Source organism: Phyllostomus discolor, chromosome 1 (assembly GCF_004126475.2).
Source record: "Phyllostomus discolor isolate MPI-MPIP mPhyDis1 chromosome 1, mPhyDis1.pri.v3, whole genome shotgun sequence".
NCBI lineage: Eukaryota > Metazoa > Chordata > Mammalia > Chiroptera > Phyllostomidae > Phyllostomus > Phyllostomus discolor.
The window spans coordinates 201,202,250-201,274,338 of NC_040903.2; positions in this window are offsets into that span (position 1 = coordinate 201,202,250).

The following is a 72,089-nucleotide window of genomic DNA, read 5'->3' on the forward strand; positions in this document are numbered from 1 at the left end:
AAAGTGATGGTTGATGACCAGCCAAACCCCAAAACTGTCAAGTGACACAGAGTTGTTTATGCCAATCTCAGGGAGGAAAAGTACTACATAATTACAAAATAACATATTTAGACAAGGGGTCAGCAAACATTTTCTGTAAAGGGCCATAGAGTAAATATTTTAGGATTTGTGAACCATATGGTCTTTGTCAAAACTACTCAACTCCGGTGTAGTGTGAAAGTAGCCACAGAAGATACGTAAATGAGTGAGTATGGCTGTGTTCCAATAAAACTTTATTTGTGGACAAAAATTTGAACTTAACAATTTTCCTGTCATAAAGTGTTACTCTTATTTCGATCTCTTTCAACCACTTAAGAATGTAAAACTCATTCTCAGCTCACATCCATACAAAAACAGGTGGTGAGCTCTAATTGCCAAGAGGGTCCCACTCCATATACACTAGTTTAGGTGTTTCCAGAATACAGCACATGATTTTACTTTTTGATTAAATAACTGATAAAAACATAATAAAAGTTGATTAAGGTTATATACAATTGATACCAGATGCACATTTCTGAACGTTGTGAAATCTTAATAGAAGTTAACCTTTTCTAATACACTATAGTTCTATACGATCACTTTTAGAGCGTCTAGTCCGTGCATAAAATTCAATGCAGAAAATCAGAAAGTCCTAAATAACTTGACTACTTATCGATTACAATTATTTTGACACTGAAATACTGTGTAATGTCATTAAACCCCAAGATTTGTTTTCCAAAAGACAGAAATTATCTCAGTTATTTGGCTGAGAATTTGATCATGAATCATGTGCAACACAATTACTAATGACCTATAGTCAACATCTACCCTGCCCTTCATCCTCTGATATCAGCGATCATGTGAAATGGATAAACCCAAAGAATCAAGCTAAGGTTGACTCTAATTGCAGACTCTGGGGATAACTCCAGTGGGAATTTTTATGTGGTTTATTACCATCATCCACACAGTGTGATTCATAGTTCAAGGCAACACTAGCCATCGTTGCTATGGCACTATTTGTATGTGTGTAAGTTTTCCAATGTTTATGGCTGCATATTCTTCATATTAATGCTAAAGAGCTGTCTCACCCAGATCAATACTATCAATTAATTAATCAATCAAGTATTTTCCAATTCTGTGATTTATCCAAAGCTTCACAAAATTCTATTTATGTCTGCTTTCCCTCAATATACCACTGAAGTTATTTATACTTCTGTTTAGTGGATCTGGCAATTACTTTTTCCAAATTGTAATTTTTCCCTTATAACATAATTGAATTTAAGTTTTAGGAATCTGGTTAGGCTCCAGTACCAAAAGAACATGATTTAAATTCTTCAAAAAGAAGATAAATCCTAGCCCAGGCCCCTCCACTCTCAACAGGAACACGTACATTCTTCTTGGCTATATAGAATAAGTACCGTCCTCTTTTGTCTTTAATTTATCTCTGATTTATTTTCTCCTTTAGTTCTTCTTCAGTGTTGTTTATTGCATTCCTCCAACTCTTTTCTTCCCTTCTTGCACAGTTTCAAATTTGTTTTGTTCCTTTCTTATTTCCCAACCTTTCTTCCTACAAATACTAATTAGTTATCAGGTCCTGTGCTCTGCACCAGATATGCAATGATCAACAAGACACTGCTGCATGAGATGGTGGCTTAAGATACACACAAAGAGCAAGGTGTGGCCTGGGGCTCAAAGTCTCTACCCCTCTCTAAGCCTGAGACCCTATGCACCTCATTTTCAAGAAACCTGTGCTTTATTCTCAGTCTCTTCAGAGCCTTAAAATCCTCCCTCTTCTTTAGCACTCTTTAACTTCAAACACAATATGCCTCCTCAAACTGAAAAGTAGTCTTTACTTTTGCTTTGATGTCTTAATAAAATATTTTAAACACATATAAAAATAGAGTAAAATAATGTCACCAACCACCTAAGTATCACATGTTAGTGTTTTATTTGACTCAGACAAAAAATAAATAAAACATTTCAAGAACAGTTAAAGTTTCCCATTCCTACCTAACATCTCTTTCAACCCTTCCCCCCAATCAAGTAACCACCATCCCAAATCCTTCCCATTCAGTTTTGATATACTTTTGCCTCATACATGTGGGTCTATGTAGTTTTACTACATGTATACATAGATTTTAAAATAGTATTCTCTTGAATGTTTCTTAAAGTACATTATATCACACTACCCCATTCTGAGACTTGGGCATTAAATATACTTCACATATTATCTATACTTCTGAGATGTATCCATATTGATGCATATGGTTTCAGTTCTTTTACCCAGTGAGTGCTATTTATCACATAATAGGACATAAATTATTTATCTTTCCTTTTTACTGATGGACATTTACATTACTTCTAATTGTTCACTATCAAATAGAATGTTAGAATAGACATTTTATTAGTCCACCTCTCTTCATGGACATGGGAAAAGTTTCTCTAAAGTAATTCACCAGATATGAAATATCTTAGGTCAGATGCACTTTCACTTCACTAGAGACTGTAAACAGTACCAACTGCCTCTCCACAATAGTTGTTTCTATGTGCTCTCTTACTATTAATATGAACGTGTGAAACTTCCCCACATCCTTGCAGCAATTGGTATTGTCAGGTTTTTACATTTCTTACTGTCTGATGGGTTAAAATGTATTTTATCATTGCTTTCTAATCTGGTTTCCATCCTCATTTAGATATAAAACTGTCCTTTCCATGGACATCTAATAATCACCTTCTGCTTAATTACAAAGACTTCACTTGTACTCATCATTCTGTTTGACCTCAATTGCATCTGGCATACTGGTGATGACCAAATACAAACTCTCCTCTCGCTTTGCTTACATTGAACAGTATTCTGGGAAAGACGAGGCCGAGAACAAGATGTCCCCTTAGAAGTTCAGATGTGTATCAGGTAGATAACTCAGGGAAGGTACTCTTCAAAGAAATATATTTAATAATAGAACTTCAAATTTGGAAAACTGAGAAAAAATACAGGTAACTTTCATAATATGAAATATGTGGAATTAATATCAAAACAAATACTCCCAAACAAAATAGATTTCGGGGTTGTGCACAAAACAGCATCAGAACATATTCATAAAAAGAACTATGCTTTTGCCATACTTTCTCTAAGTTTTATTAGTGTCTTGTTTTTTAAAAATATATTTTATTGATTATACTAATTACAGTTGCCCCAATTTTCCCCCTTTGCCCCCTCCACCTGGTACCCCCATTCCCTCCAGCAATCCACCTTCCTTAGTTCTTGTCCATGGGTCATGCATGTAAGTTCTTTGGCTACTCCATTTCCTATACTGTTCTTAATGTCCCCCTGCCTATTCTGATCCTACCAATTTGTACTTCTTAATCCCTGCACCTTCTCCCCTATTCTCTCTCTTTACTCCCCCTACTGATAACCCCCCATGTGCTCTCCATATCTATGATTCTATTCCTGTTCTGGTTGTTTGCTTAGCTTGTTTTTAGATTCAGTTATTGATAGTGGTGAATTTATTGTAATTTAATGTTCATTGTTTTGATCTTTTTCTTATATAATTCCCTTTAACACTTCATAAAATTATAGCTTGGTAATGATGAACTCCAGTAGTTTTACCTTGTCTGGAAAGCACTTTATCTGCCCTTCAATTCTAAATGATAGCTTTGCTAGATAAGAGTAATCTAGGTTGTAAGTCTTTGCTTTTCACATCACTTTGAATACTTCTTGCCAGTTACTACTAGCCTGAAAAGTTTCTTTTCAGAAATAAGCTGATAGGCTTATGGGAATTCCTTTGTAGGTAATTGTCTGTTTCTCTCTTGATGTTTTTAAGATTCTCTCTTTATCTTTGACTTTTGGCATTTTAATTATGATGTGTCTTGGTGTGGTCCTCTTTGTGTCCATCTTGTTGGAACTCTCTGTGCCTCCTGGACTTATATGTCTATTTCTTTCACCAAATTAGAGAAGTTTCTTTCATTATTTTTTCAAATAAGTTTTCCATTTCTAGCTCTTCCTCTTCTCCTTCTGGCACTCCTATGATTCAGATGTTGGTATGTTTGAAGATGTCCCAAGGATAGGCTCCTTAGCCTATCCTTGGTTTTTTAAATTTTTTCTTCTTGCTATTCTGATTGAATGTTTTTTCCTTCCTTGTGTTCTGAGCCATTGATTTGATCCTCCTCTTCATCCCCTCCACTGTTGGTTCCCTGTATATTTTTCTTTATTTCAATTAATGTAACCTTCATTTCTGCCTGGGTATTTTTTATGCTGTTGAAGTACCCAATGAGTACCTGGAGCATCCTGATAAGCAGTATTTTGAACTGTGCTTCTGATAGATTGCTTATTCCCATTTCATTTAGTTTTTTTTCTGGAGTTTTGTTCTGTTCTTTCACTTGGACCATATTTTTTTTGTCTCCTCATCTTGATGGCCTCCTTGTTTATTTCTATGTATTAGGCAGAGTTTCTTTAACTCTCTCTCTCTTAATATTGTAGCCTATTGTAGAAAAATGAACCTGTTAAATTGTATGGTATGGAGCCTTTGGTACTTGCCAGGGCATGTCATTACTCTGTTGCTCCATGTGGGGAGAACTTGGAGAGGGCACAACACCACTGCATGGCCTTTGGAATTTTCCTGGTAGGAAGCTGTCTCCTGGCACTCACACTTCACTTTCTCCCCGTATGCCACTGGTGCCCTTCCAGCTGTTGCCCTGGTGCTGATTCCCAGAAAGTGTTGGTCTGTGCAAGTCCTAAGTCCTATGAGATGTAGGACTTAGGGCCTTTTAAGAGGAGTCTCTTAAGGATTTCACAGTTTCTTCTGCCACCCCAACTCCCACTGGTTTTTACAGCCAAAAGTTATGGGGACTTATCTTCCCGGTGCTGGAACCCTGGGATGGGTGGTTTGGACTGGGGCTAGGTTCTCCCGTGCCCAAGATACCCCTCCCATTTATGATCTGCCACATGTGGTTGTGGGACTGCTCATTCCCGTCTCCACATCTCTTCACACCCTCCATGTCTCCACACCTCTTCACTTCTCTGAGTCTCTGTACATCTCTGTGACTCTGCCCCACCTACCCATCTGGATGAATGTGGCTTCCTTACATCCTTGGTTGCCAGACTTTTACACAGCTCAGTTTCTGACAAATCTAGGTGATATTTGTTTTGCACCCTAGTTGTATTTTTTTGCTATAGTTGTGCTTAGAGGTGAGGCATGTTTACCTACTCCTCCTTCTATGGTAAGTGTTAAATTTAATGTAACATAATTATTTCCTAATTATGTTCAATGTAGTTTATGTGTGTGATATATTTTATATTGATAAGCTTGTTATTTATTAAAATATAATAAATGTTTCATGCATTAAAAATAAATGTAATATTTGTCAAAGGTGGCATGAGCACACAACACAGTAAAGATAGCCCCTTCAGTAAATGGTGTTGGGAACACTAGACTGATACATGCAAAAAAAGGAAACTATACCACCAACTTATAGCATACACTAGAATAAAGTCAAAATGGATAAAAGACTTAAATATAAAACATCACATCATAAAAGTCCTAGAGGAAAACAGAGGCAGGAAATTTTAAGAAATCCCATGTATCAACATTTTTGCCAATATATCTCCTAGGGCAAAAATAAAGGAAAAAATAAATGGGACTACATCTAACTAAAAAGCTTCTGCACAGCTAAAGAAACCATCATCAGAATGAAAAGGTAACTGACTATATGGGAGAACATACTTGCCAATGATACATCAGACAAGGGTTTGATCTCCAAAATATATAAAGAACTCATATGACTCAACACAAGGAAGACAAACAATCCAATTAAAAAATGGGCAATGGATCTGAATAGGCACTTCTCCAAGGATGACATAACAAGGGACCAGAGACATAACAAAACATGTTCAACATCACTAGCTGTCAGAGCAATGCAAATTAAAACCACAATGAGATATCGCCTCACACCTGTCAGAATGGACATCATTAATAAATCAATAAACAACAAGTGCTGGTGAAGAAGTGGAGCAAAGGGAACCCTAGTGCACTGTTGGTGGGAATGCAGACTAGTGCAGCCACTGTGGAATAATATAGAATTTCCTTAGAGAAACTAAAAAGGAACTGTCTTTTGACCCAGTGATTCCACTGCTGTGAAAATATTTTAAAAATCCCAAATCGCCAATTCAAAAGAACTTACGCACCCCTATGTTCATAGTGGTACTTTTTAAAATAGTCAAGTACTGGAAACAGCCTAAGTGCCCATCAGCAAATGAGTGGATCAAAAAACTGTGGTACACTTAATCAATGGAATACTACACAGCAGAAAGAAAGAAGGAACTCCCGACTTTTGCAACAGCATGGGTGGAACTGGAGAATATTATGCTAAGTGAAATAAGTCCGTTGGTCAAAGACAAATACCTTATGACCTCACCTATAAGAGGAATCTAATGAAGAAAATAGAACCACAGGCACAGAGACATGAAACAGACTGAAAGTGACCAGAGGGGTGGGGGAGGGGGGATAATGATGTAAAGAAGAGGAAGGGACTAGACCAGGGGTGCCAAACTAATTTTCAATGGGGGCCACATCAGCCTCACAGTTGCCTTCAAAGGGCTGAATGCAATTTTAGGACTGTATAAATGTAACTACTCCTTAATTGTTAAGGAGTTGAAATTACATTCAGCCCTTTGAAGGCAGCTGTGAGGCTGATGTGGCCCCAGGTGAAAATGAGTTTGACACCCCTGGACTAGACAAAGAATATGTATGAATGACCCAGAGACATGGGCAACAGTGTGGGAATTCACTGTGGGAGTGGAGGTGGGATGGGCGGAGGAGGGCAAAGGGGGAAAATAGGGACAACTATAACAGAATAACAATAAAAATGATTAAAAATAAACATAATATTTGAAGCTACTATAATGTCAAAAATGGGACTATGGGTCTGATAAAAGCTTTAACGATGCATCTTCCATTTCCTTTTCCATAGTTCATTTGACTATGCATGCTGTGAGACAGATTAAAAGCAATGCCATTTGACCCCAGGAAGCTTTCAGTGGGCCTAATGTGTAGCTGCATACAGAAAATAATCTAAAACATTGCTGATTGCAGCTCATGCATAACTGAAGTAGCGATTCGACCGTTCCTTGCCTACCATCATGTCACTGATGATATGAAGCAAACAAATATTCACTGAAGAAATTCGTTCAACAAATATTTTATGAGAATTGACTCATTGATTCTTCTAGGTGAAAGAATAAATAAGAGTCTTGTCCCTCACACAGCTTAGGTTCTAGAGCTCTCTGAAAGTAATAAGCTAAGCTCTGGTCAGCAAGTCCTGTTTTACAAGTTTTTCTGAGGAATGAGGTGTTTCCACTTGGGGGAAAAGAATATGGTAGCTGTCAATGTTGGTAAAACTAAAGTTGCAAAATGTGCTAAGGCTGATATCAAGTAAATGGTCTAGATTTCTCAGTATAGTCTAATTAAAAATACAAAGTAATGGCATTTTACTTTGAATGACAATTAAGTAAAAAGTTTTAAATAAAAACCATGCAAATCTTTTTTTAAGACTTTCCTCTGCTCCACACATGAAGTTGGAAATTACTAGAATGTATAACCAAGAATCTTCAAAGACTGAAAATTTTAGGTGAAATAGCCCCTTCAATTGCAAAAGGTAAAACATTATTTCTTTGGTGACTTTCATTAAAACTTGTATTCTGAATGTTTTCAAAACTTTTATTAAAGATACCCTATGTTTGTTTATGGAAGAAGCAGTATTCTTTATTAAGTAACATTATGGTGTTTCTTTGTGTAATTTCTATAGTTAATCCTCAAGCAGATAACTTAGCAGAGGTAACATATTTAAGGTTTGGCAAAAACTCAATCATTACCTTTTATTTTTTTTGGTTGACTTGTAATGGTTCTACCAATAGGAGAGTCTATTCAACTATTAGTCTATTCTGAATTTTTAGCTAAATATTTTATGGAATAAAAATATTCTTTCTTCAAGCCTTGGTAGCTACCAAAAGGATAAATTATGGTTCTGTCACAGATTGTCTAAGCAAAAGGGCAGAATTAGGGAGAAGGAGGATTTCAGTATAAGCTTTTGCCATCCTAGAAATATTGGGTTGGTAATCTAGATTGTTGGGAAAATAACTGGAGAAAAAGAAAAAGCTCTGATGCTCTGTGCCCTTTGTTCCCAAGCAATGCATTTCCAAATGCTGCGAAGTTCACCTAGAGAGGAATTCACCTCCTTTATGACATAATCAAGCAGGAGGATAACAGTATATGAAATACCAGATTTTTTTTCTTTGTTTTGTGGAGATATGAACACGGATCAAAAAAATGCTTGTGTTCCATGTTGAGGCTCTTTGATTCTCAAAAGGAAATATGCTGGGCTAAATTTATGAGCTGAAAGACCAAGTGGCCTATTTTTGGAATACCAGAGAAAAGACCAACTGTGTCAAACTTGAAAAAGTTATAAGTGGATGTTGGCTAGTTGGCAGATATACTTTAAGCATTCAGTATACTGAATCTGAAATTTCAAGAGAAAATTTCCAACCTCATTTCTCATTATATTAAATTTTAAGCATTTACAGCTAAAACCTAGATATGGATACAGCTGAAAAAAACTAATTGTCTCAACTTGCTGAAGATTTCAAGGACAATATCTTAAAAACTATCTTAAAGTGGAAAATACTGAGTTTCACCTACTACTACTGTAGGAAAAATATAGATGGTATTTTTTTTGACGTTGTGGCAAAAATCCCTTTTGGAAACTCACAAGAAATATTTTCTAGGCTTGGACTGTACACAACTTCTCAGAATAGAGATTTTTAAAATTATACTTCATTCAGTTTCCAAAACTAATTTTTATATAATCATGAGTGGGGTAAAATATCACCCTGGAGGAAGTAAATAGGCTTCCCATGTCACTACTTGATGTCCATCAACACACACATAACATGCATTTTCTTCACTTTTGGCAAACAACAAAAATAACTGTATAATAGATTTGATATTTGGGTACTATTATACCTTTTGTTTTCCTCATAGTCTACCATATAAAATTTTATAGCAACCAAGTGTACTCAACTCTCAGATAAACAAATTTTTTAAAGTTATTATTTGAGGATTCAAGAAACTTTTTTCTTCTAAAACCACCACTGAAATGTTTTTGCTTAGCTATTTAAAATTGTAGAAAATTAATGCATCAAAGCTGCTATCTTTCTGATGTTGGTGGAGTTTTGGTCTTACTACACTCCCTCACCAGATTTTTCCAAGACTTGGCTCTTGGTCATTTTCCTGCCTTCTTTGTGTGCATGTACATGCATGTATGGCAGTTACTTTAAAAAAAAAAGAAAAGAAAAACTTATCATTTCCACAATCTGAACTGTGACCTCTGTGCAGAGAAATCTGTGGGTTCTTGACATTTATACCAAATCTCCCTTGTTGTATGTATATACACATACATATATATTTATTTATTTCCATTTATTCTTCTGATATGTATAGGACCGTTACTGTCCCGGGTCTTGCCACAGGCACTGGAGACAGAACAGAACACAACACAGTCAGGGCGGTGCCTTTAGCATTGCCCATTGATGACATCCTTAGATATCTGCTCAACACATAGCATTCAACATTCATTAGTTAACGCTCATCATTTTCCATGTATACTAGCTCCCTTTCTTGATTAATATTTTTAGTCAGTGCTATAACCACTCCCCTATTCATCCAGACGTACAACTGTGGGTGAACTTGTATATCGGGAAGAAAGAAAAGAGACTTTTTCAGTTTTCTCTTCACACCCATTTTTTTATTTCAAATCTGTCCTTTCCTATCATTTCCTAATTGATCCCCTTAGCATTCAGGGGTTTTCCCTTTCAATCTATTCTGTATACAGTTGGAATGCTGTTTTTAGTGTATCAACTGCATTAATGTCACATTGCTTTTCGAAAACCATCATTGCTTCACCATCGATGGAATAAATCTAAACCTGTCATTCTAGCACTCAAGACAACACACAAAGTATAAGATACTTTTCAATTTTATCTCCAGACTCTCTAATCTATATTGTCTGCTGCAGCCAGACCGCTCCCCTCACTGTTCACAAAACATACTTAAGCCTTTCCACCTCCATATTCAATACCTCCTGGAACCCTTCCCCCCCACCGGCCACCCCCATTTTCTTCTCTAACTGGCCAGGTGCCACCCAATTTAAGGGAGACCTGCAGTACCAGCTCCTCCTGGATTTTTTCTTTAACTCTTCTAACCAACATTCAAACCTATCCATTATCACCTTGGTGCTCATCATGTTTTAATCATTTAGCTTTAAGAAATGAGCAGTATACTTTTATCTCTGAAACCAAATTCAATTTTCTTAAGGCCGGAGCTTTCATTTTTACCTTGTCTCTTACAGCTCCTACTGTTGTGGTAGCATTTATCTAAAGGTTTACATTACAGAATGACTTGGTCTCTGACAGATTTCAATGTGCCACAGTCTAATCACACCCTCTAAAGGCACAAGTGAGGTGCCACATAAGGTGGTGAAGTTTTTATGAAAGGCACAGCTGCATCCCCTTGTAGCAATGTTTTAATGAGATCTCCTGCATGACCGTATTTCTTCTCCTCGTATTAGTTCTCAAATCAAAGAATAGCTCAGTGTCTCCATATGTACCATTTACTTGGGCTTTCACATCAGTTGCAGAGAATTAGAAATTATTTCCTACCTTTTAGTGATGGCAAAACAAACGCTAAGAATTGCATTGTGATTTGATGTTCTCGTTGTAAACAGTACTTAGGCATTTGATTCTGTTAACTGAATTAGTGTGTGGAAATCCTTTTGAAAGATTGGCTATCCAGACAAGTTTATAAAACATCATTTGCTCTCTGCACAAAGGAGTAATGGTGAGAATTATAGATTAGGGAAAAAATATCAAATGCATTTGCTGTGACTAACAGCACTAATACGGCCCAGTTCTAGCTCCATTATTGTTTATTATCTGCTTTTCAACAGTGCTCTGCATTTTTTCCGAGGAATCTGATTTAGAGATAAGCAGAATCCTCCTCAAGCGAGAACACGCTCAATGTGCAGTGTGTCGATAGCAAAGTGCTGATGGACATTATTCAAGAATTCTGATACATCAGGAACTGTACCCCTGTGGCTCGTAACGTGAATCAAGTGTAGCTATCTGATTGGTTTGCCGAGGCCACACTTTACATTCTCCTGGCTGACAGTGCCAAAAAAGACAGAGCTCCTCACCCGGCACCTGCCAATTAATGTGTTTACAGTTTCTGTCAGTCTGCTAAGCAACGTGTGCCTGAAAGTCACAGATCTTTCCGTGGTCAGACTAGCTCCACCTCCCACCATGCCCCGGCCCACCCCTCTGCACCATCCTTTCAAGGAAAATAGCCAGCAGTGCTTCTGAATGGACTCCAAAGCATTTGTGATGAGACCATGGTGTTAAAATCAGCATAATCTAAAGGCGGAGAAATCTGGGCTGGACCAGAGCAAAGATAATCCCTGAGATATGGGCTTTCAAGATTTTTATATTAAGGAAAAACAGAAAGCTTTATTAGACATTAACTTTTTCAACAGCTTTCTTGAAGCATAATTTATATAGCATAAATTCAGCCCTTGCAAGTGTAGGGTTTGATGCTTTTTAGAAAATGTACAGACTCTGCAATCATCACCACAATACAGTTTTAGAACCTTTCCATCACCTACAAATGAGGGGCACCACCCCTCTGTGCTTCTAATTTGCAGTTAATCCTTATTGCCATCCCACCACCTAGTAACAACAAATCTGCTTTGTGTCTCTATACATTTGCCTTGTCTCAGTGTTTTAGATGCATGAAATTATAAAATGCATAGTCTTAATGCACTGAAATCCTTTCACTAAGCAAAATGTTTTGAGGTTCAAATACATTGTAGTATTTGTCAGTAGTGTACTTCTTTCTATTGCTGAGTAGTACACCATTAACAGTCATTTAGGCTATGTTACTATGAATATTCATATACATGTCTTTGTGTCGATATAAGTTTTTGCTAAAATTAAAATAAGCTTTCCCCTTCAAAATTAGCTTTTTCTTCCTAAGTGTGATAATTCTGAATTCTATTAGAATGGTCAATAATCACAGAAAATAGTAACCCCAGCAAGATTTTTAAAAAATGAAAAGCTGTACCTGATCCACTTCACTTGGCTAAATTTCTTTACCTGACAATGTTCTTCAACTATATTCTGTGCCCAGCTAAGTAAATACAGAGAAATGGCACAAGGTCAACTCAAAATGCTAGAAAAGATAGCCTTTATCCAGGATTATGATTTTTTTTTCTTCCAGGCACACAATAATATAAAGAACACAATAAAACTTTCTCTGACATCAACTTATTCAATGCCATAGATCTTGAGGTAAACAGAACAACAAATCTGTTAACACTAGATTCCCAGTATTCACGATGTGTATTCTAGGATATACTCAGCCAAATACTCTTTACCTCAAAACAGAAAAAATTGCTACCAACTTAGAGATATGCAGAGAATTTTCCAGTGGGTAGACTATCCCTCTTACAGACCTAATGCTGTGTTTCCCCAAAACTCTGACGTTGAAGTCCTAACTCCCAATGCGGTACTGTTAGGAGGTGAAGCTTTGGGAAGTAATCAGGTTTAGATGAGGTATGAGGGGAATTCATGCTCTTATGAGAGGAGACCAGAAAGCTTGTTCTCGCTCTCTCTCTTTCTGTCTCTCTCTGCCATATAAGGATCAGCAAGCGGGGGCTATCTGCAAGTTTGGAAGAGGGTCCTCACTGAAACCTGACCATGAAGGCATCCTGGTCTCTGACTTTGAGTCTCTAAAACTATGAGAAATAAATGTCTGTTTTTTAAGCCACCCAGTCTATGGTATTTTGTTATTGTACACTGAGACAATTCCTTCAATGACCTCCCCCGCCCAAGACATACTCTTCCTTTCCCAAAACAAAACAAAATAGAACAATACAAACAAAACTGTGGGAAGTAAGATGAATATTATTTTTTATTTGTTTCCTGTGTAACTTCTTATCTTGAAATTTTATGAAATTAGAAAAGACCTAACAAGAGACTCTACTTATTTCCGGTATCTGGTGGATAATTTTTCAGAAGCCCCCTTTTCATAATAAATATGTTATTGCAGAGTTTTTCACTTTTCAGACTGATTTTAATTTGCTTTAGTGCCAATATTTTTAATGAGGGCACACATCTCTGAAATGCTCATGTAAATCACTAGGAAAACATTATTTATTTTTTTACAAAACGTGCTCAGAACAACCCCTGAGAAGCATAACCCTTAGCAAATGAAGTGCACGCACAGTGCACAAAATCACTCTAGGGTACGTGGCTTGAACTGAGGTCTCTGATATATGGCCCTTGCCTAGTTGCCAGAAGTTGCATGAGGAAAAAAATTACCATATGCCTCTTGCGACATTCTGTCTCATGAGCCCAAATTATGCCAAGCATTGATGACACCGTGACCATAGCAATGACTTTGCCCATGATAAAATAGATATGTCAAAAAAAATCTATGCAACAGAAAAAGTATGTAGAATATTGTCAACAGAATACATCTCTGGGGTGATCAGTAAACAACTTGAGATGGTGGGGATCCCTCTTGTGAAGACTTGTTTGTATGGTCAGATGACAGGGTACTGGGCAAGTTCAGCCGTAATCAGCATATTTATCTTTCAGAAACTCATCATTGTAATTACAATGAGCTACTGTGTGTGTCTGCATCCAGAGAACATTTTTCAGAGGAATAGTAGTTGAACAAGTTACATCTTGCTACTATTGCCATCTTCTTGGTTATCAGATAGAAAAATGGCATACTTTTAATGTTCTGCTAGTATAGGAATAATAGAGGTTTAGGTCTTATTGAATCTGAGGTGGCCACAGGGTATCAGCTTTTGGTATCAAGATAGCTGGAGATGCCAGTATAGAGCTTAAAAGAAAAACCTGGCTGGAGAGTTGGACTTTTAGTTCATTCATGTCAGGATGCTAGATGAAGCATGGAAATGCATAAGCCGGTGAAGGAATAATTTGCTGACTGAATAGAAAGCCCGATGAAACTCCTCCTAAGTGTCCACATTTGGGACACTTCGAAAATACAGAGGAGGATGAAGAGCCTACAAAGGCAGGTAGCCTATCTCAGAAGCCAAAGGAAATGAATGTGCAGAATACATAGATGAAGGGAGGCATCCCCAGTAGTGCCAAATGCTACAGAAAAGTCATGGATGAAAAATCCTGAAAAACGTCCATTTGATTCAGTAGTTAAGATGTTGTTAGCAATGTTAACCAGGTCACAGCGGACAGAGAAGTAGAGAGGACAAAGAGACACAACCAGTGGGATTACTTTTTCAAGATGTTTGGCTCTGAGAAGAAGGAAAGAGACACATCATTAGCGGGAGGAACAGAAGATGAGAGGTTAAAGACACTTATTTAGTTATTTATTTAGGTAACTCAATACACTAAGAGAGGTCTGGGTACTAATGAGTAAACAATTAGAGAGGAAAAGATGGAGTACACAGGAAGAGGGATTCTAATGAATTTCAGATACTCAGCCAGTAACAAGTTTCAGGAGTGCTCCAGGTGAGCACTGTTCTGGTTTAGATGCAAGGATCCTAGAATGAACAGAGATTAGTTCATTCGACTAGTTATGCTGCTGATAAGTGGCAGAGGCCAGTCTCCATCACAGAGCTTCCGTTTCACAGCCCGAGGCATTTCTCGCTGCACGGTCCATTTAACCCTAAGGGCCTGCAGGGTGGTCCTTCCAGGGGGCAAATGATGGATTCAAAAATGTCCGTGAGATCTAAGGAGGGCACACCCCAAAGAACCAAAATTCCTGGTTCCCGGTACAACCAGGAGATCTAACAGCTCTCCTGTACCGGAACAGGTTTTTCCTGGTTTTCATGATCCTCTGAGCCCAGTTCACGGCATCAGTTTCTGCTTGCTCCTCAGCGCGTCTGCCTTGGGCCCACGGCTCTGCCTTCACCTGTGCCTTTGTCACATTCCCAGGGTAGGGCTGCTAGATAAAAGGCAGGATGCCCCGTTAAACTTGAATTTCCAACAAACAATAAGCTTTTATTTAATATAGATACATCCAATTCAATACTTGGAAGATACTTATGCTAAAACGTCAGTTGTGTTTATCTTATTTTCAAATTTGACTAGGCATCCTGTTTTTATTGCCATTTTTGTTGTTTTGCTAAATCTAGTAGCTCCATCCCTGGGGACAGATAGCCTAGATGACTTTCTCCTGCTCATCCTTCCTACCCTCCACTGTTCAGCACGGAGGCCACCACCTGGGCCCCGACGGAGAAGCATTCACATGCTCTGCTGGTATAGGAGTCCCCAAGTGTTCGAAAAACCCTGTATTATATGATTGGTCTTCAAATGCATCTAAGGCTGTTTTTTCTAGACTTGCTTCTCTAATCATGTGTAGTCCAATAAATATCAAAATTGCCTAGTATTCCATGAGCAGGATGAATTAATGACAGATAAAGTCAATAGAAATTGGATGGAGGAGAGGAAATTGCCTCATATTTTTATTTTTCCTTGGATAATCTACAAGGCAAATAAGGAGTGGTGGTCACACTTAATCTCTCCTAGTTGGTTGGTACATAAGGTGCAGTTTAGGGGGAAAAAAAATCTGGGATGTGTCTGCCTCATCTTGTCTCAGAGGCCTGCTTAGAGGTCAGCAATGGTGAGCTGCTGACCCAACATGGTGGCTTAAATAACAAATAGAATGAAATCAGGGCTCAGTTAATTTGTGGGGCCCTGCCCCGATGTGTTAGCCCAAGCATATACTAAGTGCGTATGGGAAAGAGTGGGAGCTCATGGTATTTACTCTGCAAAAAAACCAAAAGCACATTTTCCTCAAGCATTTCCCCTTCATTTAAAAGTTAAATCGTGTATTTCAGAGATAAATCTAAGCCATGTGTTTCACTTCCTCCCTTTAACAGCTAACTGTTCTGCAAAAGCTTACTGTCATGTCAAGGACACCCAGAATGTCATTTTTATTCCAAATGAGAAAACCACATTGTCCCTAAAACACAACAACATTCAACCTCAAGAATACATACACAGGGTTCTAACTCACATCTCAAAAAGTACATTAATAATTTATTTTCAACTGATCAATGTATGCCCTTTCTGAAGACACTTGTCATCTGGTTAGTGCCACTGGCAGTTAAAAGCACACAGCCAGATACTGGGCTATGTGCTGTACCTTGCATAGCACACTGGGCTATGTAATGCACACTTTTTTAGTCACATTTTTGAGAGAAAAATAAGGATGTGCATTATACATGGCAGTGCCTGAAATACTTTGTATCTGTTCTTGTGTTTTGTAATAATTTGTTACATAAAATTTCTTGTACCATAATATGTTCAAAAATAAATGCTAAAATTCCTTTATAATAAAAAAATAAGTATCTAAATATAAATGAATAAAACATTGAATTAAAAAATTAAAAGAAAAGAATTTTTTTCCTGAAAGTTTGAACCAAAAATGTGGGTCTACATAATAGACGTCAAAATATGGTACTTTACAGTCTAATCTCAATCACCCTGGTTAGGACATGTTACTAATTCATTCAATAGATAAAGATACTAAAGTCTGAAGAGGTCATGTAATGAATGTGTGAAGCAAGTAAAAGGCAACACAAGTTCTGCCCAGCACAGAAGTCTTTTCATTTTCCCAGATGGTAGTATGTTCCCTTAGGTAGCATGTTCCTTATTTAGGTAATAAAAGCTAAATCATCCCTATTTGTACATGTCGATAGTCTTAATAAACAACGTAGGCAAATGTCATTGATGCAGACTTGACCAACCCATATTTAACTCAGTGGAGAAAAATGCACTAAAATGGCACATGCATGGATCTAAAAATATCCATCTTTTGAGCCCTGGCTGGTGTAGCTCAGTGGATTGGGCACAGGCTGCGAATCAAAGTGTCACAGGTTCAATTCCCAACCAGGGCACATGCCAGGGTTGCAGGCCACGGCCCCCAGCAACCACACATTGATGTTTCTCTCTCTCTCTCTCCCTCTCCCTCCCCTCTCTAAAAATAAATAAATAAAATCTTAAAAAAAAATCCATCTTCTACCAAAAATTTTGATTGTAAAATTCACAAAAGCAAAATACCTAGATCCTCTTCGTTAAGATGAGGTATATGCTAAATTCTACCTCCAGTGCTCATGGTTTTTTTGGAGGATTGGAAGTTCTACATACAGATTATAATTTTTTGCTATTATGTGGGTATAAAAGAAGAGAAAGAGCATTTTCAAAGCATATGCATTACAGAAATCCAACAGGGAGGAGTGGGCAAAACTACAAGTTCTGGATTCCGACACTCCTGGGTTCCACACCAAGTTCTATTGCATACTTGCTGATTTATTCAATTATGGGTCCTTCGCTCAACTACCCTGTACCTCAGTACCCTCACTTAGAAAATGGACATAATAATACCTACTTATGGGAATGTTATAACAATTAAGTGAGATTATATTTGGAAAATAGTTGGCCTAGTGCCTCGGTCATAATAAGTATGTTGTAAATGGTGATTGTGGTTGTAGCTGAACAATCAGGCAGAAAACGCTGGCAGCCATACTGGAGTGGTGGAGGCCAATGAGGCGACATTTTCAAATAATTACAGCCCATGAGTAGGAAAAGGAGAAACCTCGCTCAGTGCTTGGCAGCGTGGGAGGAAGGGGGCAGGGAAGGTGACTGTCAGACGGCCACACAGGAAGACCCAAAAGGGCTGGACAGCAAACTTGCTGTGTGTGACAAACAAAGAAAGGCCACTTACAGTTTTTGGCCATAAGTAAACTCAGTCTGAATGTTTCATACACACAAAAAATAAAACGCTAAAGAGATTATTTTTATTGGATTGGGAGGAATAAAAAATTAGGAGAGTCAGAATTTATGTGGCTTAGCCGTAGAAACAAGCATTAGCCCATGCGCCTCTAGCCTCAAAGTAACTATAGTCTTACTAGTGGGAATCTTTTAAAAAGTGGAAACGACCATTAATTGTCATTACATTGTGTTTGTTTAGTGATAATGGAAATCTGCCTTTGAGGAAAAAAATCTAAATATATCCACTTTAGGTTATTTTCACGTTTTCTTAGAGTAAGAGCCAGCAAACTACAGCTCATGACAAATATGGCCCACAGTTGTTGTTGTTTTTTTTAAATAAAGTTTTATTGGAACACAACCTCATTCACTTTTTTACAGACTGCTAGGCCTGCTTTTGAGCAAAAGACTGCATGAATTACAAAGCCTAAAATAGTTACTACATGGCCCTTGACAGCAGAAATGTACCAGCCCCTATTGTACAGTGACGAGGGAAGTTTTGTGTCTTATTCACACTGGGCTGCCATAACCGAATATCACAGACTGGGTGACTTGAATAACGGACGAGTATTTTCTCACAGGTCTGGAGGCTGGAAGTCTGGATGCCAGCCCGGCTGGTTTCCGGAGCAGACTTTCTTCCTGGCTTTTGAGAGGTTGCCACTCACAGTGTGCTTACAGGTGGTTGTTTTTTGTTTTTGTTTTTTGTTTTTTGCGGGGGTGGGGGTGGAGAGGGGTTAGAATTGAAAGAAGAAAATAGTGAACACACCTCTCCGGGAATCTTTTTTTAGTGCCCTAACCCTATTCTATTACGGCCTCACCTTGTTACAGGCATGCCTCATTTTATTGTGCCTTGCTTTATTAAGCTTCACAGATGTTGTGTATTTTACAAACTGAAGGCAAGAACCTCTACCAGCAAAATGATTACCACTTGCTCTATTTCTATACTCCCTTTATTGTGGTGCTTAGGGACTGAAAATGTCCAAAATGGGCCCGAACCATATTTACCCTTAATTACTCCCTTATAGACCCCATCTCCACATAGTCGCATTGGGGGTTAGGGCTTCAACGTAGGGATTTGGGGGGACACACCCTCAGTGTATAGCATACTTCAAACCTACAACATGTGGTTTAGTCTAAAATATCCATGGCTTTTTTTTCCCCATGCTCCCTCCAATGTGCCTTTCCAAACACCTTTGGAAAAACAGGTTGAAAATAAGGAAGAGTGGAACCTTTCCCCACTGATTGTGAGTAAGGAGACTATCTAGGAACCTTGCCTCAATGTTACCCTTAGCCAAGCATTTGAGCTTGAAGGAAAATAGGGAAGAAAGGACTTCTGGAGGGCAGAACAAACTCTTCCATTGAGAAGATGAAATGCACCTATTCATCCACTCCCCCAAGGGGCAGTGTTCACCATGTGGATGCCTTTCTATCTTACTGAGGGAAGAAACAGCAGTGGCAGTACTTGGGGAGACTGTGTGACCCAAGTGGGTTACAAGATTCAAATGAGCATTATGGGTCAAAGTCAAGTTGTAGGCCTCATCATTCGGGCACTATTTGTGAAGAGGATATAACTCTATTTCTCCAGCAACCACAGAGTATTTTAAGAGACACTACCTCATTCATCTTCTGAGTGCCCTTTGAAGTAAGTGTCCCATATTTTATTTCTAGTTTATAAATGGAAAAACTAGGGCAGAGAGCAGTTATATGCCTCTCCCCAGAGTGAATCAATCACTAGGGGAACTGAAATAGAACAATTTTAAACTCCTTGTTCTCCATGCATTCAACCACGAGTTGGTGTGCTGAAGACCTCTCCATAAATAAAGTGTCCTATGCTCTTTAGATAAGGTATTACTCACACTATGAACACCGAATGCATTTCCTGCCACACCAATATGGTGGATGAGTCTCTAACTTTGGCACGTTTTATGAACTCCCTTTTCCAATTATATGAAACATGAACATCAATAGGAAAGAAATTTTAAGCTGAATAGCTTATAGTCAAGGCACCAGAAAAGCAATACTGGCTGGAGATCCTGGCACCATACTGTGTCGTGACCTAGAAACAGGCTCTAGCACCATCTAGTGGGAGACCAGAGTAACTCATGAATTATTAAGAGGGTTGTTTGCCATCCTGGGGGTTCCTTTCATCTAGAAGTTTGGGTTATTTCCTGATTGAAGCTTCCTAGGCTTACTCCCGTGTAAGGAAGTATGTCTCTTGTTGGAGTCCCTGTGGAAGTCCACCATGGGTTGGACTTGGGTTACCAGTTGTAGTTTTGTTCCAATGACACAGAGGAAAAAGGATGAGGACTAGAAGTGAAAGAGATGAGTTTAAATCTATTCCACCAGCGGCTCATTAGCTTTACACAAATTACCCGATCTCTCCAAATTCCTATTTACTCATCAATATGGCGAAGTTCAGGGTAGTTGAGACAATTAAGGGAGATATTTAGTTTATTTATATCTTTGTACCATAACTCTCAACAAATATTTGTTTACTCTTTCCCCCAAAAGATTTCTATGCTCTGTCCATAAACCACCGCATTAGTGTATTAGGGATATTCTTAAAAAGTATCACAGATTGTTTTAAACAATAGGAAGTGATTTTTCTCACAGCTCTGGAGGCTGGGAAGTCTGAGATCAAGATGTCAGCAGGGTTGGGTTTTTCTGAGAACATGAGATCTGTTCCAGGCCCTTCCCAGCTTGTGAATGAAAATCTCACTGTGTCTCTTCATGTGTCTCTTCATACTGCCTCGCCCCCCTACCAGCCTCCATCCAACTTTCCCCTTCTTACAAGGGCACCAGCTCTATCAGGTGAGAGCCCATCCTAATGACCTCCTTTTAATTTAAGTAACTCTTTAAAGAGCATATCTCCAAAAACAGTTACATTCTGAGGCACTAGTGGGGAGAATCTCAACAGAAGAATTTGTGGAGGAAGCACAGGTTACCCGTAGCCAACAGTCAGGAGGCAAGTAATTAGCAGAGGCAGGAAGTGTGGCACAGCCATGCCGCCTCCAGGCAGAGGCGAGCAGGAAAACACACTTTTTATAGATCAAATGAAAAGACCCCATTTATTTTTTGCTTAAGGCAAACTGTGAGGCCCTTTTCCTCCAGGATTGTAGGTTCTGAGATAAAAGGGATTCTATGGGTACAACAATGTATTGTTAATTATAACAGGCCTTTCAGGTACCCTCCACAAATAGGGGGGTAGGATCAAAACATCGATTCTCTCCCCTAAATGGATTGAATCAACAACTCCTGAGTTATTATGTTCCCCACCAGTGCTATTCAGCTGACTCAGGAAGGACTTTTTGCAAACTTCTAGCTAATCTATAGTACAACTCAAAATCTTCAGCTGCTAAAAAAACTGCTCTCTCCAGTTTTATTCTGAAAAAAAAATGTGTCTGCCAGCATTTTCAAACTGTATTTTGTGAGGTGCACATATGTTAATATAAGCATAGCAAAGATTGTCCACCTCGCTCTTCCATTAAGCAGATTTCCCTTTACAATCTCCCAAACAGCCAGCCTCTGCACTTCAGGTTGAGAGCGAACAGAATTGCAATGCCTCCCCTGCCTGCTGTACCGTGACTTGAACACTGTTTGCTTCTTCCAATTTCTCTGCCACAGCTATTTGCATGCCTGGTATCCAGGCTCTCCCTGCCTGGGACAAAATAAAAAGCCATAATAATAAAACACAAGCAGGAGCTTCAGAATCCCAAACAATCACACTCACTAGTTATCATTATTGTTATGACCTTCATTTTCAGCAACATTTGAGTTTACTTCATTAAAAAAATATAAAAACTAAATTTTACAAAACACCTCAGTGCAAAGATAGTATCAGGCAGGACTCATTTTGGAAAATCCAAATGAAGCTGGGTCTCAAGGTCAGCTATGAATTTTTCAAGTAAAATTGCATATCATATTCAATTGCAAAGGTGGCTCGTTCTATATTTACCTCGGGGTTTTATTATCAACTTGAAACACCTGTGTGGAATCGCCATGCATAGTCATGTACAGTGCCTCCCAGGGTTCATCCAGTGGGTGCCACATGAACTCCAGCTCCAACACACCATTCGGTCCTCAGTTCTCATCTAACCTGGCCCCTTAGTTCTTTTCTCCTCTTTTTCTCCCTTGACAGATCCTCCCCTTCCATTATCTCCAGCTGACACGTTCCCGGTATACAAACACTGCTGCCTTTGGGCCGGCACCTAGACCTTGGTTTCTAATACCATTCTTTAAAAACAAACAAACCACAAAATAAAACTGGGGCCGATTCTAGTCTGCTGCAGAGGATGCACAAGAGAAGGCTAGAGCGTCTTGCTATGCCAGAAAGTAAGCGCTCAGTGAAAAATAAATTTAGTTTAAAAAGGATGGAGGCTATCAAAGGAACAAGAAAAGCAGCCTTAAAATTGCTCCCATACTGGCCAGGTGGCTCAGTTGCTTGGATCATCGTCCCATGTACCAAAAGGTTGCAGGTTCAATTCCCACTCAGGGCACATACCTAGGCTGTTGACTGGATCCCTGGTCAGAGTATGTATGGGAGGCAATGGATGAATGTTTTTCTCTTATTTATTCTCTCTCCCTCTCTTTCTCTCTTCCTCTCTAAGGCCAATGAACATATTCTCAGATGATCATTAACCAAAAAAAATAAAACAGTAAATAAATAAAATAGCTCCAGTGGCTAACCTGCTGGGACAATTTGAGAAGCAAAATAAGTAACAGAATTGAATTAAAATACAAAAATAAAATAAGTATATGATGGCATATTGATATAGATGATTGAATAAATATGTGGAAGAGACAAATCTTTTTATACAGAAAAATGACAAAAAATACCTATAGATGCTCCCTCCCCTTGTTGGCTCCTGAATGTTTGTGTCCCCCAAAAGTCATATGCTAAAATTTTAGTGGCCAATGGGATGGTATTAGGAGGAGGGGCCTTTGGAAAGTGACTAGGTGGAGTCCTCGTGGGTGGGATGGAGCCCTCATAAAAGCAATTCCTGCGAGATCTCTCTGTTCTCCACCATGTGAGGATGCGGAAGGAAAATAGCTGTCTATGAACCAGGAAGCAAACTTTCACTAGACCCTTAATCTTCCAGTGCCTTGATTTTGGATTTCCCAGTCTCCAGAACCATGAGAAATCAATTCCTATTGTTTATAAGCCACCCATTCTATGGTATTTTGTTATAGCAACCTGAATGGACTGAGATGTTCTTCTGGTGTAGTCTCCCCACATCCTGCTCCGAACACCAGCTAGATGTATGACTCACTTCCACAGGACAGAGTAGGAAAAGAGAATAACCATAAACTTGTAATTGAGAAAGCTGGCAATCACTAATTTAAGCAAATGATCCAGGTTAATGTCCTAGGTGACAAGTCATGTGGACACCACGTACTCTCGCAAGCAATGCCATGAGAAGGGTTTATTACCTTGGGGCTGTTGGTCCCCAAAGCCCATAACCCAAACCTACTCATGAAAAAAACATCAGACAAAACTAAACTGAGAAAACTGTTATAAAATATCTGAACAATTAATTCTCTTCCAGACTGTCGAGGTCGTAAAACACAGGGAAAGGGTGAGACCGTCGCAGCTCAGAGGACACTGGAGAGATGGGACAATTATAATCAGAGGGGGACCCTGCACTGGATCCTGATACCGAGAAAGGACGTCAGTGGGGAAACAGGTAACATCTGAATAAAGTCTGTTTACTATCAGTGCTAATCACTTACTATTCAGTCTTGCTCTCCTGGTTTGGTAAAATGCTGACAGGGAAACTGGGTGAAGGTCGTGCAGGATTTCTCTGTATCATCTGCAACCTTTCTACCAATCTAAAACCATTCTAAGTGAAAAGATTGTGTTAAAAATCATAAAACAAAACCAATTGTTGCTTTTCAACATTGTATTCATCTACGACTTTAGTTTCCCACCATAAAATCACCCTTTTGTTGAAAGGCAGACAAAGGAAAAAAGAACTGCAATGAATAGTTATTGGAGGATGGAGGTAAACTCACCCCTAGGCATTTGAGACATGACTCACATTCCATAAAACTGACATTTTAAAGTGTACAATTCATTGATGTTTAGCATATTTACAAAGTTGTGCAACTACCACTACTGCTCAATTCTGGAAAGTCTTCATCATCCCCGAAAGAAATCCCCTACCCATTCCTCTCCCCCAAAGCCCTTGGCAGCCAGTAATCCACTTTCTAGATTTATAGATTTGCCTCTTCTGGATATTTTAGATAAATTAAATCATACACATAATATTTGGCTTTTTGTATTGTACCCATCTTTCACTTAGCATAATATTTACAAAATTGATTCATATTATAGCTTGAATCAGTACTTTATTCTCTTTTATAGTTTAATAATATTTCACAGACATGTCACACTTGTTAATCCATTCATCGGTTGACGGGCATTTGGGTTGTTTCCACCTTTGATTACTACAAAGAGTCCTGCTGTGAATATTCTCGTACAAGTATTTTTGTGAACATACGCTTCCTGTTCTCGAGGGTATGTATCTAACAGTGAAATTGCTGGATCGTATAATAACCCCATGTTTAACCTTACGAGGAACTGCCAAACTGTTTTTCAAAGGGGCCATACCATTTGCATTATCACCAGTAATACATGAGAATCCCAATTGCTCCACATCCTCAACAGTACTTCTTATTATCTCTTTTTTTACAATAAACATCCTAATGGATATGAAGTAGTATCTCACTGTGGTTTTGACTTGCATTTCCCTGATAGCGAATGATGTTGAGTATCTTTTCATGTGTTCACTAGCCATTTCTGTATCTTCTATGGAGAATTGTCAACTCAAATCCTTTCCCCATTTTGGCCAAGTCATTTGTGTTCTTATTCTTGGGTTGTAATTGTTTGTTTGTTTGACATGTTTTGGATGCCAGACCCTTACCAGATAGAGGATTTGCAAACATTCTCTCCACTCCATGGGTCACCCTTTCTCTTTCCTGATAGTGTCCTCAGATGCACAAAAGCTTTTAACTTTGAAGTCTGTTTCATTAATCCATTCTTTGATTGCCTGTGCTTTTGGTGTCATCTCTAACAAACTATTGCCTGGTGAAAGCCACTACTCCAAGGAAATTACCTTGTTCTCAGGTGGAATCCTATTGATGCCAAGCTTTTGGTAAACTGAAGAGTGTTGGGCCGTGGGGCAGAGTAAAGCTTAGCTTTGTTCACAGTGCAGGGAACATTTCGTGAAGCACTCATGACTACCGAATACATCAAACTAACTATGAGACAGGGGAACAGTGAGAAGGGAAACTCTTCTATCCTTTTATAAGGTTTTGCTAGTTTTATTAATTAAAATACTCATGGGCTCGGATGAGTTGATTCTTTTTTTCACAAATCCATGTTATTTATTTACTTTTCAATAAGTTTAAATCCTTGAGGAGTAGAGCATTGCACGGATTTTGGGTCCAACGGCCTCGGGAGGAAGGTTGCTTTGGAGTGTAGCACGGACCAGCCCGCTTCCACGAACACGAGTTCCTTTCCCCCAGATGACCCTGGTTTCGTTCAGTTTGCCAGCAGGAGTCACTGTGTTGTTCTTTGCTTTGTGCACATAAGCACATCTCTTGCCTGGATAGAATTCCATTTTATCTCAAACATAAACACCTTCAGTTTTAACAAGAGCCGTGCGCTCCCTCTGGTTCCAGAGACCCCGCTTACAGCCAACACAAAACGGTCTTGGACCACAGCCTCCCAGGCCTCTTTGTGGCCGCAGAGCCCGGTTCCCAGCAGGCTCCGCAGGCTCCAAGATGGCAGAAAAGGCTGTAGTAAGTTTAGATTCCACGTCTTTAACTGAAAGTTAATAAAAATTCTAGTACTGTACAAAAGGCAAAATTCAGCAGTAAAGCTCATTTATTTGTAAGATCCAACGTACTGGAACTATTTGTGTTAGAAACCTTCATGATGCATAGTGTTGATTTCATAACAGTTTCGAGGAAAAACAGAATATAATTTCCAAATCAAAGAATAACAAAAAAAAAGAAATTGAATTTTTTCAGTACAAGGACAGAAAATGCTGAACCCCGCTTTTGCACAATTTATGAATCTCGCCATCACTTTGTTTGGAAAAAGGCTTTTAAGTTTATTGGCTTGGCGAAGACACTGGCGTGCTATTGGTCTAGAGCTCATCGGGAAGGCACCGAAAAGGACATGACACTCACATCCCCTAAGCAATACTTTTAAATATGGGATTCCTCCGTAATTTTTCTAGCCCATTCAAGGCTGGAGCCATGCTGACTAAATCCCCACCAGCCTTATAACTACCTACTGCCAAGAGCCTGCCTTGCTGGACCACTTTGACCCTGACTGGCAGCTGAGTTGTCAAGTTCTACAAATAGCATGTTTCCTTGCTTGGCTGGACATCTTTCCCATCTGTTTAGAATCGTTCTGAAATACCAAGTCCTCGCCCACCCATCTATACACCTGGGTGGGCAGATCAAGAGGTAGGGACTTTGGAGCTGAGTCTGTTTTCCTGGGGCCTCACCCTCCTGGCTATCGGGCTGCCTCCTGAGCTCAAACTTTCCTTTCCAAATGCAATCCACACCTACAAGCACAGGCAGAAACCCAAATGGGATTACCACTCCAAACTCAAGAATCCCCTAGATAAGCTCACTTACTGATTCCTTTCCAAAGTTTATAACATCGAACCCTATAAATCCAGCAATATCTAAGTAAATGGTTATTAGAACTTTCCACTATTGTGACAGAGAAGTAATGGCTACATTTCAATCATTTCATTGAATAAAAATTGAACACTTGAACATGTGAAATAATAAATCTTTGGGTGAGGATTAAATATATAAATTATTCCATAAATCGTTTAGTATTCAGAGGAGAGGTTATTCCCAAGTTCTGGATGTTAAGGACAAATGTCAGAGTACTAACTGAATAGCGGTGGCCTCATCAATTGAAGACAGGTCCTTTGAGGTCAGGGCTGCGGTATTTTGGCCTCAAATGGCACACTCACGGGTCCATAGATCACAGCCTCCTGGCCATGCTTGAGTCACTCTGGATAGAATATTAAACGGGTGGGGGATGGTATCTAAACATGAGTCTAGAAAGAGCTCATTGGCGATTGCATCTTTTCAGTAAAAAAAAAAAGAACAATTTATTCCTTTCTGAAAGATGGTAAAATGGGAAACTTCAGAATCCAAATGTTTTCAAAAATAAATAAAAGCGTTTGTCTCTCAATTACCCTCCACATCCACTCCCCCTCCCCTTCACAATTTTGCAGGCACAGCCAAAAGAAGTTTCCCTTAACTCATACTTGGTAACAAATGTAACATTGCCACAGAGAGAGCAGATAGAAGGCAGAAGACTCATTGGACCAATGTCTGTCAATGTAACCACTTCAGAACCACAGTTGTGAAATAGTTCCCAAAGTGCACCTGAGACACTGGATCAGTCCGAATTTCTGGGGATGGGTTCCTGAGGCTGTATTTTGGGGGAGAGGGGGAGGTAGGCTTCAGGAAGCTAATCTTGCTGACTCCAGTAATAATAAAATTTGAGAAGTATTAGTAATAGGCGCTTCAGTGAAGACGGCAGGGAGCCCTGAGGCAGAGCCGAAGTTGGCAGAAGGTAACTCACCACCGCAGAGAGAACAGATTCATGAGGAATGGGATGTGTGAACTGAGAAGAAATCACAACCTATCATTTTCTTCAGTCATGAAAAGGGGTCTTTTCCTCACACGTGCTTGGGAGCCTGAAGAAGTAATGTGCACATTCCAAGAGACATCGCCCTTGATTGAGAGCAAGACTCCTTAAGGTCAAAGTCACTAGAGGAGGCGTGTGCTGGGAGAAGGCATGAGGGAGCACAAGGGAAGAAGTAAGGAAAAGGGGATAATCTAATAGGAAATAAGACGTATTTCCTTTGTGGCCATCAAGTGAATACCGAAGGAGTAGACGTACATTGGGTTTACGAAACATCGATGCAACAGTGACGCAGGAAGAACTCTGAAATGAGAATAGCAAGCGCGGAGAAGGTGCTGTGCTCTAGATGAGGCGAAATCCAGCCAGAATGGCTTTGTTCAGAGCGGCCACGGTGACCAAAATCAAGGATCCTTCTTGGCCGTTGAAGCAGACGCTACAGTGAAGAGGGGCATGCGTGCACAACGGCATTGCCCGTCACACGGACAAGCTGAAATATACATGAGGGGTTGAATTTTTCAGTGTGTATTAATAATTAATCTGCTCATTAGGTTTATTAGCCAGGATTAGCCCCTAATTGGAGCAGAGCAACTGCAAGGCAAATTATTAAAATAATGAATGGAACTTTCTTTCTAGACTTGAAAAGATAAAGTCTGGCAGCTCCAGATATTTCTATGTCTAGGATGAGAAAAGAATGGGGAGGTTTTGGTCTTGGAAAACTAAAAGTGTGATTGCTTTGATATGTTTAAGTAAAGACTGAATGCTTGGAGTACTTAAGTAGGGTTTAATACACGCTGGGAAGAGAGGATATTTTAAATATAGATATATTTCTCTGGTGGGAGATGTTAATAATAAAGGAGGTTGTGCCCTGGCCAGTGTGGCTCAGTGGATTGAGTGTCAGCCTGAGAACCAAAAGGAGGTTGTGATGTGAGGGGGTGGGCAAGGGTATGTGGGAAGTCTCTATTTTCCTCTCAATTTTGCTGTAAACCTAAGACTACTCTAAAAAAAATAAAGCCTTAAAACAAACAGGTATGTTTCTGTGTGTTGACATAAGTCCTCTCCCCAGCACATGACACCATGTGGCTTGTCACTATTTATCCCACATTTGTAAGAACACCACAACTGTGTATATGGATATGAATACATTTATGTAAAGGAACTTTTTTTAAAACTGCATTTCACATGACTTTGGTATCTGGAGGTCCTATAGATCTAATAACTAAATGAAGCTATCTTTTAAAAAATCCATACTTGAAATGTTCTACTAGGAAAAGGAGGAAGAGTAAAGTTTGCCAAATATAAAAAGATGTGATATTAAAGATGATTGCATCTAATATTTTACCTTACCTTCTCATGCCTACCCAAGTATGAACAAGTACTTTTAAAGCATTATGAACTATAGCCCAGCACTTTTTAGATTCTGGGTTATCTTTGCTGATTTACACCCTTGAATATTACAGAGAGAAAAAAATCATAACTCTTTGAAAAATGCCTGGCTCCATTGATTTTTGTGGAGAGGCTCTTGTTTGGCTGAATTTAATTTAAATGTAGTTCTTTGTTATTGCTTCAAGAGGACGACAGTCATTTCTAACAAGCACAAATTATTCAGAGCATGACCCTAAATGCTGTATTTCAAATAGTCAAAGAAAACAAGCTATCCTCTAACCTACTTCGCTTCGCAGGAAGAGGAGCTGTGTGAAAAGAGAGCTGAGAAAGGACAACCTGACCCAGAGAGATTAGCCCTCACCAGGGCCCTCCTCCCACTTCCAATGGGTCTCTGGATGGGCCAGTTGCACAAATACAAGAAGATCAGGCCAGCATCCTGGAAGGGGGAAGGGGGGTTGGTATCACCCTCCTTGGGTAGCTCTTTGCCAAGTTCTAGTTAACCCAGTTACAGTAAAGCCATTGTGGACTCTTTAGTAGAGCAAGCCTCAAATCTACATGGCATTCACGATTTTTTCGATGGCCATGGCCACAGCCAGTAACTGCAATTTAGTGGCTTATGCATTATCATGAAATGGGGCGGGCAAAGGCTCAAGGGCAGTGGATTTTATGGCAATAGGAAATAGGACACATTTTGTGCAGTCGCCAACTCCTTTGCATTTCTGAGGATGAAATGCCCCCTAGATCAAAGTGACAAAGTGGTTAGGATATTCACGGGACAGAAGACAAAAGGAGTTCATTCACTGCCAAAAAAACAGCCTTCTGTTAAGTATTTAGAAGTTTAATAACAGTACTTACATGAGAAGCAGAATGCAGGAGAGTAACTTGAAAGTGTGCACAGTTTAACAGAAACTGGTCATTCTTCTTCACAAAAAGGCAGGCAGCCGGTGATGAGGCTTACTTACCCTCATTCACTCGTTCATTCATCACACATACATTGAGTACCAGCTACAGCTACTATTGAGTATGCACTACCTAGCACTGAGCTAGGCATTACAAGGAATAGAAATATGCTTACCAAAAGCCTCTACCTTTAAGGAGTTTGCAGGCTATTTGCATGAACAACTGGTGACACTGGCATTTTATTTAATAAATAAACTATGGCCCTGGCTGGTGTAGCTCAGTGGGTTGAGTGTGGGCTGTGAACCAAAGGATCACCAGTTCAACTCCCAGTCAGAGCACATGCCTGGGTTGAGGACCAGGTTCCCACTGGGGGCCAGGTGAGAGGCAACCACACATTGATGTTTCTCTCCCTCTCCCCCACTTCTAAAAATAAATAAATACAATAAAAAATAAAATACACACAAGCAGAGGTGTCAGACCACCTACACAGCACTTGCAAAGGAGCTAGACAAAAACTAGTTCTGCAGTTCTAATACAACACTCTCCTCAAAAGAATGAAAGTGTTGTGGTTAAAGTGGCAAGGGGATAGGTACATTTAGGGGGGGATTTCTTGGGGTTCTGTGCATTTTTCGCTCTATATGCCCCTAGTCTGTCAATGGAGAAGTTGGGGTGGGGGAAGGGGGGCAGGTCCTCCCTCCTTCCTTCATGTCAAATGAAAGACATTGCAAGAGAACCACTTGGGAACCTCAGCCTGCATCTCTTCAGAGTTTATGGTGGTGGGTCAAGGTATAGGGTATAATGCAAGACCCACACTTGAAAAAATCTTCAGGCAAGCAGCTGGCTGAAGCTGCCCCTAGTGCATGATTCGAGGGCTGTCTGAAGAGCAAACTGTGTTTCCACTAATGGCAGAGACAAGAACATGTAAGTGTTTCCCAAATACTACACAGGGTTCACCACATGTGGGAAACGGTTGTGCTGTAGCTGGTTAGGGTCATTTTCCCAAGAAGGCTGTCTAGAGAGACAATATGTTTAAAGGAAATATAGAAAGATAGGGGAGTGGAAAATAAAGGTGCCTCCTAACTATATCTGTTGGAGGTCAGCACACTTCTTTTAGTATAATACATTAAGGTGGAGAGTCTAAATCTCATTAAGATACTTGAAGATAACGTGTTATGGGGAAACAAAATTTTTAAGTCACCTAAGGCTTGTTATACATCACTAATGTGTCACTGAATCAAGGCTGGATCCAAAAAGGTTATAAGGTCTGTCTGAAATAAGTCCAGCCATTGTTAATATAACCAGAACAGTTTGTGTGACATCATTGGAACCTGGCAGCCAAGGAGAGTGGACTGGAATGCACATGCATGAACAATGATGACTTCACTATACTAGTCAATGGGAGCAGTGGATACCATTGAGTGAACATGTGCACTGTGTGGTTATTGCATTCAAAATGACTGGGAGACTAGAGCAATGAATTTGCATCAAATTTTGCCTTAAGCTTGAATATTCCTCTGCAGAAACTATTTGGATGATTCAGAAGGCTGCAGCTATGGACAACTGGTGACTGGTGAGCTTCAACACGTCAACATGCCTGCTCATGCATCACGTCTCATACAGAGTTTTTCAGTAAAACATCAAACCACCCAGGTGACTCAGCGCCCCCTACAGCCCAGATTTGGTACCCTATGACTTCTGGCTTTTCCCAAAATAAAATCACCTTTGAAAGAAGAGATTTCAGGTTGTTTATGAGATTTCAGGAAAATATGACAGGGCAGCTGATGGTGACTTGGAGAATTGTGTGAGGTTCCAAGGTTCATACTTTGAAAGGGACTGAGGCATCATTGTCCTATGTATGATGTTTCCTGTATTTTGTATCTTCTTCAATAAATGTCTCTATTTTTCATATTACATGGCTGGATACCTTCTGGACAGAACTCATGTATCTATAAGCCCAAGTGGCCAAAGAAAAAAGGGAAATTTTAAGTTATTACTCAGATATTTAGCTTTCAGGACTTCATGTTTTTAGAAACTTACAGAGTTAGGAAGTTTGAGAAACTATCGTTTTTATCTATACATCTAACATATTAAGACATGGCATGAATAAAAAATGCAGAATCTGACTCAGTCTAAGTGCATTTGGTCCTGTAGCAAAAAAACCCTTAGACTGATGGCCTTTAAGAGCGAACATATAGGAAATTACAGAGAATTTGTACTCTCTTTCTTAGAGAAGCTGAGATGACGTCAAGGTAGAAAAAAAACAAAGTCACCTTCTCCAGTCTTAGCTCTAGTTTTCAGAATGCGTAGGTGAGGGCGTTCAGAGAGCAAAGGATGAATGCTGACTCCATACCCCAGCTTCCTTCCTTCTTTTCCCCCTTCCCACTGCCTTGTTCTCCACCCCCTTGGCTGCTCAGCCAACAGGCCATGGCTGATCATCCCCTCATGGCAGGCCCATGGTTTGCTGCAGACCAGACAGCTAAAGTATAATCCAGAGATCATCTGGTCTTCACTCTTCTCTTCTGAAGCCCAGAGAAGTTAAGTGGCCTACCCACCATAGCATACTGGTTGGTAGCAGGGACCGAAGGAGAATCATGGTTTTCTGCTTCTCTAACAGGGCTCTTTCGTCTCTGCTACCTTAAATGGAAGGTGTATAGGAAGGAGTATCAGTTCATAAACACACAGATAAACACTGTTCAGCCTCATCCTGCATAGTAGGAAAGGGCCATGGTTTCAAGCTATTTTACCTGGTATTGTCAGCAACCCCCCACAAGGTTATTTGGAAACTTCAAAGAAGATTACAGAACCACTTTATATATATGCTATAAAGTTACACCATATGTCATGAATCAAACAACTGATAAAATAAACCAGAAGGTCATGAAAGTTCCATTAATGCTCATGTCCTCTCTGCCTAGAAAAACCACTTAATTAAGTAACTTCAGAAAAAAATACTTCTATAATCTCCAATGACCTATGAATCTTTGTGTACAAACATAATCTTACATGGTTGGTGCCCAGTCAAGACAGATGTGTTAGGCAAAAAGTCATAAGGTTGTATACAGACCCCTATCAGAGTTAATGTTGTTCTCTGCGGGGTTCCCATCCCATGATATTGAATGGGTCCATGTCTTTCTAGGAACCATTTCTAGATAAGAGTCCATATCAGCCTAGTCCTCACTCTGCAATGTTTCAACCTCACACCAGTGCCTATAGGCCTCAGCACAGGGTCCTCGTTCTTAAAGCAGAAGGCTTAACAGAATTACTGCTAAGGGACTCTCCTATACTTGGGGGCACATGCCTTTATTTGACCATAGAGATAAAACAAAGTAGCTCAAATGAAACGCCAGGTCTTCCCCTGCCAACTGTTCTTCCAATGGCAAAAAAAGCAATTTTTTCCATAACGCTAATAATAAAAAAAAATGTGCTAATGGGATTTACACAATATTGGAAAGAAGGATTATGAATAGGTAATTATCCTTTCAGGAAATTTACAGATTTCAACCAGTTAAGCCTCAGGGTATGATTATCTCATTAGTCTTGTACACTCAGAACAAATATAGAGTAGTTTGGGTGTGACCATGTTTTGCCAAAAACTAGTAAAGAACAGGCTGTGGATGCAGAAGGGTATGTACTGAGTGTTCACCTAAGTGGAATTCACACTTATGAAAGGGGAACAGCATGCAGCATGAATGTTCACAGCCATTCATGTATCTGCCACGTTGCCAGGCTCCCAGAGGAACCATGTTGTCTTACCCCCCATCTCGGGGGTACATTTCTCAGAGTACTTCATGTTCTTTCTGTCCCGCACTGCAGCGGCTGACCTCCTCTCCCTCAGGCCTTCTCTGTGGCTTGTCTTTCTAGCCGTCCCTGGAAACAGGCTTATTCACATCCACGCTTGCTCCTGGGAGGCACAAGCGCAATGTGGAACTTAAACCTGCTGTTTCAGTTCGACCCTACTCTTAAAGAGTTCCCATGAAGAATGAGAGCTAGACGGGGCACAGGAGTTCTGCTTGAGAGAAACACTCGCTGAGCAAAAAGAGTGATAGAAGAAGTAGCTAGCAACTGGTCAGAACATCTTCATCAATAATGACTAACATCAAATGATGTTCAATAGTGCCAGACACTGGTCTAAGAGCTTTACATGGATCAACTCATCTAACGCTCAACATTCTCATGACATAGATGTGCCTAGAACCCCCATTTACAGAGTAGGCAAGAAGTACAGACAAATACAGTCCACCACTAGAGATTAGAATGCTGGAGCCAGACAGTCCTGTTCAATAATCACATTAAAGTTAACTGAATGCTCACTTGATTGCATGAGTGTTAGTTATGTGCCAGTCACTGTGCTATATGAGCTATGTGCATTATTAAATCCCTACAGCAACCCCTTGTACCTTCATGATGTCCATTTTCACATCATCCTATTTTCCATCCAAAGTTCAGAAATGTTAAGCAATGGATCTAAAGCCAGGATCTAAACCACGGTTAGGATAAAGGAAGGTTTGTTTTTCCTCCTCACTGTTGCCTCTATAAAGTTATCTGTAGCTTGTCCCTGCAGGGAGTGGATGGGAGCTTCAGAAGGCGTAAAGTATCGCACAGTTGGAGGTATTCAGTGAGGGGCCAGACATTCCCCCAAATGGGGCAGCCTGTTAAAGTCCTTTCTGTATTTTCATACACCTAGGGATGCATGCTGGTCTTCGTTCACATTTTTTCATGTCTTTGTCTTCTTTTTCTACCAAGTTTCTATTGTAAAACCTTGAGTTCGCAACTATACTTTTTCATTTTCTTTTTTATTTTCTCATAATATCCAGGTGTCATATTCAATAATTCTTACTACTGCCACAGCTCCTTCAGCTGAGAAGTTTGGGATTATACAAGGCCCTGAAAAACAAGTCCACATTGTCTCCTTACAAAACAGACATATCTTTACACAGGGACTTCTGCCCAGGGCGAGGATTACATTGCTCAGACTTGCAATGGATTGGGTACTCCTAAGACAGCAGCATCACCACACCCATGAATCAGCTCAGGGATGTTTTCCTTCTCTTCAGACCTGGATCTTTAGGGTGATGATAGGTTCTGGTACACTTAGAACTTTGTGATCAGTCACAGATTAAGAAGGAAGGTGTTCCATATAGATGGAAAGTCATCAGGTTCTGAATACAGTATTGTAATGGATTCTCCAAAAGGGAGCACATCACAAAAAAATATAGTAAGAATTACCTATTATTTATTAAGCATTTACTATGTGCCACTTTACTGAGCACTCCACATTTATTATTTTGTTGGATGGTGGGAGGGCCTCTCTCCAACAGGCCCTCCCACCATCCAACACAACCCATTAACAGAGCATCACAATGTTGTGCCAACGCAAGAGCATAAGGATACTGCTTATTAGAGCTGTTATGAGGGCCTTCTGTGTGGAGGGAAGTTCTTGTCCGAGCTAAATTCCTGCCACACTGATTGCTTCTTCAAAATGGGCTTGACTCAACTAGGCATTTACTGCATAGACTCTTACTGTACTTGCAAATGCCACCAAATCCATGCATGTGGATTTAAATGCACAGTATATGTCTTACAGTGCAAATTCCATAAGAACTTTCCCTCCTTATATGCTTATTTATTTATGTCTAGTGATCCTCAGAATTATTGTTTGAAGAACTGGAGGCAGGGTCATATATGTATATACAGCAGGGCCTTGCTTTAGAACACACCGATTTTTTTTTTCTGTTGTTTGGGGCAGGGGAGCTCAGTTTTGTTTTATGCCATTGAGGCTTATCTTTTTAAAGTATTTGGCTTCCAAAGCATAGTAAAAAGTAATTTAAAACTTTTTTTGACCATTTGCTTTTCATAAAATAACTTTAGGGTATATTTTGTGGCACTGACACCCTAAAACCATAGAAGTAAGGGCAATATTTAAATTATAGGTAAAAGCACAACAACCAATTACAGAGAAGTTTAAATATATAAAACATTAAGACTATTGAGGCAGCCTGGGCTAGTGTGGCTTAGTGGACTGAGTGATGGCCTGCAGACCAAAGAGTCACCGGTTCAATTCCCACTCAGGGCACATGCCTGGGTTGCTGGCTAAGTCCTCAGTAGGGGGCATGTGAGATGCAACCACACATTGATGTTTCTCTCCCTGTTTCTCCCTCTCTTCCCCTCTTTCTAAAAATAAATCCATAAAATCTTTTTTAAAAAAAGACTATTGAGGCAGAACCGGGCAATGAAAGAAATAGGGAATTGAGACTCTACATTGGCTTGAATGACAATATTATGGAAGTTTATCCTAAGACTTCCTTAGATATGAGGTATTCCATCACCCTCACTTCCAGGAGAGAAGGAATGAGGCCCGTGGCATGGGGGTGACTTGTCTGGGATCGTGTGGGTAGCCAGGACCAGAGCAAGGCCCCAGCTTGTAATCCTTTCTCAGGCATGTCACTTATTCCCCTCGCTTGCAATTTTTGGTTTCCCCTTTAGTTTTACCCCTGATTTTCTTTCTTTACTTGTTTACCAAATAATATTTTTAATTAAAGTGCACTCTGTCCCACTTGGTAAGAGACCCACATTCAAGTTGCACCCCGGCTGCTAACTCACCTCGGGACAAACAGTTTGCTCTGGGGCAGGCTCCTTGCTGTAACTTTACTCACCTGCATCTCTCTCTCTCTCTCTCTCTCTCTCTCTCTCTCTCTTTCTCCTCCCACCCTTTCTCTCTCTGTCTGCCCCCTGCCTCTCTCACTGAACCCAAAACAGCAGCAATGACTGCACTCCTGATGGGTGTACCCTAGACGCCTGGCTGCATCAACAGGGACAACTGACATGCTCTGAATTCTACAAATTGGGAAGCCCTTGTGTCTCTGCCAGTTACTTTTTTAAGCACCTGGAAGCTACAGGCAAGTGATGTAACATGTTCTGTTGATAACATGCCAGAGACAAGATTAAATATTGGTCTTTCTCATGGACACTCAGCCAGTAGTCAAACATTACCTTCTTCCTTTACTATGGTGAACTAAAATATTTGTGTCGGATGGTTCCAGTGTATTTCATCACCCTGTTTTTTTCCCCCATAGGAACTCTCCTGTCAGAACAGATCAATGGCGTTCATCAGCTGATGTCAGGGTTTAAAGCAGCCCGTACCAGATACTGCCCTAATCCCTTCTCTTGCCGTCTTCACACACGGGGGGGAGCAGAGAGGACTGAGTCGCAAGTGCCAGGGAGGAGGAGAGTTTCTGCACCCTCTGCAGACATTAGAAGTCTTCTCATACTGTCTCACACAGTGTCCCTAACAGCCACTAGAGATGGCACAGAGAGGGTGCCAGCTGGCACCCTACTTGCTGGCTGGCTCTCTGAAACAGGTTCAGCTAGTTAAATCAAAGTTAATTGCCAAGCCAAGATCATCCTCACCCCACATCAGAAAAAAAAAAGATTGAAACCCTGCCACTGAAAGGAGTTGGCAGGGACCATGAGGAAGTGCCGCTGGGCACAAAGATGCTGGGTGAGCAGATGCATCTTTTGTTCAATAGCTGCGTCTGTTCAAAATTCGTAGGTTGAAGTCCGCACCCCCAGTACCTCCAAAAGTGACCTTATTTGGAAATAAGGTTGTTGTAGATGTAATTAGCTCTGATGAGGTGACACTGAGGCAGCATGGGCCCCAATCCAATGTAACCAGTGTCCTGTAAGAAGATGCACATATACAGGAAACACCATGGGGACAGGGATGCAGGGTGACGTTTCTATAGCTAAGGAATGTCGGAGGTTGCCAGGTAGCTCTAGAGAGAGGCAGGGAAGATATTTTTTCTCCATAGTCCTTGGAAGGAGCTAGCCCTGTGCACACCTTGATCTTGTACTTCTAGGTTCCAGAACTGAGAGACAAATTGCTGTTGTTTAAGTCACCCAGTTTGTGGTCCTTTTCATGGCGACCCCTAGCAACACTTGTGCAGATCATATTTCCCAAGTTTTGAAAAACACAGCAATCTGTATATTACAGTAACAAGTTGCTAGAATAGAAGGGTTGTATCATTTACCATAGTTAATATTTCTCCTTATTGGATCATATATTATTTGTCTATTTCTACCCAACAAATACCACCATTTGAATGTCTCAAAATAAGGTAGAACAACAAACAAACAAAAAATAAACTCATTAATAAAACTTGGGTCTTTCTGTACAATCCTTTCCAAAGCAGAGTGCCATTTCCAATGTATAGTTAAGCCCAACTGAGGACTTTCCATGACTCAACTGGTACAGTTGAGATGTACATTCTTTCCTTCCACACAACAAATGTTATTGTGTAGCTGTTGTGTCCCAGACACTCTGATAGGCATTAGACACCCAACAGTGGGCACAACAGGTAGGCATTATCTTCACAGTGGCCTATGTTCTGTGAGAAAGACAGATATTGACCAAACAATAACTCAAATGAATACAACTCCTAACTGTGACATGCACAATGAAGAAGCATCACCACACTTTGTAGGCAACGAGCTGGGCCTGTTCTGTATTTTAGGTAAAGGTTGCAATACTGTGAGTTTTCTGCCATCAAAAGAAAACACCAAATATTACAGTCAGGGAACCAAACCACTGCCCAAAATAATCATCTTCATACAACACAGACATCCAAAGAATGAAGGGATCGGAGCCGAACGTGGTAAAGAAGAGAAGCAAAGAGGCAAATGGGGCATGGGGAGACCTAAAGGAACAGGGAACTCTGGACAAGATGCTGACATCAAGCCTCCCTTGCCCCGTTCGGGATTCAAGAACAGAGTGAAGACATGTGCCCAGTGCTGTGAGAGTGGCCGTGGTGAAGGAACGGCGTGTGGCCGGGAGTGAGATTTTGTGCAGTTGAAAGGCTCTTACCCAAAATAAAAGCCTACCTTTGTTGGGAGCTCTGTCCTGTTAAAGTGGAACATCACTGTTTCAAACGCTTCTTGCTCCGTGCAGTTGTGGGCACCCGAACCTGCTGCCAAACGTAGCTGGTCACCACAGAAGTCGCTGAATGCTGCTGAAGATGGGAAGAAAATCCAATGAATTAGTCCTGAGCATTGCAAACGCGGCTGCGTCTCTCGATTACTTGCTCAAGTCCATAATCATTGTAGCTCTGATTACACACAAAGATTTCCCACCTGCGGGCATAGAGACAAGGTCATCAAAGTGCTGGCATGTGTCTCTCAAGGCCACTATGGACAGATCTGCAGCTGCTGTGTCACTTGCCCTTGGTGGAATTTAACAAGATAAACTGCTTCCTTGGCATTTATACTACACTTAGCATGGGTTATATTTACACCTCTTGCCTTGGTGATGACCAACTTGATGATCTACTTTGAGATCTCCCAAACAACCGAGGCATAACAGATTTGAAAATACTTGGGCGACAATAAATGCCTCACTGTATGAATATATGGATCCTACTGTTTTTCCAAAACAAATATTCAGAAAACGCCTCTACTGATCACTGCAGGCCGGGCTGAGGAGCAAATGACACCACTGGGGTGAAGTGCTCCCTGGTGGAACAGAAATACCTTTGCGTCCTAGCACAGAATGCTATTCCGACCCTTAATTTGTCCTTATCTATTTGAGCTCACACAATTTGTGTGACTGTGATAGTCGGAGATGCCAGGCGACCCTGAGGAAGCTAGTCACATCATACAATGCCCAGGTAAATAACTCGAGAGGAAAGGCATCTATTTTGAAAGTTATTAAGTTACATGGTAGGCTTATGCATGTTTGGCACACTTGGCATCATGTTTAAAAGAAGCAGGGGGAAATGATCTCAAAAGAGGAAGACACTAGGAATACATTATCTGCAAACAGAAGAAAAGTGGAATGTTCTGGAATAGTTGAGTGTAGGTGGCTCTTTAGAGCAATGGTTCTCAAAGGGTGGTCCTGAGACCCAGCCACACCTGGGAACTATTTAGAAACACAAATATCAGGCGCTACCCCAGACCTCTGCTGGAGGGGCAGAGAGCTCAGCAAGCCATAGTTTTAACAAGCCTTTCAGTGATTCTGAGCCACAGAGCAAGGGCATGAAGACCAAAGCCCAAGCAGAGCAGAATGTCAATGTCTCCAAGAAAAGAAGCTCTAACACCAAGTCTGTACATCATTAGAGGGTCTAACAAGGTAACCAATGATGACGAAGAGATTTAAAAAATTCGTTAAAGCAGACTAATTGTTAAATGGTTCTTCAACTGACTAAGTGACAGACAATGATCCCTGTCGTTGTGATGTTTGCAGAGTTTCTACAAGTTCACTACAAACAGCGTTTTCATCCCCAAATTTCAGCAACTGAAATCAGCCTTAAAAGCCCAGGCAGCTGAAGTTTTTGTGGTCTGGCAAGTATTTGCTATGACTCCCTTCACCTGAATCTGAGCATTTTCCTTCTGAATCATCCACTGAGTAAGAAGAATTTGAAAAGGAATTAATAAAACACATTCTTTGAGGTTGGAAAATTACAATCTCCCATGATCATGGAATAGCTAGGCTGGTGCGAGCAAATGATATACCGATAAGAGTATATACAGAATAATTTTACACTGTGTAGTCTTCTTAATTACTATATATATACGTAGGGAAACTCCTAACAAGGACACTGGTCAAAGGAAATGTTGAAAGAATTGAAAATCCAGGAAAGGAAAAACACACTATAATAAAAGTATACAGTTAAGGTGGTTTGTCCAAGCTATAGCTAAGTGCCAGCGATATTTCTCCACCCTCCTCACCTCCTCAACGTTACCAGCAGCACTTAACTCTGGGATATTAACAAGAAAGAGCTTTATGTGAAAGGAAGGAGGCTTTTTTCCTATTAAACTCTTTCATTTAGCATCCACCAAAAAGACACTCGTGTGCTTATTTTAAAAAATAAGTGACATCCATTTGCTAGTTCAGTCCCTCCAGGCTAAGAAAGTAAATGGATGTTTTGGCAAAGAGTCCTAACCAGCACTCAAGCTGGGTATACCAGTCATGGCTAGGAAACATTTTATTTATTCAGTATTCCCCTATAATGAAAAAAAAAGTGCAGAATTAATTTGAAAAGACTGGGCATATTCTAATGAAAAGGTTTTCATTAGAAAAATGAAATGATATGCCTAACATTTTTCAAATAGTCTTATGAACCTCATATCTCTACCACAAATAGACATTTCAAAAGATTTTGTTAAAAAGACACTCAAAGGTATTAGCTTCAGGGTCATCAAATCAATGTAATTCCAACTTACAGAAATTATTTCACTGAAAAACTAACATTTGCTCTGCCAGTCCTGATTCTGTAGGTCCAGAACCCGAATTCAATTTTCTCCTTTAAATTGTTTTTCTCTCTCTCTTTCTCCTCTCTCTCTCCCCCCCTTCACTCACACACACACACACACACACACACACACACACAGAGCAAGCGAGGGCAGCAGCTTCTATTCATATCTCTGCCAAAACTTTTCAAGGCATTAGAAAGAAAAATACAAAAACAGTAATTTCATATTTTCCACCTGTAGCTATAACTCTCTCCTTTCAAGACTCATTCCTCATTGGCCACATGCTGGCAAGACTCATGATGCTTTAGATGGACCTGAATTTTGGAACTTTCCCAATCTTCTTTGGCTTGCCCCCAAGAATACCCTATTAGAAATCATGCATCTCTTGTTTTAAGACAATGCAATTTTAGGCTGGGATGCCATAGCAGTTCTACAGATCATCCACCCAAGGTTGAGTCTAGCTCATCCCTCAGTGGTTTTCAAAGCTAAGCTGTAAAGGAAAAACTACTTTGGTTACTCCAGACCTCATGGTGGCTACCAAGGGGAAGAATCCCCCTACAAAGCACCAGCCCCGACACTGTTCAAAGGAATTCAAAAGTTTGGCTGAGGCTAAATTCCCTTGGGAATCAAAAAGCTGACAAGTTATCTGAGCTGATATATAGCCAGTTTTACTGTGATCTGTTTCTTAGACTCACTAGGCAAGTAGATTTGCTTGAGGGTAAGGAAGCCAAGCACCTCAAACAAAGAAGGACTCAGGTTTCTGATGAATTAAGGCTATGCGCATACACACACAGTCTAAGAACCCAAATTCCTATGATGGGGTGTTTCACAAATGCAAAGGCATGGTACCCTTCCCCTTTGTTTTGCACCCCTTTCTTTCCCTGACCAACTAAATGGGTTTGACAGTGATTAGAATCATGTAGGTTTTGTGCTTCCAGTTTCGTCAGCTGTATAAAACCTACTTTCGATGCCCCACCTCCCTCTAAATTTGCATATACACTATGTACGAGAGAGACATCAAACCTCATTACGATAGAAACCTTTGAAAGACAGACATTTACAAACCTCTGAATCATGATTATCTTTTCTTCGCAGATAGTACACCATGTAATCCATTTTTCTTATAACAAAATTATCTGGACAGTCTTTGGGAGTTAGTCTGAATGAAACTGCTAATGATAAGGAAACACAAATAATTTGAGGAGAAATCAAATCTTGCCATTGCACTTATTTTCTTACTAGCATTCCACACATTCTGATCATCATTTACCTGGAAATACAATCTGTAGGGATGTTTTTAAGGACACTTCATTTTGCCCTCCACACACACGATCTCCTGGGTTCATCACTAGTTTATTCGGCATGCCTGGTGCAAAATGCCTACTAGTCAGTAAATTCCTTTCGAGGCACTAAACATCTTTGATTCTCCCCTAAGAAACTCAAAGATTCATATTCTTCAGGCTGTTTCATGGACTCCCCCTACCAAGTCCAAATTACTCTACTTAATTTGATGTAAGGCAATTCATTCATTTAGTCACTAACAAATATATACTGACCATCTGCTATGTTCCAGGTAGTCTGCTAGGCACTGCCCCTAAGAAATTCATAGTCTGTAATTGTATATATTTCATATCTGATACATATTTGCTTTTAATCTTATGTAGCACATAATCCATTTTTCTCATTTGTGTCATGCAGGTATGCCCAACTTGGTCAGCACCCTTGAAACTATAGATATCTTCAAGTTTGGGGGAATATGTTTTTATCAATTTTGTCCCCATTAAACAAAGATGTTAAGAGAAAATTTAAATAACTAGTGTAAAACAAAATAATAACAAATAGTTTACTCAAATTAAGAAAATATTATAGATATATTTTTAAATTTCCAGATAAAGTAGAATTCAGTAACTCAAATCCCTGATTGGGAAAACAACTAGAATGAGATTTAAATGAGATTTGAGAACTATTTTTACCAGCAAGCTATTTTCACTAATCCTTAACAATTACCAATGACTACTTAAATCTGTGTATACATCTAGTACAAGTTTAGATCAATTAAGCAAATAAATTTAAATTTCATTCTGGTAACACTTTTTATTAAATTCTAATAGGCCTTGGAGTGCGTTACGTGGGTTTTGAATCCTATTGCTATGTTATAAAACCCTCTACAGTGAGCCTATGAGTTAACTTATCAGCGTTCCTAGGGATGCCAGCATTTTACCTTCTTGCTGTTCTCTAGCCTCTCTCTTAACACAGAGCTGTTCACGGGCACAGAAATTTTAACTACACCAGATTCAGGAAACCCTAGGCAAATGACCGTGCCTCGGAATATCTCCCCACCCGACACAAGATCATCCGAGTTTCTCCATTCAGGGTGCCTTCCTTTGGGTTCAGACTCTGCGTCACCGAGAGGGGCCCGACCACAGCCATGATTCCCTTTCACTGAGTCCCTAGCCTGTTCTCGACACGGTGGCGAGTGCTTTGCGTGCTTACTCCCCAAACATCCCTGTAAAAGGAGCATTGTATCTTTTTCCCTAAAACGAAGGAAGTGAAGTTAGAGTGGTCGCAAAGCCAGGAAATAGTGAGGCGGCACTCAGGCCCTGTGTCCTTCCACTCTGGCACCTTGGGCCACTGCATTGAGCCATATCACGTTTGGTGGCCCATCATGGAAACATTTACAATAGAATTCTCCCAGATGGCGGAAAATTGTGAAACAAATATTTGTAATAGCAGACGAAAAATCAAATGACACATCTGGGGAATGGGGCATTTCTCAAGGTGATAATAATATGCTATACAGAAGGCTGCAAAATTTGGAGAAGATTAATATAACAATGATTATTATAGCTAGCATTCACTGAGGACTTAACAATGCACATTCACTATCCTCAATGCTGCACATATCTTAACTGATGTAAACCCCCAGAAATGTCTCAGAGTTGGAGAAATCTCTGGGAAACATGGTAACAAGGAAAACAAGACTTGCCAAAAAAATCTTTGTCTGCCTCAAGGATATTCTTTTGCATAGAGAGCTACCTCAGATAGCTACCTTGAAAAACTACCTAGTGATGACCTGGACACATCACACTTTTCTAATCTAGGACCCACAACCTTTAAAGAAAAGTACTTATATGATTAATAGAGAAAGAGAGATCCAGGCTTACAGCCCTAAAGACTGTGCAATTTGGAGGTCCTTCTTTAAAAATAAAGAATACAAAATTGATCATAAGAGTACAGTAATTATAACTCATTGTTCTTAGATTATTTTATATGTTCAAATATTACAAAAACACATGTGATAATGTGAGAACATATTGCAAGAGCTCTTGCCAGAGACTAGGAAGAGGCTTGTGCAAGCGAGGAATCTTAAAGCTTGAATTTCATCTGATTCGTGGCATACCTGCCTCCGACCATGAACAAGAGTGCAGTAGATACATCTATCAGGATGTTGAAAAAGAAATCCTCAGTGAAGTTGCAAACTAAAGCTACCTTTCAAATTAGCCACCAACCACCCAACAATTAAACTAAAAAAAAAATCACAACATGGAAACAACCAAAGGATCCCTCAATAGATAATTGAATAAAGAAGGTGTGGTACATGTATCCAATTAAAAACTAGTCACACATAAGATGAAATATGGCAAAATAAATCAGATGGAAAAAGTCAAGAACCATATGATTTCATTCCTGTGTGGAATATAAAACCGAAAGCAATAAAATGAACAAACAAACAAAAGCTCACAGACACAGACAACAGTATGGCGGTTACCAGAAGGAAAAGATGGGGTGGGGCGGTAGTAAAGGGTGAAGGGGGTAAAGTCCATGGTGACAGAAGGAGCCTTGACTTTGGGTGGTAAACACACAGTGCAGCATACAGGTGACACATTATAGAACTGTACGCTTGAAACCTGTATAATTTCATTAACCAATGTCACACCGATAACTTAATTTTTTTAAGAAGAATCTTTATAACTGCTGGATCTCAGGAACTGAGATAAATCTTACAGTTGGCATTGCAACTGCAGACTGAGATACATGTCATCAGGGTCAAAAGTGAAGCTAAAGGTACTCGGCTGGCAGGAAGGCAGAGTGGCATATTGTTACACTCCTTAAGCCCCTTCTGGGAAGCAGCAACTGACTCTGCCTCCCGAATGTGTCAAAACACATCACAGCGTCAGACAAACAACTCAGACATTCACCGCATTTCCATTCTTGTCTGTTGACCCGAGGGACAGGGAGGGGCAAGGCCTGGGGTGGCAGTGAGCGTCCTGTTACACATAATCCGCCCAACAGTACAGAATTCATTTCTTGAATTGCTATCACACCCTGAGCCCCTTTGTTGCTCAATAATAGATGGACTCATTTTCCCCTCCACCTTGTAAAATCCACTTAGCAGGAATTTAATGCAGTTAGAGAGCATTAAAAAAATTCTTTAGTGGGACCACCCATTAATAATGTTACCCTAGAAGAGATAAACAAAAATAAAGTATAGATAGAAGAATCAAAGGGATCAGGTGACCAGGATCCTAACGGCTTTCACAGAGAGTGATCTAATGAAATGAACTGGCATGGTTTCCCTTTCAAAAACAGTCTTGAAATGAAAGAAAAATATCTTATGCAGGATAAAACATACATTTTTAGATGATGGACACAGACTGACTTCCTTATTTGCACCCTTAGGTTTTTCAGAAGGCTGGAGAGATTGTACCCTTCCCTGATGTTTGTTTGATTTGGTCTGAGTTAAAGCCAAGAGATGTGGTGATGGAAGTTTGGAAAAACAATTTAAAAGAAATGTATGCAGTGTTTTTTTTCTGGGATCCTAATTAACTGACCCATTTCTGGGTAACATTAGGGAAGTTGTGGGCAGTGATTATTATCTCTTTAAAGTCCTAATTAAAATGTCAAACTGTAAGGTAGAATGTCTTCAAAGCTGCATGTAATTTGATTGTGTTGGCTTATTGGAAAAAATGGCCTTGGAAATACAAATAAACCAGCCACTAAAAAGATCCCAGAAGTCCAGGCTTTATTCCAGAAGTATAATCTGTTGAACCAATAGTATTTCATAACTAACCACTCACCAAATGGTAGACATCCAAGTGTCAAAGCCAGTTTCATAACATGGTAACACATAACACGCTGCACAGCAAGGCCTCATTAGAGCACGCTTGGGTTTGTAAAGGGTGCTTGGGATTAGATCCCCTACACATGCTTACCGGACTTGGCATGTTCTCATTTGATGAGCTTCAGAAATGGACAGCACCTTACCAACCCTCTGAATGAGGCTGCTAGAACTTTGGAGCTCTGAAAGAATCCCTGCATGCCATGGCAGACTTCTGTCACTCTCAAGTGTCAAGATCTCAGACAGAATGAAATGTCTATTGCACATGTGCATGTGCATTGGTAAATAAAGCTTGCCTTTATTTAAGAAGGTGGTATGGTTACGATGCTTTGAGATGCAAGTAACAAAAAAACCCAATTGAAACCATGGTTTATTACAGATATCTGTTGTATAACGAATACACTAGTTGATTAAGATAGCATTTCAATGGCATCAGCAATGAGCCACTTCCTTTCCATTTTTCCATACTGTCCCCCTCAGGTTGCTAGCTGTCCTCCTTATCATCACACTTCAGTTGCATGAGCTGTAGGCATCATCTTCTCACCTAACCACACTCAAAGAGAGAAAAACAGGATTGCTGCATCACATCTGCTATCCCTTCTTAGGCACCCCGCAGGAGACTTGCCATCACATTTCATTGCCCATAATTGCATCACATACCCGTGCCTAAATGTCTGTCAAAGAGAATTACTAAGGCTGGGTTAGCTTAATCGAGACTTACCTCCCACCCTCACAGCTAAGGGGAGACCCAGTCTCCTGATGTGCATGTCATACTACAAAACAAACATAATTCAGTGCTATTTGAAAGGATGGTTGCTGGGTGGGCAACCAATAGTGGCCACCCAAGCAGGTGACTGTCTGCTGCACCACCATCAGGAGGGCCTCTACACTGAGTACCTTCTCCTCTGGAGGACAGATATGTAATGGAGCATTCATACATGTTCTCTCTTCTGTCTCTCACGGCAACACTTATATAAAATACCTGCCAAGACCTTTGGCTATGAATAAGAGAAAAGACTATTTCCACCTTAGAATTCATACATTTATTTGAGATGCTACTGCATGCCATCAATTACTAGCAACTAATTTCAGGATCAAGTTCAAGTCCAAGAACATGACCACACCAATCCCCAAATTCACATTTGGAGTGTCTGTTTCCTGGGACCACCTGTGGAGCCAAATTTGGTATCAGTCAGTGTCCAAGCAGGAAACAGAAACTATACCAATTATTTGAACAGAAAATGTAACATAATATTTTTTAGTTCCATGTAAACTTCTTAACTAAAAAGGAAAGAACAGAACACTATAACAAGATTCAGTAAATTGTATGCACAAATGGCCAGATAGTACATATTTTCAGCTTTGCAGTCACATGGTACTCAACTCTTCTCTTGCAGAATAAAAGGAGCCATAGACAATAGGGGCATAAATTTGCCTACCACCGCATGAAGGTATTATGGAGATATCGGTTGCAGAAAGCAGCCACACTCTTTGGCCTAGGAAAATAAAGGGAAGAGGGTGATGTGTTTAAAACTTGGAGGCCTAGAGGAAAGACCAGAGGAGCTGAAACATGAACTGCTTAGAAGGGTGTGCTAGCTGGTGCTGATGTCTCTGAAGTGGAGCCATAACCCAACTCTGCAAGCGTTGGAAAAGCTGCAAAATAAATTCAGCTGTTGTTGTAGGAGCACACTGCTGATGCTAAGGAGAAAAAGTATTGCACAGTCAGAAGAAACAGGCAGGGGACAAACAGCAAAGAGAAAACCCCTTCTCCTTCCTCCAGCCTTGTCATCTCCGGCTCGTGCCCCCCATTGGCATAATCTAGCAGGGAGCCAGGTGGCCATGCTGAAATGAGGTTTGCAAAGTCTTCACCTCAGCCTCATGAATTGGTTTTCAGAAGAGTGGACTTGGGGCTAAGAAACGATATAGCTATCTAACTGGCACAGAACTTCGTCCATTAGTTTCACCGGAGTACTGGAGGATATGCCACACAGAAAAGCAAGTTAAGAATGAACCACCCCCAATTTTAATTTTTTTGAAGACCCACAATACCAGCAATTCTACTTCTGGGGATTTATCTGGAGAAACCCAAAATACTAATTTGAAAAAAATATATGCATTCTTATGTTCATTGCAGTGTTATTTATAACAGCCAAGCTGTAGGAGCAGCCCAAGTGTCCATTAAGAGATGAGTGGATAAAAAACCTGTGGGGCAGATATACAGTGGAATATGATTCAGCCATCAAAAAGAGCGAAATCTTACCATTTGCCACAGCACGGTTGGACTTAGAGAGCACAGCGCTAACTGAAACAGGTCAGGCAGAGAAAAAGAACTACCATGTGATTTCACTTAGATGTGGAATCTAAAGAACAAAATAAACAAACAAACAGAATTGAAACAGGCTCATACGCACAGAGATGGGGCTGGTGATTGCCCGATGGGAGAGAACTGGGGACTAAGTAAAAAGGTGAAGGATTGAGAAGCACAGGTGGGTAGTTACAGAATAGTCACGGGGATGGAAAGTAGAGTATAGGGAATACAGTCAACAATATTGTGATAACTCTGTACAGGGCCAGCTGGGTACTGAAAATACGAGGGTGAACATTTTGTAAAGTATGTTATCCTCTAATCACTGTGTTGTACACCTTAAACCAATACAAAGTAATGCTGAAAGTATACTGTAATTAAAAAATAAGTAAATTTTTAAAAAATGAACCAGTTCAACTTTTCTATAAACTCTGATTACTGCGTAAACCCATTAAGTAGTCTATATAAACTCTTTACTTCAGTAAAACAATTCCTTTTCTCCCACGTTCTAAAGGCAGATGGAGAAGTGTTGTCTCCCTTGTTTTTAGGTTGAAAGGAGATAAAGAACTTGAACTCCTCAGTGAAGACAACAACCCCAACTCAGGCCACTTTTGAAACAGACAGGCCACCACGGCCAAGGCAGGTTCTTCTGCCATCATTATCACCACTTCTGGGCACACACAAATGACTCCACAGCCTCTCCCAAACCTGCTGGGAAATTTAAAAAAAATGCTAAATCAACTTAGCATTTTTAATAAAATTGTACTGTTTTTTAATGGAGTCCTTCATTGCTATAGGTGGCAAAATGGACTGGAGACAGGAGAGATGATAATTACTAAGCTTTTTTATTTTTGGAATCTAGTCCCTGGTCAACACGACCACACATTCTTTGCCCTCGGATATCTCCACCATTAATAAGAACCGGGATTCTGAGGCGTAAAAGAACAGAAAGCACACTCAGGCGGACATGCCGTAATTGGAGGGCCCATCGGATAGTCCAGGTTCCATTTTTCCCTAGAGTATTTGCACCAAACCTCACAGTGGACCATATACTATTTGGAGCTTTTCTTTTCTGTACCTCCCTCTCATTCTAAGCCTTTGAAGAATGAAAAAAAAAAGGGGGGGTTCATAATTATATTACCCTCTTAGGAAATGATCTCACACTAAGGCCACTCAATGTTTGATCACTTCTCTATGCTTTGCATCCTTGTGATACTTTATCTCAGTCAATATGGCTTTCTCAGTCACCAAGCACACGCTGTGTGGTAACAGCTCAGCGCCCAATGCTCCAGAAGTACCACAGTGTTCCCAGCATGGCTCTGTTATCAAAACGTCCACTCTAACGTTAGGAAAGCAGAATGGAAACATGAGACTATTGGATTGAACAGAATGTTAAGTGAGGTCTTTTCTTTCTCAGCATCTTAGCGAAGACTTGTACCTTGGCAAAGAGAAAAGGATGTAAGGAAATATTTGTGAGTTGAACTATGTAGCCTGAGGTTTCAAGTTAAATATAAGATTTAGACTGGGCCTTGAAGGATGAGCAGAATCTAAACCGAGGGAAGTGGGGCTGAGAAAATAGCTAAGCAAAGGCCCAGAAGCAAAAACTAGTCTATGCCAGGTGAGGCAAGAGGTCAAGATTTGAGAAAACAACTGTGTGAAATGAGGTTCATATGTGTTTATGAAAGGGCTTGAAAATGATTAGTAAAGTCTGAACTTGATGCAGTAACTTCAAGGAGGCAGGATCAGACAAGCTGAAAGTGGGGTTTTGAAAAGATTGATCAGTATAAACAATGGTTAGGCAAAAGGAGGGAAGGCGTTGTAAGCATTGCCAAGCAGCAAGGGTCTAGTGTAATGGCCCAGGAACAGGTAGTAGCTGTAAGAATAAAAAAAAAGGCTCTCAGAAAGCAGAAAGTGAGGTCAAAGTGGAAAATACACACCAGCAATTGACTACTTTTTTTTTACAGAGTTTATTTGCTTATTTTTAGAGGGGAAGGGAGGGAGAAACAGAGGGAGAGAAACATCAATGTGTGGTTGCCTCTCCCATGCACCCTGCCTGGGACCTAGTCCACAACCAGGTATGTGTCCCAGCTGGGAATCAAACCAGCGACCCTTTGGTTTGCAGGCCAGAATTCAATCCACCGAGCCACACCAGCCAGGGCTGCTTACTTTAAAAGTGGCTTCCTCAGCACCCTGGATCGCCTGCTATTCCATCAGTCTTTAGAACTACCTTTCCAGGCTTATGTGGGGACTGCTCCAGGATCCGAAAGCAAGCAGCATGTCCCTGGAGGATGATGAAGTCTTTCCAGGGCCATGCTGAGCCACAGCTTTCAGTCCCTGTTTTCATTGTATGTCTCCCCTTCTCCCTCAAAGTACTTATACTGACCCTTTATCTTCTAAAATCCCCCCCCCCTTTTTTTTAAGCCCTGGCTGGCGTAGCTCAGTGGATTGAGCGCGGGCTGCGAACCAAAGCATCTCAGGTTCGATTCCCAGCCAGGGCACATGCCTGGGTTGCAGGCCACGGCCCCCAGCAACCGCACATTGATGTTTCTCTCTCTCTCTCTCTCTCTCTCTCTCTCTCTCTCTCTCTCTCTCCCTTCCCTCTCTAAAAATAAATAAATAAATCTCAAAAAAAATAAAATCTCTTTTTTTTCTAAAATGAAGGAACAAATATGCTTTATAGGTTGATGGGGAATAAAGGGACACGGGAGATCCTATCTGACCACTTCACACTTTCTTCTCAGGCCCCCATCTCATTCAGAACCTGCGGCTCTGAACACAACACGATACATTCTTGTCTTACCTGACTTCTCCAGCCACTACCCCATAGCTCCTGCAAAACACCTTCAGCTCTTACCCAATGTTTTCGTTTCACTTGGTCTTGGTCTTAAGCAATTCGGATACATAATGCTGCACAATAGACTTTTATACTGCATCATTATGAGCCTGTGCTATTTTATTTTTATCTCATTATTTGGAATCTAAAATCTCCAAGCACAAGGACCTTGTGCTGCCTAGGTCTGCACAGCATTGCCATTTTGTATCTCAAGAAATATTAGTTAAATAAGCTAATCTTCATGTTTGCATTCCTTGCTGAGAAGCTGGGGATGCAGACAGAGATGTCTCAATAAAAAATAACTCAAGAATTTTTAAACTTCATAAGGTATGGACTTTGCTAACAGGTGAGTAAAATTTCATAAAAGCATGTTTCCCTTTTAATGTATGAGACAGATTATATATAGACATAAAACCCCAGCCTTTGAAATGTCACATCTCAGAAAGACTATTACAGCATTCCTTGGAAAACAACTTGGAAGTAAAACAGAGCCCAGTATAAGGACTATTTCTCTCTCTCTCTTTAAACAAAATGTCATTTGTTCTTAAGCACAGTGACCTCAAAACATTATTTATAGTAAACTCTTATAGCAGGAAAGCTCAGACTATTGACAGTTAATAGCCATTATCTTTTCTGGTTTGATTCTCCAGGCGCAGATTTTCGTGAATTTTCTTTGGCCCCTTTCCCATTTGTCCAAATGGCTGTTCCCCTCCCATTCTCTAGTTTACTTGTTCTTCACAGTCTTCTACCTCTACAAACTGTCTGTTAAACACACCCAGTTTCTCAGTCAGTTGGTGTGTATCTAGTTGCAACATTTTACTGTTACTACCTGTTACGATTGTTTAGACAAGCTAAAGATATTCATTCAATCCAGCTATTGTATAAACTTAAAAGAAACTAAGTTTTTACCAACTCTATGTACTCACCAAACCCTGCACTATTTAAACAAAGTATTCTTAAGGGCCAAGTTCTTAATACTCCTTTCTCTGTCTGGAATAGAAGCAGGAAAAAAAAAGACTTGAACTATCTTTGGTAATTAAACACTATAGAAGTGATAAGTGTAAAATAAAGTTGGATAAAAAGAATATACAAAAATAATTTAATGTTATCAAAAGGGATGTGAGTTGCATTTTATATAATAAAAAGTATATGAGAGAAAAAATGGAAACGTCTTAGATATAATGGAGAAGTTTAAGGATAAATCATTTGTCCCCAAAAGATAGCCAGTCACTTAAATATTTTCCCTACGCACGTTCAGGTGAGTGGCCTGGTTTAGACCCTATGCGGGACACCCAGAAGTAAGAGCTGGGCTCTGCTCTGAAAGAAGCTGACAATTCATTAGAGAGACAACGTAACATAATAAATATCAAATTGAATCAGAAAAATCTATCACAGACCCATGCTTTTTGACCTAGACATGTACTTCTCAGATTTTAGACTAATAAACAAACTTGGAATAACAATACACATGTATAAAATACTTTTTAGAATAACTAACCTTAGAGAAATGACACGAGGCCTCCTGCCACAGGTGGCCACACACAGCAGAATGGTGTGCAGCCATGACACAGGTATACAAAAGATTGTTAAATGACAGGGAGAAAGATTTGCTTTATATTGGGTGGAAAATCAGGCTGAAAATGAGCAAAATTGGTATGATCCCCTTGGTATTAAAAATGTATACAAAAGGTCACCTACATGAAACTCACAACTAGCATCATATTTAAGAGTGAAGATCAGAAACAGAAAAATATGTCCATTCTTGCCACCTATATACAGCATTGTAATGGAGGTCCTAGCTGGCACAATTAGGCAAGAAAATGAAATAAAAGGCGTCAGATTGCAAAAGAAGTAAAACTAGCTCTACTTGCCAAACATAATCGTGTATATAGAAAATCCTGTAGGAATTTGCTTAAAAAAAGAAAACAACTATTAGAGTTAATCATTGAGTTCAACAAGGTTACAGGTTATATCAAAATATGAATATTAATTATATTTCCACACAGTAGCAATGACCAAATAAAAACTGAAATCAAGACAATAAATCCAATTAAAATAGCATCAAAAAGAATAAAATACTTAGAAAAATTTTTAACAAGAATTATAAAACTTATATTCTGAAAATTACAAAACATGATTGAAAGAAATTAAATACCTAAATGAAAATGTTATCATTAAATGGAAAAAAAAATGTGTTCATGGATCAGAATATTTACTACTGTTACAGTGGCAATATTCCCCAAACTGATCTACAAATTCAATGCAGTCCCTATTGTCAATGTCAGAAATATCCAAGCCTGTAAGAATTTTATGTGAGCTAAACTGACAACAATGGCCAGGAAACAAAATTTCAGCGGATTGAGAAAATGCTCTGAAAAATGAGTTTTAGCATTTATTTTCTACATCAGAATCAAAGGGGATTTTTTTGCAAAAATCCACTGGTGGTGGATTAGGAAGGCAGAAGAAAGCAAGCTGAAGAAGTCTCTGGGATGAGATAAAAAGATAAAACAAATAGACACATACTTCTTTTACATAGGCGGGGATTTGTGGTCTCTGCTCTGGTGCTTCTGGTCAGGGGGAGAAAATTACTTTGATGTTCCAAAGGTATGTTATCAAGTATGTTATCCTAGATGCAAAAAAAAAAAAAGACAACAGACAGGCTCAGTTAAGGTAAAGACTGACCTTTTATAGAAACATCCAGCCAAGATGGAGGCATAGGCAGAAATGCTTGGCTTCCTCATACAATGTCAAGAAAGGTAACAACCAATTTAAAAACAGAGAACAACCCAAACTGCCAGGAAATCATTTGCATGGAAGTCCAACAACCAAGGAGTTCGAGCAGGAGCATCAAACTCATTTTCATTAGGGGCCACATCAGCCTCGCAGTTGCCTTCAAAGGGCCAAATGTAAGTTTAGGACTGTATATACGTAACTGCTCCATAACAGTTAAGCAAGAGCTTGGCGCTGCTGCCTGGTAGAAACAAGGTGCTGGCCAGATAAAACAAGGTGGAGGGCTGGATTCGGCCCACAGGCTTTGGGGTTGCCACCTGTGAGTTAAAGAAACATTCATCCAGACTGGTAGGCAGCTGGAGCAGAGAGGACACATGAGCAATGAATCCCACATTTGCACACAGAGAAGCAGGGAGGAACAACGGGGGTGAGAGACAGACCGTGAAACCCAGGGTTTCAGCACAGGAAAAACTAAACACTCCAAATCTCTGGTTGTAAATAATCTGTGGGGGTTGTGACAGCTGGAGAAACTCCAAATCTCACATGAAAGTCTATTGGAGAGGCTCAAATGGTCCTAAAATATACACAAACCCAGCTACCTGGGAACTGGCACCCAAAAAGGCACAATCCGCTTGTGGGAAGTGAGAAAAAGTGGGACAAGAGCTGAGCCAGCAACACTTGTTCCCTCTCTGACCTCTCCCCCACAGACAGCGCCACAATGCAGCAAGGAGTGTTGCCCCGCCCTGATGAATACCTAAGCCTCCACCCTTTACTCTGCAACAGATGCACTGAGACAAAGAAATATGGCCCAGATGAAAGAACAGATCAAAACTCCAGAAAAAGAACTAAGTGACCAGGAGATAGACAACCTATCTGATACAGAGTTGAAAACACTGGTAATCAGGATGCTCACAGAATTGATTGAGCTCAGTCGCAAAATGAAAGAAGAAATGAAGACTACACAAAGTAAAATAAAGAAAAATATACAGGGAACCAACAGTGAAGTGAAAGAAACCAGGACTGAAATCAACAATTTGGAACAAAAGGAAGAAATAAACATCCAACCAGAACAGAATGAAGAAATAAGAATTTAAAGAACTGAGGAGAGGCTTAGGAACCTCTGGGACAGCTTTAAGTACTCCAACATCCAAATCATATGGCGTGCCAAAAGAAGAAGAGGAAGAGCAAGGCATTGAAATCTTATTTGAACAAATAATGAAGGAAAACTTCTACAATCTGGCAAAGGAAATAGACTTCCAAGAAGTCCAGGAAGCCCAGAGAGTCCCAAAGAAATCAGACTCAAGGAGGAACACACCAAGGCACATCATAATTAAGTCACCCAAGATTTAAAATAAAGAGAGAATCTTAAAAGCATCAAGAGGAAAGGAGAGAGTAACCTACAAAGGAGTGCCCATAAGGCTACCAGCTGATTTCTCAAAAAGAAACTTTATAGGCAAGAAGGGGCTGGAAAGAAGTATTCAAAGCCATGAAAGACAAGGACCTATATCCAAGATTACTCTATCCAGAAAAGTTATCATTTAGAATGGACAGGCAGATAAAGTGCTTCCCAATAAGGTAAAGTTAAAGGAGTTCAACATCACTAAGCCCTTGTTATATGAAATGTTAAAGGGGCTTACCTAAGAAAAAGAAGTAGATCAAAAATATGAACAGTAAAATGACAACAAACTCACAACTATCAAAAACCAAGCCTAAAAAACCAAAACCGAACTAAGCAAACACCAGAACAGAAACAGAATCACAAAAATGGAGATCATGTGGAAGGTTGTCAGTGGGGAGAGGGAGGGAGAGAATGAGGGGGAAGGTACAGGGAATAAGAAGCATCATTGGTAGGCACAAAAATAGACAGGGGGAGGGTTAAGAATAGTATAGGAAATGTAGAAGCCAATGAACTTACATGTACAACCTGTGGACATGAACTAAAGGCAGAGTGGATCCTGGAGGATGGGGGGTGCAGAGAGGAAGGAGATAGAGGGGAGAAAAAAATGGAACAACTGTAATAGCATAATCAATAATATATACTTAGAAAAATTACTTTGATATTCTGAAAGTATGTTACCAGGTATATTATCATAGGTTTAAAAAAAAGAAGAAACTGAGACAGGCTGAGTTAAGGCAAAGATTGGCCTTTGTTAGGCAAAAATACTAGCCTAGGACATGACCACCCACCATCAACTTCATACCATGCCATGTGGTTACTCTCAGTCTCTGAGTACATAGGGCTGTCACGTAGGCCTCCTCTTAGCTTGTCAGGTTTGGTATGCGGCACCTTTTTTGTCCACACTTCCCCTTTTTAGTCATAAACCAATCCAGAAGGTGCATTGATGGCCAAGGTTTTGGTTGGATAACAAGGCCCGATGGTGCTTGAAAGTCTCATTCCTAGGAAGTCTCAGAGTCAGTATTTGTCTTGCTGAATGATGGACCATTGAGAATGGGGCAATTCTGTAACCTTGGATGGAAGTCAAGGTCTTTATTAAGTGAAACACTGGATCTTTTCTAGCTCATAAGCTAACACCCAAATTTTGCTGTCTATCTTTTATGTATTTTTCATCTAGTATAACATTTGCCTATAGTTTGAGTGCACACCATATACCTTTTCAGTTTTCATAATCTGACCACAGAGGGGTTCCCACTTACTATGGCCCATCTACTTCCCACTGGAAGCACTCCAATATTGTGATTAATTTGATTCCCACTAGTTGTGCTTTTGGAAGCTGAAACCTTAAGATTTAATCAGGGCCAAGGCTCTAAGAACACAACACTGTAAATTATAAGTACTATCTAAAACTTCCGGAGGCCATGAAGACAGTAAGAGTTTCACGAGTACAACACATTTCCTGTGCCTCAGCAGTGCTTACGGGAGGCCATGTTTTCATAGACAGTTCAGAGTCCATCTGAGTTAATACAGTTAGAAGTCCTTGCTGGATGAGGGGGTAAGCTCATTCCCATAACTGGGTTTTCGAGCTTAAAATTCCTTTATCAATATTCCTTTTCCACTAACTTTCTACAACTTCCCTTGTTTTTAGTTTGTCTCTTTTTACACATTCAGAAATAACGAACGTATTAGGACAAACTACTCCCTTTTAACTTCTCTTAAAAATATATACATCCCTTTCCTTGCTTTTGCAATAGCATTTCTTTTCAATTTCAAAAGAAAAACTATAAAAAGAGTACTTCTGACAACACAAAAGTCATCTTACACATCTTCAACAATTATTAACAGTTAGGCTATAAACACAAGGTTTGAGAAAAGCCTAAAGAATGAGTATAACTATTATTACTATGATTAATATTAGCATACAGGTAAGGATAATCAAACTAATACAGTTTAACATCAATTTATACATATACAGGTCTTGTCGATGTCTTCAGAGGGCTGTCTATCTCTGACATTGGTGGCTTCTCATCCTTGAGAAGTCTTTAATCTCTACTACAGGCGGAGGCAAGTGTCCGAGAGAGAGGCAGGTGTCTACTCGCATGGTTAGGCACCAGATAAGGCCCCTTCCAACAATACTGGAGAGAGTCTTTGATTGATGTCTTTCCCAATGGACAAAATCTCCTGGTTGTAAGTCATGGTCTTGGAAGTATTCACTTCCCCAAAGTGAACTTGTGAAATAAATGTCAGTAATTTATCGGTCGCTGTAAGCTGGTTAACGAGCCCTTTTAGTAAAAGTGATTCATATGTTCTTTCATCCAGATCCATAGGGCAACTGCTGACTATTTCATCAAGAGAAAAGCTATGTTTACCAAAAGAAGTAGATTTCACGTCAAGGAGCAGTATAAGGAGAGCTTTTGGCCAAGGGATATTAACAGCTTCTGAAAATTTACTGAGTTGGGTATCGACAATACCATTTGTATGCTCCCCCAACCCAGAGGACTGGGGTGATAGGCACAATGAAATACTATAGAACAGGCTAAATGTTACAGATGGATTGCATTATTTGCCCAGTAAAATGAGTCCCTCAGTCACTAGCTCAGAGGGAATTCCCCAACAGGGAATTTTTTTCCCATTAGAATTTACCTATCATTCAGGCTGTTGCTCACCTGTAAGGGTGTTTCAACCCATACAAATCATTACTGACACATATATTTATATCTTTGTGATGGTGACATTTGAATACAGTCCAATACCTCAACAGGATCTAAAGGAAGTCGGAGATGTCCTTGGGGCCCATGAAATGATTTTCCAGGGTTACATTTTGGACAGACAGAACATCTACTATACACTTTATGAGCAGAACAAAGCAGTGGTACTGTTTACTTCATGAAATCATCTTTCTAGGATCCTACTGCACTAGCTAACGTACATGTTACAGCACAAGTAACTGAGGCCCAATAGATAACACTGGTTTCTGATTGGATCATATCTGTTTGTCTAGAACAAAGATTCCCCCTTTTTGTTTTCATCTCCTCTTTTGCTCTGCAGCAGTCCATCAGAACGGTAAAAGAGAGACTTCTATTGATTTAATGGGACTCAAGAAGCATTCCTGAGTCTGGATAATTTGATTGTTTAATGTTGCCTGTCTAGCTGCAGCATCCATGGTGGCAGGTTTGGGATGTCCTGAAATTCTGATAATAGCCGTTTCCATTTCTGTATAACATCAAGGAATTCTGCAACGTATTTTCCATTCTTTATAGGCTTCCCTGAGGAAGTTAAGAAGCCTCGCTACTTCCACAACATTCCAGAGTTCTGAGCTACACCAAGGGCATACCTACTTTCAGTGTAAATATTGGCTACTTGGTTTTCCACCAAATGATAAGCCCAAGTTAGAAAAAATTAATCGGCTTGTTGGGCAGATCTTATTCAGATAAATAAGAACCTTCAATTATGCCCACCGTGGGAGTTACTGCATATCCAGATCAATAACACCCCTGTTCATCTTTCATGGCTCCATCTGTAAACCAATGAAGTGGGCATTATCAATAAGAGTTTCCTGTAAACTATTCCTAGGAACAAGAAGGTGGTGGTCAGTAAGCAAAATGCAATCCTGGATAGCTTCATCCTGCAAAAAAATAAAAGGAACAAAATTGCAGGGCTGAGACTGTTACATCAAGTTCAAATAATATTAGGTGTGGAAGGCAAAAGCCAGTGGACTGACAGAAGGGTTGAATGTGATGAGAATTCAGCAGAGACTCAACAGAACGAGGAGCATAAACAAAGAGGAGCCTATAACTATCGTTTCTGTTTGCTTCCACAGCGTGTCTGCAGCAGAGATGGCTGTCATGCAGAGAGGCGGCCCTTGGCTACTGAGTCTAGTTGCTGACTGTCATAACAGCTTATAGGTCTGTGATGATTGCTATGTTTCTGAGTTAAAACTTCTACAAATATTTCTTTTATTTTTATTAATGGGAGCTTTAGGTGATTCTTTAGAGATTTTATGGTGTGTTTCTCTTCTCGGTTCCACTGAATTAGATCAGGTCAGTTTGATTTTAATGAGACATATAGAGTCTGGGCCATTAGTAAAAAATGTACGATTCAATTGTGACAATATCCGATGAAATCCAGGAACCCCCTAAGCTAGTTTTTTGTTGTTGCTGTTCATTTTGGAAGAGAAAAGGATATTATTCCTCTGAGTCTTTTAGGGGTGATTAGTAGCCCATCTTTAGGTATTAGATAACCAAAATACTTAACCTGAGGTAAATAGAATCAGAGCTTATCTTTTGTTATCCTATGTCCCCATATGGCTTGCTGGGAGTCTAGTCTGTCCTAGGGCATAAAGGTAAAACATCTACATATTGGATTAGAGTTAGAGCCGTAGAAAACTCAACACCATTCAAATCACCTTTTGGTATCTAAGACGATGGGTGGGACTCTCAGTATACCCTGGGCCATTCCTGTCCAAGTAAACTTGTAATCTTCCCAGGTGAAAGTAAAGACGTATTTGTCTTTTTAATTTTTTACAGAAATGTTGAACGATACACCATGTAAATCTATCGCTGAAAAATATTGGCAGTCCATAGGAATAGCTAAGAGATTATGTGCACGTGGAACCACAGGATGTTTGGGAATAACTACTTCTATTTACAGCTATGAGATTCAGTACACATCTCTGTCCTTTCCCAATGAGTTCCTTTACTGGAAGGATAAGAGAATTGCAGGGGCCTGTGCACAGAATTGCAAGCGCCCTCTTACAGGTAATCTACCAAAAAGTGTAATGGACGAATTCCAGCTGGTGCACAGCGGACGCTGGTGACCAGAGAAGGCCTGAAGTTGCACTGGAACATTCTGTAACAAGTGGTCAGTCAGATCCTCTTGTGCAGGTTCCTTTAAAATCATTATTTTCCCCAGTGGGTTCAGTATCTGATTTATTCATTTCTAAATACAATTCCCTTTTCTGGAAAAAGAGAATGTGGGCGTCATCAGTTTCAAGAAAATCTCTCCCCAGGTGAATTGGAACAGCTCTGATTAGCAAAAATATTTATTTTCCCAAAACATCCCAGTGAGGAGGGATCCAGTTCTGGATTAAAAACAGCCATTGGTTGGTGAGACAGCCCTATCATTTGCACAGACGCCTTACTCTGAGGGAGAAGGCAACCTAGTTGGATATGGTTAAGAACAGATAAAGTAGCTCCAGAATCAACCAGGGCTTTAGGAACTTCCCCTTTTCACAGTAATTTGAATTCCTCCTAAACTATTAGTAAGGGAAAGGGGGAATGCCCTCTCATAGTCCTCAACTTGCTTCTGTTTCTTGTGTCTTTCTAAATCACACTTCAGTGTTCTATAATCCTTCTTAAGATGACCTGGCTTTCTACAGTAAAAAGAGAGACTCCTCTATAACAATTTCACAGCAAACTCTAGTTAGTAATTCTGTTGCTTCTGTTCTCAGAAACCAGTAGGTACATTAACTGGAATAGGTCAGAATAGCCCGGATCACATGTTCTAGCTGTTGAATTCCTTTGGGAACCCATTGGGGTCCCAGGGAAGACTTTAGGTCGATTCCTTAATTCTTAGAATTCCTGGATTATCCTTGTCTGAATTCTTACTCTCATTTTTCCCTAGGTTGTAGGGAGTGATAGTGGAGGAGATAAAGAGGAGATAGATGGGGGGTGGGGGAGAAGGAAGGAGGGGAGGGCAAGTCCAAGCAAAGGAGTCCAGAAAGCAAGGGATATAGTGCAGGAGCTACAGAAGGGGGAGGAATGGGGTGTTGGTGTTCATTCACTTCAGAAGCCTACTTTAGTTCAGAATGGTCTCTAAAATTTCTTACTAACTTATTTTTTTAAAAGAATTTACCTTTGCTCCTAGGAACTTCTAACTTTCCATCAAGATATACTTCCCATTCATTCAGTTTAGTTGTAGAGCTGGCGCTTTCTAATTTTGCATGCAGAAAATTAATTTAGATACCAGAAAAGAATTCCATTTTTGCCATCTTAAGTTGACATAAGTGGATTACATGAAATCCACTGGTGATAGATTAGGGAGGTAGGAGAAAGCAAAGTGGGGATGTCCCTAGGATTGAATAAAAGTAAAATGAATGCACATATACTTCTTTTACATAGGTGAGTATAGGATAGTTAACAGTTAACAATGAACATAATAATAACAAAGAAGGTTTTGTTGTCTCTGCTCTGGTGTGGTGATTGTGCTTTGAGGAGACTGGAAAAAAACTTACTTTGATATTCCAAAGGTATGTTATCAGGTATGTTATCCTGGCTGCCAAAACAACAACAACAACAACAACAGGCAGGCTCAGGTAAGACAAAGACTGACTTTTGTTATGGAAAAAAAAGTTACTTTGATTTTCCAAAGATATGTTATCGGGTATGTTATTCTACGTGCGAAAGAAAGAAAGAGAAGGAAGGAAGGAAGAAAGAAAGATGAAAGAAAGGAAGGAAGGAAAAGAAAAAGACAAGTTCAGTTAAGGCAAAGACTGACTATTGTCAGGGGAAAATACCAGCCTAGGACATGACTACCCTCCACCAACTGCTTTCAGTGAGGAAGTTTCAATGTCACATCGTCCCATGTGGTTACATCTGCAGGTCTCAGAGTTTGTAAGGCCACCACGCAGGCCTCTTCTTAGCTTGTCAGGTTTGGTGTGTGGCCCATTTTACAGCCACACTATCAATACACCAGCTAATCACTTTGCAGAAATAAACAGGCTGATCCTAAAATTCACAAGGAAATGCAGGAGGCATGGAGTAGCCAAACAATTTAGAAACAGAAAAACAAATATGAAGTATTCACATTTCCCATTCAAAACCTCCTATGATGCCACAGTGATCAAGGCACCATGGTACCTATGTAAGCATAAACATAGACAAATGGAATAAAATTAAGAATTTTGAAATAAACTCCTATATTAATGGTCAATTCACTTTCAACAAGAGTGTCATGAGTTAAATTCTTACTTTGTACCATATACAAAAATCAGCTCAAAATGGATCAAAGATCTAAATGCAAAACCTAAACTATAAAACTCTTAGAAGAAAACATAAGTGTAAATCTTTATGAACTTAGATTAGACAATAGTTTCATAGTTATTACACCAATAACACAAGCAATGACGATAAAATAGATAAACGGAACATCTGTCATTGTTTTGTTTTCTTTTTTTTTCGGTTTCTCTTTTCTTTTTCTTTCTGTGATTTTTTTGGTAACCATTATTAAAATTCCATTTTAATTTATCTACAGCATTGTTTTAGTTTCTCTCATTCTCCAGCTTTTTAGTGATGGTTCCAGGCATTACATTATATACATGACATCACAGTCTAGTTGGATTGTCATTCTAACAGTCTACATGACATAGAGACACCTCATCTGCTTTATGCCCCTTTGCCCTCTGCATTTATAATTGTAATAAATATTTTCTTTACATATATTTAGAGCTATATTACATAGTATCAAAAATTTGGTTTCAACCATAAAGCGTATTCTCTGATTTTAAAACTTCTTTTAGTCATTTTAGGTAATCATTTAAGGTAGATCTGCTAACAATAAATTCTCATAGTTTTCTTTCATTTAAAAATCTTTTGATTTCCTCTTTGTTCTTGAAGTATATGTTCTTCAGGTATGTGATTTTGGGGCAGACGATTCAGATCCCTAGGCTCTGAGGGTTACACAGCAAAGAACAGCAGCATCCCAGGACTTCAAGCAGTGATTTTCAAATGGTGTGCTGCAAGAATTTTTAAAATGTGCGATACCTGACTATTTAGTCAGGGGCATGGACCTCTTTTCCCATAGACTGTCAAATATTGGGTTGGCCAAAAAGTTCATTTAGATTTTGCACAAAATAAAAAACACATTTCTCATTTTCACAAATAACTTTATTGATCTGGACATTTAGTATGTCAGTTTATCTCCCACGGAGTATAACATTGATTATTCTCAATTAATGTCTTGATTTGATTGCTATCAACTTCAACTCGTCTACCAGACCATGCAGCATTGTCCAGTGAGAAATCTCCAGCATGAAACTTTGCAAACCACTTTTGACATGGACACGTTCGATCAGTCACAGCATCTTCACCATGCACTGCACAACTTATTTTTTTTTTTGCATTTCAGTTGTGTTTTTTCCTTTCTTGAAATAATAAAGCATAATATTCCAAAGTTGCATATTTCCTTCATCTTCAATATTTAAATGGCTACACAAAAATTCACCAATTTTGATAAGCTTTTTTTTAAGTGCACACTGATATGACAGCTGTCACAATATAATCTAACAAAATTGTTTTAAATGAAGTGAAAGACAACTAAGCACTACTAGAACCATCTCATGGGGAAAAAAAAACTTTTGGTCAACCTAATAAAAAAATGGCAATAGCCAACACAACAATAGCCAGCTGGTATAAATGAACCAAAATTTTACCTATCTTTGTCATATTGGAACCATATGACATGAAAAAGGTTGAAAACCGCTGCTTTTAAAGGATCATGGAACGAAGCCCTGAAAAACCTACTTGGCCAAAAATAGTGCTACATTTGTAAACAGGGAGTGAGTCCCTACAGTAACCCAGAGTAAATATACCACTATCTCTACTGTACTGCAGCTTACGGTCAAATTTAATTTGATTTAAAAGAAATACAATAATATTATATGCCTTATACACTTAGCTTTGTAAAAAAAATTTAAGCCTCTTATACTGTATAGTTTTTATTTTGGCAGGAGAACAAGAACTCTGGTCGCAGACAATTATATTTACCCCTTCTTTTTTATATTTTTTAATTTGTCCATTTAACTTCCAGATCACCGTAGCCCCTCTATAGTAACTGTATGACCCTGGGTTTTGTTTTTGTTTTAAACACTCCAAAATAAGTCAGCTTTTCATACAAAGCTACTGTTATGCACTGAAGAACCCCTACTGCAGCCCCCCTGTCGAAAAGAAATTCATCAAAGGGAACTTGGGTTTTAAGGGTGATGTTTTTCTCACCTTGCCCTGGAATGTCAGCTGTGACTTCAGAGGTAAACATTCCTCCTTTTCTGCTCTCTGTCCCTTCTGTGGTCTGGATGGGCAGGCATTTCCTGGACAATGTGAATCTACTTTTGTAGTTTCGCAGACACAGTGGACAGTGTTGGTTCGGCCTGAGGTTTCTGTGTACCCTGTCCCTCTGAAGGCTGTATTTTCTATTGCTTGTTGCTGGGTCCCCCTGAGACCTCCATTCTCCTCTTCTGTTTAAAGTATTTTAAGCTCTTTTTTGCTCTCATTTTTTTCCAATTATTTTCCTCAATATTAATGTTAAAAATGTGGGGCAGCCAAAAGATGCTATAGTTGTAAATATACTCTTGACTTTCAGATATTTATCTGGAGGCTAAGTCTGCCTCTGTCTCCCCACTGTCAGACCCTATAACTTCTACTGCATCTAGGAATCTCCCCAGGGATGTAGCAAAAATATCTCAAACTTAGTATATGCAAAACTGAATTCCCACTTTCCCCATTAAAATCAGCATGTCCTCTTATGGTCCCATCCCAGAAAGTGGCACTATTGCCCATCTAGCCTGGTGCTCAAGCTATCTTCCCCAACCCCCTCCTAAGGCAAACTGTTACCAAGACTAAAATCTCCAAATCGTGCAAAAATTCCCCCCCTTCTTCCCCACTGCTACTTCCTTAGTTTAACTTCCAGTCATTTCTCTAAATGTAGCATCTAAACACATAGTAGTAGCATCTAAACATGCTACTACTGCCTCAACCAGCATGGCCTGCAAAGTGAAAGTTCGCCGGTTTGATTCCTGGGCAGGGCACATGCCAGGGTTGGGGGCCAGTCCCCCTTAGGGGTGTGTGCTAGAGGCAGCTGATCAGCGTTACTCTCTCACATTGATGTTTCTTCCCTCTCTCTCAAAATAAATAAATAAGATCTTTAAAAAAAATAAATATACTGCTGCTACTGATGCTACTAATAATGAAACAATAATAGTAACCAACATACATTGAGCACTTTCTATGAGCCAAGCACTGTTCTAAGTGCTTAACATGATTTAATTAATTTAACTTTCCTCATACAGCCTTCAAAGGTAAAGTAATTGTACTTTTATCCCTATTGTACAGATTAGGAAACTGCAAGCACTGAGAAAACTGTTTTGCCCAAAGCATTACATTAGGAAGAGGGAGGTCAGGAATTCAAACCCAGGAAATCCAGCTCCAGAGCCAGGACAGCTAACCACTAACTATCCCGTTGTCTCCAAACACACCTTCATTCCTGCCCATCTTTGATCCCTCCTCAGGCCACAGTGATGCCCTTTACAAAACGGAAATAGGATCATGCCACTCACCCATTTAAAATCCCTGCAGTCTCAAAGTAGCACTAACGGGCTTCCTGTGTCTGAACATGTCCATCGCCTGCACCATTCAGGCTCATACCCCAGAGCAAATGTCCTCCCTGTATGTTCCAGCCCCAGTAGCCAAGCCACTTAAGAGATCCTTTGCACAGGTTCCTCTGACTTCATTGCTCCTTCCATTTTCTTCTGCTGGCTAAAATCTATTCTTAACTCCAAGAAGTTGTGGGTAGCTAGTAACCTCTCGGCCATCTCCAGGGAAGGTGGTTTCCATCAGTCACAGGTCAGCCTCCAAAAGAGGCGACAGGTGTAAGGCAGCAGCTTAGCATGGGCAACAGCAGAGGAAAGGGTGTACTAGCCAGGGAGCGGAGACAACGTAACCGCAGCATTACCTACAGCCTCGTTCACATTTATTCCTCTGTCTCCTATCCACTTGTTGTCTTCACTGCTACACAGGGAGTTTCCTGAGGACCAGGATTACAGTTTGTACTCTGGACCTAATTTGCAAGCACATTGTCTGGTAAACTGATGAATGAATGAATGAACAAACATATAATTCCACAAGGAAATTCCATCATAACTGAGGAGACAGACAAATGCACACAGAACAAAGTGAGTAGTGCAATAGAAATACGAAGGAGTGACTTGCCCAGTCTTGGGTTCCAAGACAACCCAAGACGGAGGGCTTCTGTCAGCCTTATTCTACTGTCTCCCCTGAACCTGACAGAGGACCTAGTCTTTGCTGGGTGCTCAGTGAATTCCTGTGACTATATAAAAGGATTTCTCGGACTGAATTTCTGAAATCAAGAGTTAATTAAAATTAATTTCTCCTAGCTTGTACACATCAGAAGGCAGCAACTCCAAAAACAGTTCTCGAAGTCAGCATCACCTGAAGATGTGTTAAAAGTGCAAACTCTGGAGCCCCATTGCAGACCTAGCGTGAGTCAGAAACCCTGGCCGTGGTGCCCATCAGTATATTTATTAGCAAGTTCTCTAAGGAGTTTTGATGTGCAACAAAGGTTGAGAGCAACTGTCCTGAAGCAATGGTTCTTAAACTCAACTGTACATTAGAACTGCCTGGTGTGTATGTGTGTGTCATGGACTGAATGTTGTGTCCCCCACACATTCCTATGTTGAAGCCTAAACCTTAATGTGGTGATTCTTGGGGGTGGGGTCATCAGAGCTAATTCAGTTGAAGTGAGTCCATGAGGGTGGAACCCACCTCCATGATGGGTATTAGATCTTTAGAAGAAGAGGAAAAAATACGCTGGTGACTGTTTTCATACTGACAATTTGTACTTCATCTTTTTCACTTTTTACCCATTCTCCAAACCCTATAGGGACTATAGTCAATAATTCTGTAATAGCTACCATATTTTGCCATGCATAATGCACTCCTGTGTTTTTGGCCCAAACTTTCAGGAAAAAAAATTTTGTTTTTTTTTATTCAATTTTTTATTTATTTACATGTAGATACTTATTTTGTATTCAAAGGAATTTTATAATTTATTTCTGAACATATTATGGTACAAGAAATTTTGTATAACAAATAATTACAAAACACAAGAACAGATACAAGGTACAAGAAATTTTATGTACCGTTAACAAATTTACAATATTTACACATCATAGAAAGCCAAGAACTCTTCATCACTGTCCACATCAGAAGTATTGTCTTCTTCGATTTCTACATTACCAGTGTCTTTTGAAGGGTCACTTTCCTCATCCCAGGAAATTTCATCATCCTTACTTCCATCCATAGCATTGCTGATGCCTCGTTTTTTAAACGATTTCACAACCACTTCCTTCTTGACACCCTTCCATGATCTGAGGATCCAGTCACAAACCTGGGCAAAGGAGGCTTTCTTGGTCCTGCCTGGAGATGTTAAATCATTCCCAGATGACTGCATCCATGGCATCCACTCTTTCTTCATTAGGGCCTAACTGGGCTTGACACATCAAGAGGTTGCTGTTGGCTGGTTAGCTCACCAGGTATCACAGCAAGTTGGGTTTTCGAGTCTCCTGTGATTGCTTTTTCAGTTTGTGTAACATCGTCTTTGAAGTGATCAAAAACAAGCAAAGCTGGTGTTTTAAGTAACCCTTCAGGCCTTCGTCATCAGACTTTGTTAAATCAGCTTTTCATACCTCCTTCATTCATCCATTCTTTTCATGCACATGGACAATAGAGTCTTTTCTTTCAGAAACATTCTTTTAAACATGATCATAGGTGGTAGCTTTGTCCCACCTGCACAACAGGCTAGAACAACAATGAAATGTGTTTTCTCATGACCACTAGACTAGCTTCAACCACCATGGTCTTTGCTCCTTTGATGCCCACAGTTCTGTTGGATGGCGCATCAAGTGTGAGCACACCTCATCCATATTGGTGATTTGGGACAGCTCAAAACTGAAAGTCTTTTGAAGATTGATAACGTAAGGATGAAATCCCAAAATCTGATTCCCATAGGCTACTGGAAGTTTTGGGGGAAGTTTTGTTCATGTCCTCATGTTCAAACCTTCTCTCTTCGTAAAGTTAAAGCACCATTTAGGTGTCCCTGAGAAATCATCAATGTTTTTTCTCATGCAATCCTTTTATGTTCTTTTGTTTCATCTTGGTTGAAACAGAGATCCCAATTTGACATTACTCCAGAATCCAGGTCTTCACCTCCAGTTTTTTTTTTTCTGTCCAGGATAAGTCCCACCATTGTTAATATAAAGAGAACAATTTGTATGACATCAATGTAACCTGGCAGCCAAGGAGAGTGGACTGGAATGCACATGTGTGAACAATGATGACTTCACTATACTAATCAGTGGGGGCAGTAGACGCCACTGAGTGAGCATGTGTACTGTGTGGCTGTCACATTCAAATGACTGAGTGAGTAGAGCAACAAACCTGCATCAGATTTTGCATTAAGCTTGAACATTCCTCTATGGAAACTATTTGGGCGATTCAGAAGGCTGCAGCTATGGGCAAATGGTGATTGACAGCTTCATCATGAGAACACGCCCACTCATGAATCACGTCTCATGCAGAAATTTTTGGTGAAAATCAAATCACCCGGGTGACTCAGCTCCTCTACAACCCAGATTTGGTGCCTTGTGACTTCTGACTCTTCCCAAAACTAAAATAACCTTTGAAAGGGAAGAGATTTCAGACTCAGGAGATCTGAGATTCAGGAAAATACAATGGGGCAGCTGATGGCAATTCAAACTGTGTGAGGTCCCAAGGTGCCTACTTTGAAGGGGACTGAGGTGTCATTGTCCTATGTACAGTGTTTCTTGTATCTCGTGTCTTCTTTAATAAATGTCTATTTTTCACAGTGCATGGCTGGATACTTTCTGGACAGAGCTCACACATACATACACATGTGTCAGTCCTTGGTCTATCCTCCGGGAGCCTGACTTCATTTGCGCTGCACAAACACTGGTGTTTTCTGGTACCAGAACATTTGGGGTAAGTCTCACAACTTCTGGTTTTCCTCAGCCTACGGAGCAGATCCAAGTTCTGAAGCTCAAAGATTTTTTCTTTTAGAGAACGTTTTCCTCGGTGACATAACACACAGAATATGTTCATATTCACTAGTAAGGAGTATTCATCTTAACACTCCAATTATTAAAATATTAAGTGAAAACACTTAACAAAATGATATATTGAATAAGGGATTTTACTAAAGAGTCTTGAGATATGTTCCAAAAACCCCCAAAAATATGCTTTAAGAGAGTCTTCTTCCTTGGTGAAGGAACACACGAAATCACATTTTTGGTTATATTCTCCTGAGCTGAGGGAAAGTTTGAGAGTTTAACTCTCCTCCCTTTGTCTTCTCACTCTGCTCCCTGAGAAAGTGACCAGAGGCATCAAGCTACATTCCTAGAGAAAGAATAAATTATTTTCCCTTTCATGACAGACAACTTACTTTTGCAAATTTTTTAAAATCAGCCTTTGAGGTATAATTTACCTAAAATAACATTTACCAGTCTTAAACGAGCAATATGACGGCATTGTCTAATCAGGCACACGACTGTATAAACACCACACCATCATGATGCAGAGTACTGCCATCATATCCAAAACGTCTTTCTCCCCTGCAGTTAATCCTCTGCCCCAAGCTCCAGACCTTAGCACCTACTGGGCTGCTTTCTATCACTCTAGTTTTGACTTTTCTAGAATTTCACATAAATGAAATCAGAGAGTCTTGTGTATTTGGTTTCTTTTATTTGGCATAATATGTTTGATGGTGTCTTATTTGTTTCCATTTCCTGGCTGTTATGGACAAAGTTCTTACGAACGCTTCTGTACAATTCATATGGTAGGTGTATGTTTAACATTCTAAGGCACTGCAGCCCTGGCTGGCATAGCTCAGCGGATTGAGCGCGGGCTGCAGACCAAAATGTCGCAGGTTCGATTCCCAGTCAGGGCACATGCCTGGGTTGTAGGCCATAACCCCCAGCAACCGCACACTGATGTTTCTCTCTCTCTCTCTCCCTCCCTCCCTTCCCTCTCTAAAGATAAATAAATAAAATCTTTAAAAAAAAACATTCTAAGGCACTGCAAAACTGTGCCAGTGTGGCTGTACCGTGTTGTGTTCACTTCCACAGCAAACCGTGAGTGTTTGCATCACTCTGCATCCTCACCAACACTTGCTTCTGCCGGTGACTTCTTTTTTAGCCATTATATCGTACCCATATAGTGCTTATTATTATTTTACTTTGCATTCCTCTGATAACTAATAATGTTTTCATGAGACGTGATATTTCATATTAAAGAATATAATCATTTAATATGTTAACATTCATGTTTCTATTGATTTAATATGTTCAATCAACCTAATAATAAATTAATTTAGTACTATTATTCTATTTAGTCTTTTTCAGCACATATTAGTTTACATTGTCTTAGAGTTTGAAAAGTATATCTCTTTCACATATTTTATAAACTCATTCCTAAGAATTTCACACTTTTACCACTATTAAAAATGGTACTTTTAAAATAAAAATTCCCAGTTGTTATTGCTTGTATGTAGACACACAATTGATTTTTGTGCACTGACCATGCATCCTGCAACTTTGCTATGTTCCTATTAATCCACAATTTTAAAGGATTTTCCTTAAGATTTTCAAGATAATGTATTTGTGGTCTGAAAATAAAGCAGCTTTACTTCTTCCTTCCCAGGAGTTACACTTAAACCTCAAGTGAAGACTTACTTTATATAATAAATATTCATCAAGCAACTCCTTACCCTTACAGCTCTTGAAAAGCTAAACCACATTTCAACTCTTTTCCCCTCAAAAAAAACATTTTTACTATAAAAATACAATAACAGGTGATATTTGACATTACAGACTCACTAATTTTCTTGAAACAACTGTTTTCTAGTTAAGGAATATCATATGGAAACAAATATAAATTGTATGGCCAACCCAAAATATTTTGCTTGCATGCAAATGCACACAAAATGAGCACAATGCGAAGGGAGCATGTATCACTCTTCTGCCTCTGTTGGGTGTGTGCGACTTTTACTTGTTTTAAAGAATTTATTCTTTCTTTTGTCTTAACAGTGACTTTCTATGCTATAACACTTTTTCAGTGTAGCTTGATTGCAAGATAAGAGCAAGCCCCCGAGTACTGCCAGTTGTTTGCTACAGGATTTCTGTTGCTTCCCACCTGTTCTTGTTCCCCTGAGCATCCCCCTAGCATGCTGTTCACTTTGGTAGTGGCAGTCCCTGTCAGTAGCAGCAGCTGACCCAGTCTTTTCTCTCTCCAGTGCTGGTAGAACCATCCTCACCACTCACCATCCCCACACACAAGCTAAGCAGAGCTGCTTCCCCAGAAGCCTGACTCTCAGCACCCAGCCCATCTTCCCAGCTTCCAGGGTTTAAAATTCCCAACCTCTCCCCAATGCCCAGCACTAAGAGGGGTAGCTGCTTCCTCCACTCACTACCTTTGTGACACCGTAGTGTTTCTTTCCTCTTCCCCACCACTGCTTTGTTACATAATAATAACTTTAGAGATAGCTAACAGTTTATTAAATTAGATAATTTCTGTTTAAAAAACTGACCTGATCTGGTCCTGATGAAGGCTGGCTGATAAAGCTGTTGGCATTGGGAAGAGCTCCATAAAACAGACAATCAACGAGGTACATTATCATTCACTGGGTCACGTCATGGGTTGGCACGAGTGTGGAGCTACTTATTGATGGGAAATGGATTGTTAGTGATCCATGACATTCACTGGCATGCGATTAATCAAAGCATCTCTCATGATTGATTGTGGTGAAATGCC